We start from the raw sequence: 72,089 nt of genomic DNA, 5'->3' as shown, positions 1-72,089 counted from the left end.
GTATTAACGTACTTCTATACAGCTGTATTTGACATATAATCACAAACTTCCTCATTTGCTTCTTTCCTACCTTCCTCAGCATAATCATTTTATACAGTATGATTCCAGATACTTCCCTTCAGTTCCTCAAATGACTAATGAACCATGATCTTTCCAACCACAGGAACTCTTCAGTTCCTCCTTTTTATTGTAAAACACATCTTTCTTTCAAAAGAAAAACCCTACAAACAAAAAGGTTAATAACTAGGCCATGGTGATTATGAGAAATTACTTAAACAATACATAAAAATCATGTAGTATAAAGTTCATAATTTTATACAGGAAGGGCTGAATAAATGCTATTATTATCATCATAAGTTATTGCTTTATTTCCAAATTATCCTTCGCAATGACTAAACCTCAGAGTCAAGTTGACTTACATTTGGAATTACCAAGGAGATAACGCTTCTGGCATACCACCGAGGGAGTTTCTAGAAAAATTTAACTGAATAGTGAAAACCCGCCTTGAATGTAAGTGTTACCATTTCACAGGCCAGGAGTCCTAAACTGAATAAAAGGTGAAAAGAAGAAAACATGGGTACCAACATTCATCTCTCTGCTCCCTGTCTGCAGATGCAATGTGCCCCAGCTGCCTCCTGCTGCCATGCCTTCTAGTCATCAGCCACAATGAATCTTTCCTTCCCTAAGTGGCTTTTGTCGGGTATTTTTTTCACGACAATGAGCAGTGTGATAAATATGCCCTCCATGTCTCTGTGCAAGTATTGTTCTCACCCCATAAAGTTTCTATGTCCCCAATCAAAGGGGACCAGTTGCCCTTATCATAGTCATATATATGACCTGTTTCCTTTTCTACACAGAATTAGTTAGTCTACATCATTAAACAAAAGACACAAAACTAATACAAATCTCTAAGGAAGAAAATTCCATGAGGATTATTCAGCAAGTGCACTAATTATGGGTCGCCATTCTATCGAGTTTCTAGAAAACTGTTTTGGACTTAGTGCTCAGAAGATACTTGGAGAAGAGATGAACAGTCAGTTCTCTATTTCTGCCTGTACTATGATAGTCACTGCCTTTACATTAATCTCCTCCCTGCTCACTCTTTGAAATCCTTTGAAGATGGACAGTTCAGGAACCTGATGTTCAAGAAGCTACATGAGTAGAAATTCCAATTCTCAGAACCGCAGGAGGGCCACAGCCCAAGGAAGCATATTTCAAATCATGAAGTATCCTGGGAAGGGGCAGAAAAATGGAAGAAAATGGTACTTGGGTTTGCATATTGTTGTGAGGGAGGGGTTCTCAGGATGAGAGAATGATGAGCCCTTCCTCCAACCTGTGAGAACAGCAAAAGGACCGCTGTCCTCAAGACAGAAGAAGAGGTCCCCCAAAGTCAAGCACGCTAGCACAGACAGGAGAGAAATAAAGGTCTGGTGTAGTCTGGTATTTTATTACAGCAGCCCCAGCAGACTCATGGGCTCCTATTGAAAACTGGAGTGAGAAATTCTTTACTGCAAGTATGAGACCATGAGAACTTCAGTCTTAATAGAGACTTTCTTATATAGTTGTTAAGGTCAGTTCTTAAGGCATAATTTTCTTTCTTTCTTTTTTTTTCTTTTCATTTCTTTCATTTTTTCTTTTTTTTTGTTTTTTGGCTTTTTTGGGACAAGTTTTCTCTTCTTTGTGTAACAGCTCTGGCTGTCCTAGAACTCACTCTGTAGATCAGGCTAGCCTCAAACTCAGAGATCTGCCTGCCTCTGCCCCCCCTCCGGATTAAGGGTATGTGCCACCATGCCTAACAAAGCATAATTTTCAGAAAGAGTGAAAAATGTTTTTGGTCACCACAGTATTTCCTCTTTCAGGATATACACGCACATGCACATGTGTGTGCAAACACATACACACACAGGGGCTCAAGCACACACATTGTATTTCCCAGTCTTATTTGTACTTGGATTGGGGTCAGACTGATCTCCAGCCTATAGAATGCAGACAAAAGTTGTACAATCAACTCCCAAATGTGCCCCAAAGAATATTCCATTTATGATAGTCCAGAGTCTCCTTGGTGCTAGGGTCTGGACATTGATGTTGCCCAGTACTCATTTGCCAAAGACTTTGGTTCCCAGGTTGGTACTGCTGGGAAGCAATAGAACCTTTAGAAAGTGGGACCCCATGAGAGGTCTTGAGGTCATTGGCAGCATGCTCTACAAGGAGACTGTGATCTATTCCCTTCTCCTTCCTCATTGGCCTCTTGATTATGAGGGGAACCATTTGTTCTGCCATAGGTCCCTGCCATCAGCATCTAGAACTCCACTTGAGTCATAATAGAAATGGATCTACTGTATCTATCATAAGCTGGAATTGCTAAAACTATGGGAGAAAATAACCCTTTAGTTTGACTTAGGTAATTGGTTATAGTGAAGGGAAATTCACTTAAGCCTGCTCCCTGCTTTTGAGGCTGCCAGAGCTACCTGCCACAGATTATGTCTCAGAGAACTGAGAAATAAATTGGTATTTTCATAAGTCCCTGATACTTAAAGGTTAACAGTTCGTGGGTGCTCATCCTTGTACTGTCTTGATGCCTTTGAAGACATCGGTTATAACATTAGAAAAAGAAAAGAAAGAATCAAAAGGTTAAGGCCCACATTTTCCTCAGTTTACAAAGTAAGACTAGAAAGCCACAGCCTCTCTAGCCCCAAATTACTCACCTGTGTTACTCACACATGAAGAGATCACCATAGATGGTCCTTGATTTCCTCATCTCTATCTGGAAGCTGAAGTCAATGTTTCATTACAGCTTTCCCTCCCACACCTAGGCAAGGCTTTATGTGCACTGGTGAATCATGTTGTTTTCACTGAAACAAAAATAGACTATACCTAGAGTGGCCATGCATGTCCTACAGTTTGACTAGAATGGGTCCCATTTATACCTATGTCCCTGGTGTGATTCAATGTGGTTACTAACAGAACCCTGCTCCGTGCCTTCTCTTGGGGAGATACAAATGAATATCTATTTACTCCAGATACGGCACCATCAACAGACTGAAGTCCAGCTTAGTGAACCACTGTTGCTATTTACAGGAGTATGAGTGAAGGATTACTTATAAAGTCATCGATGTCTTAAAGGCAGCAGTTAAAGATCTTGTTAGTTTTTTATTCCTGTATCCAGACATTCCAGGGAAGGAAGAAACCTCAAGGGTGCAGGGCAGGGCTGTAAGCTCCAGGCACAGGCTTCACCACCCATAGATAGGGCCCAATTCAAAGGAAGTAGCACACAACAGCCCCCTTTGCCCCTTAGGCATCCAGGTTTAGATAATAACTTGTAGAACTGAAGTAATTATAGTAAACATGGCCTCCAGCAACACTTACCACACCTCTCTCTGCTCATAATGTTGTCCTTCCTTCACCTTGAAGTTCTACTCTCCCCAGAATCTTCCCTGGACTCCTTTACTGAGTCCTCCACACCCAGTCAGCTAGTTAGCTGAGAAGCTCTTCACAGATTGAAATCATAGGTCCCTATCATAGTCTGTGGCCTCAAGTTTATGGCAAGTCCCTATCAACCTGTAAGAGAGGCAAGTGATGATAGACTTCTTGGTGGATGGGTGTGCTCTGGTGCAGTGTTAGCAAAATGCATCGTTCATTTCTGTGGGAAGCGGCTATGGGTTAGTCTTACAGTGTAGCTTGTTCCCTGGAAGCTATTTCTTGGTACAAGTAGAACAGATTCATTAAGGGGGAGAATTACTTTAATCAATAAACTGCAAATGAGCTAGGAATAGCTAGTGGGAAAGAATAGACTTGGATTTCCCACAGAACAGGGCCTGGAAGCTGTTGTGGTAGATTCTGGTTCCTAGAGAACGTGAAGCTTTTAAGTGGAGTGTGGTGCACACCTTATGTGTTCTCGTGACAGCACTATACCTGTATCACCAGGAAGAGGAGGATGATGGCTTGAGAACCACCGTGAAGACTCCCACTGAAGAGATGGGCAGAACGATATCCTGTTGGCCTGCTATGTTGCCTATGCCTTGTTCTTCTAAATGAAGCAAGTCACTGTATGAAAGTTTGACTTTCTCCTTGTGTGAAGGGAGAAAGTTTTGTGTGGCTCTTGGTAAAGCAGCACCAGCATGTCCCAGGAATTTCCTAGAAATGCAGTCACCTCCACCCAGCCTGTGTGACTTAGAGTCTGCATTCTCAGAAGTTCCCTGGACAATCTCATGCACCATTATAGCTGTAGAGTCAGGAGTACATGTACACCAGTGCCTGGATCAGCAGTGATATCAACCAGGAACAGCAGTGAAAACCAGCCCACTACTGAAGCACTTACCTATTTGTAGATAGACTCAATGTTCATGTATGCATTGCTTTTCATTGTTTCTCGTTTCTGTGTGACTTAACAAGAACCAGACCAAGAGAGCCATGCTGAGGCCAAAAGGCAAAGTAAAACTGCTGGGGTGCCCCTAAGAGAGGAGAATGTAGCTCCACCAAAAAAAAAGAGCTTAGGATTTTATAGGATGCTTTTACTTGGGTGGAAGTGTGACAGGAGAACATTAAGGATAAAAGGAACTATCATAGGCAAAGGGGACAGTAAGTAAAATTTACCAGGGGTTCTCGGCAGTTAGGATAGCAGGAGGCTGTGGTCAAGATGTTCTGCTGAGACAAGGGCCAGCAGGCTTCTGAGAAGTACAGAACGTTTATTTTCCATTTCCCCACAAGGGTTAGTTCCCACACAGGTCATCCATCTTGGTGTCTTAGGTGATTCCATCTTGGGCCAAGGATCTGGGTTAGCCCAACAGTTTCCATCTTTAATTTCTAATCACAGCATTACTAATATTCTCCAGGAGACTCAGTAAACAATGAAATCATGTCCTGTTTCAACCCACAATTAATCAGTTAGCTCATAGTCTCAGTGCAGCACAGATAATGTTACCGATGTTTTAATTGGACCCACACTTAGGCTTCATTTTTTGCCCCTACATTGCTGGTCAAGCACCATCACATCAAAAGGAGGGAGAGAACAAAAGGCAAAACCAGGCAGTCTAGGAGACAGAGGTTCTCCTGCTCCAGTGAAACCTGGGGAAGCTGAATCGGTTTTGTTCTCTTGGACTCTCCAATGGACATATACGGAAACCAATGCTGGACTTCACAGAGAGAGCATGAGGCCACCACGCCCTTTGCCAGCCTTGCCTGGCTCCAGCTCTCTAAGAACACACTATCTTTTAGGGTTTGACCAAACTGGCAGGACCATACTCCTGGCATAACAGCTTCTCTCCCATTTCCCCAGGGTTTGCGGCCTGTCCTGCTAGTGGTCAGCTGTGCCAACATTCCATGAGCTGAAGAACGAAAGGGCTACCTGGGAAAGTGACTTGACAGAGAAAGGGAAAGGGATGCACAGGGCTGGGCCAACCACTCTGTGCACTAGGCTTAGAGAGAGAAGCTTAATTCTATTTCTATTTATTCTCATTCACTGGAAAGAGGTAGTGAAAAGTGGTACATGGTATTCAGACAAGGAAACACTAGATTTTCCTATGACACATAGGAAACTACATATATCAGGGAAAGAAATAATACAATTCAATATGATTCCAAGATATTATCTGTAGCCCACCCTAAGTATAGGGATTATGGGTTGTTTCTAGAACCTTCTTCATAAAAAGCAACACCTAATCATTACAAACATTTTGGACAAAATGTACTATAAAAAAAGAAGTAGAGCCGGGCAGTGGTAGCGCACGCCTTTAATCCCAGCACTTGGGAGGCAGAGCCAGGCGGATCTCTGTGAGTTCGAGGCCAGCCTGGGCTACCAAGTGAGTTCCAGGAAAAGGAGCAAAGCTACACAGAGAAACCCTGTCTCGAAAAACCAAAAAAAAAAAGAAAAAAAAAAAAGAAGTAATGAATATACTTGGTAAAACTGCAGTTGGAAAGTTAACCAAAAGGCTGTAGGAACCAGAAGAGAATGAGATCAATAAGGCAAAAGGGGAAGAGTATGGAAATGTACCTAGAGTCCCCCAAAGACCGCCAAGAGGCCAAATCTGATGCAAGAGCAAAGAGTCTTTGTATTGCGAGTTAACTCGGGACTCTCCATCCATCTGACATAGCAGCAGAGCAGGAGAAACCCTGAGTAGCAATGGGGCAGGTTTTTAAGGTAAAGGGGGCTAAAGTCTACAGACTATATAAGAACAGACTCAGGACTGGTTTATGCAAGTAGCAATTATGTTAGTAACTTTTAATTGGCTAGGGTTAGTTGGGGGTTACAGTTATCCTTTTGGGAGCAGGCCTGAACAAGTCCCAGGCTTTGTCCTTGAGCAGCCATGGAGGCCGACTGGCCTAGCATGTACTGACTATGGGGGCTGACTCAGTGGCCCAGGCTCCATCCTTGAGCTGCCATGGAGGCTGGCCGGCCTCACATGTTCACATTGACCCATGCACATAGCTCTAAGTTGGTGAGGGGTCCCAGACAGTAAACAATTGGCTGAACCTTGAGCAGTCCGAGTACGTGCAGAAAGGGAGCTACTGCAAGGTCTATCTTCTGCTCATGGCCCTCCCAGAAACTGCTTGCTCAAGTCTCGGGAAACTGAAATTGAGGCCTGGTCTCTGAGAGAAGACTGAACAGCCTGTTATGGCATCTGCCTGGTCCTTTCAGAAGCACAGAAGGAAGCAAAAGGAAAAGAGAAAAGGACATCTTTGTGGCCTAACTAGAGAAAGGGGAGAGAAGACAGGGAGTTTAGCTGTCTATATGTGTAGCCTAGGTGAGATGATCTGCTAACGTGTCTAACACTTCAAAGCAACAAAAGGAAAGTTCAGGTACATTCTGAAAAATGTAAATCAAGTACCCACTTTGTACCTGGACGCATCCCAAGGTTTCTCCAGTCCACAGCATCCCCCTATGAACTATACTAAAAGTAAAAATGGTCACCAAATACCAATGAAAGCAACCAAGATTTGGGGTGGCTGGATGCCTCCCCAGCTCAACGGTTGCAAATAGCTGCCCCACTTCAGAGGCTCTCATCAAGTGTTTGCTTTGAAATAGAGGGACTAGAAGGGAATTTGAGCTCGGGTCTCTATCCCTTGGATTCCTTTATGAGTGGTCTTTAAATACCCAGCAGCTTCTACCACTTCATCAAGGCAGGATTTCTCACTGAGACACTCCACCCAAGCTTTCCAACTTTGGCCCCCACAAAGTGGTATCTATAGCCCCATGGCCCACAGGTATCAAGTAGATATGCACACTTGGGCATTTTTAGCCTGCGAATGTGCCCTGCATTCCATAGCTGGAAGCTCAATATTAAAAAAGGCAAAGTTAGGTCAGGATGTTTTTGTTCTCAGTAAAAATAATTACTGTGCAAAGTGTATTGGTATAATCTGTTGTGGCTCACCTGTGTCTCCCTAGCTTGTCCTTTCCCAGCTGGAACTATATGCCCCTGCACAGCTAGTGTAGCCGACCGAGGCTTTACTGGGTTGCCCTAACCATCTGGAAATAAATTGATTTTCACTTCAAAGTCATGACTGCTGAGCTTACATATTTCCTAGAAATTGAAAGAAGAAAATTTAGCCCACTTTAAAGAGAAAAATGTCACTTCCTGATTCTGCTTGCTCAGAAAACAGTTCTGAGGGACATGGTGTCTACTCGCACCTCCCATAATGCTCCACACATCCAATATGATGTGCAAGCCAGATTGCTCACATAAAATATTTCATTAGTTGGCTCAGAAATGAGCCGTTTTTATAAAAGCAACAGCAACAAACAGATTTCTACTGGGTGTGGTTGTGCAAGCATTTGATCTCAGCACTCACATAGCTGAGGCAGGAGGATCATAAGTTTGAAGAGAGCCCAAACTACAAAGTAAGTCCTGTCTAACAATAATAAACAATACTAATACTACTACAAATACTACTACAAATAATAATAAATAAGTCAAAAACAACCCTCAGACCCCAAATTTCCAAAATGTCCCTAACTCTTCTTCCTCCCCTTCCTCACTTCTCCCACTGTGTAAATGACACTGCTTTGTCCAGACCCTCTTCACAGTAGTTAGCAGGCATCCATTCTGTCACTAGTGTGATCGTTTCTGTCTGTTCTATTTAGAAGATATGCATGTTTGCTTATATGTAAAGGAAGGGCTACCATGGGGAGAGACAGCATTGGGGAACATATATAAATGCTGACACTCGGGGGATTGTTGTAAAGTTAGAAACAGTGAACAAATACATTAATGGGTGAATGACACAAAGTTGAAGTTTACCAAAATGCAGACAAGTTGTTGAATCCATAAAATAATTTTCTTACTCTAATCATCATTAGTAATTAGAGGAAGAAGCATGTTATAAAAGCCAACAGAGAAGAGGGGTTGAATGTTTACTGCAAGTGAAGGGTAGAAGAATGAACACTATTTTAACAGCAACTTGAAACATGTACATATGCCAGGTGGTGGTGGCGCACACCTTTAATCCCAGCCCTCGGGAGGCAGAACCAGGCAGATCTCTGTGAGTTCGAGGCCATCCTTGGCTCCGGAGTGAGTTCCAGGAAAGGCGCAAAGCAACACAGAGAAACCCTGTCTCAAAAAAAAAAAAAAAAAAAAACCCACAAGAAAAAATGTACATACAAGTAACATTACATTAACTGAGCAGGTTGTAGCTGTGTATTTAGGGGTGTGTAGTGTGTACACACACGCATGGGTGCGTGTGTAGTAACTATTAGAGGAAAAGGCCATGGAGTTGGAAGATTGTCTAGTGTTTAAGAGCACTTGATGCTCTTGCAGAGGACCTGGGTTCAATTCCTGACACCCACATATCAGCTTATGACTATCTGCAACTCTAGTCTGAGGTAATCAAATGCCTTCTTCTGACTTCCTCAGGAACCAGTTACATATGCTGTGCAAAGACATACATGCAAGCAAAACTCTTATACACATAAATAATAAATTTAATAAATCTTTTTTTTTTTAAAGAGAGAGGTCATATTTGAATGAGGGCTTCAAAAATTGAAATAAAAAATGTGGTGAACTTCAAGAGCGAGAGATGCAAGAAAGAGCTTCTGATGTTGCAAGAAGGATGCTGGCCTTACAAAGGAGGTGTCATGGAGAGATTAACAAGTACATGGGTTGGAATAAAGCGATACACCTCTCGTAAAGGAATGACTCATTAGGATCAGAGGCTGCAAATGAGAAGTAGAGGGAGGCAAGAGAAGCCTTGTAAAATGATCTGGCCAGGATTCTGCAAGCAACAGCAGATGCTGACAGATTTCAGCCCAGAAGGGGAAAGGAGTTAGATGGCTTATTAAAGAGTTGGTAGTGGATTCCTCCTTGTTAGTAATTTTACAACTATTATAGAAGAAGTCAAAGAGGATACTGCCTCCCCACTACCACAAATGAACCTAAAGGATGGTAGATCAGCATGAGTTCCCCGTGTGTGCATACAGCACTCTGAAGCAACTGTTAGGAGCACCATCCATGTTGTGTTACAGTTACTTATTTAAATGAACTTCATAATAGCCTGTCCATGCAAGAAAGGATGACACTTGCCTCCCTCATTATTATCTTGATAATGTGATGATCTTGCCTCCTTTACTGTTACCTTGACAGTGTCCTGCACATAGACTCTCTATGCTCAATGGTGATGTCTCTCCCTGTACCATTACTTATCAGCAAGGAAGACTGTTTCCTAAGCTTAGTATATAAGTGCAGTGTCAACAGTATTCTGAAGGACAATTTCAAGCATTTGAGTTTTCTATACCAACTACACTGGAAGAGGTCAGAAAATTAATATATTTTAATCTCTTGCTTCTATGGTTGGTTTTCCTACTTTTATCATTAGTTCTGTGCCACTGAAAATTAAGAAAGTCAATTTCTTTGTGGAGGCAAGTTCTCACTAGGTACTCTAGACTAGTCCCAAACACGGGGTCCTCCTGTCCTTCTCTTCCAGGTGCTAGAATTAGAGACATGCCTTGCCAGGTCTATCTAAAATTACATTTGTTTTTAAAACATGTTTGAATATTTCCACTTGTTAAGGTTGGCTGTTATTCTGATTCCCCAGAACGGCAGCTGTAAACAATCCTCAGTCATTTTACATATTTCAAAGTATCTTTATAACCAGTAAATTGTGCATTACTATTTTTGAGCTCCTCTGCTTTTCACGAGCAAAGAGAGTGATATAATCCAATATGCTCCCTTCTTTGCCCTGATGATCAAGAAGCTTATAGATATACCTGTCATATTCAAATGTATTTCTCAGTACATTAACCTTACTTCCTCCCTTCAAATCTCTGGCTTTATGTTAATCATTTCCATTATTACCTGTATGTTTATTTTTAAATTGTCTTAAAACATCCACTTTAATGCATATAAACAAATGCATGAAATGCTGAGAGTATCTGTGAATGTGTCTCCCCGATGTTCTTCACCTCACCTACTTTTCAGACGCTATGTTCTTTCCAACAGTCAGCTTTTACATTGCACCACCCAGTACACATAGCTTCTCCACAATGGCAGAATCCTCGAAAGAATCATGTTATATGAAAGCATTGGCTAGCAAGATAAACATTCACAAGGATTTATGAAGGAAGCCTAAACCTGTCTCTATTATTCCCCCAAGCCTTCTTTATTGTTTTGCTTTGAGTTAATTTCAGTATTCTAAATCAGGGGGTCAGCAAACTCTATAAAGAGCTAAATAATAGAGATTTCAGATTGTATGGACTGTGATGTCCTTATTGCAGTTACTCATCTCTACCATTATAGAAAATACAGCCATAGAACGTGCATAAGCAAATGTTCATGACTATTTCAATAAAGCTTTATTGACTAAAATAGGCGACTGCCAGATTTAACCATGGGCCATATTTCACTGACATTGCCTCTAACCTCTAACCTGTTAACTCACAATGACTCTTAGAAAAGTGTCATTATGACTCAAGTCTAATGTCCAAGTTCTCCAGGTTAGCCCCAGAAAGATTGAAGGCTCTCAATTTAAGGGGACAGATATCTCCTCCTCAAAAGGTAGTTCTGTGCCTTGTTGCTTAAAATATACTTTAAGTGACTTCATCCCCTCTCACAAATACTATGTACTTTTTAAAAAAATCTTTATTACATAGTGATAATTCAAGAGAACCATAGGTGCAAATCATCTCTATTTTGTTCTAGATATATCTCCATCTCCATGACCAATAGTAGCTTTAGATCCCTCAGTTATAACTGAGGTTAGATAGATTGCTCACCAAGGCATTGGAAAAACAGCACTTCCCAAACACATGACTCTGTAGACTAACTTTATTCCTCTTCACTTCTTACAATTACATAGAAGAATAATAGTATACCTGCCAAAGCTTACCTTACAAGTTCTTTCTTATTCATTACACTACTGTTTGCCAAATGCTTCCAGGATAGTCTGAGGTGCTTTTCCAAACATGGCTTCCCCTATGCCAACCTGGGCATCTGTTTCAGTAGCCCCAGAAGCTTTTAAACTTCACTCTTCTCCTAGTGATGCTGATACTGAAGGTGCTGAGCTAGCGAACACCCCTTAAGTGCTCCTAGTTTGTGGGATGGAGTTCCCAAAGCCCAACTTTTAAGAAGCAATGAAAGGTGGGGGAGCTACAGCTGTGTCCTTCCTTCTTTTTTCAAAATGAGATTTACTCAACAAAGGATGAGAAGTTAGCTTCATTTAACACAGTGTCAGGTACTGGAACCACATCTGAGCAACTACTGATACACTAGAAGGACACCAATGGACAATTTCACTAGAACATTCTAGAATGGAAGCGCTGCTAGGCAGATAAGTATGGAAGATGGGGACATAAGAAACAGTTGAAAATCAAAAGAGACAGAAATGCCATCGCACAATTTTTTTGTATACTCAACCCTCTGGAATTTTCTTGTTCCATAAACTAAGTCAAGACAATCATTGATTGAGGGTTGACCATTCATAGGCTCAGCCCTAAATCATGCAGATAGGATGCACAGATGAAGAAAGTAAGAAAATACATAGTGTCTTTGAGACTCTATCATCTCACAAGGTAGGCAAGTTTTATATATGTTCACACACTTGCAAATAAGCAGAGCCAGGCAGGTAATTTAAAAATTAGGTCACGTGGCCTGGACTTGAGTATCTAGAGAGTGTGTTGGTGGGCTGCTGAGATGGAGGCAGGTTTTACCTGAGGAGATAAAGCCAGATGGCCAGAGTTTGGAGAGACTAGAAAGACAGAGACAGAGAAGGTGAGAAAAACATTCAAAGGAACCTGAATGGGCCCAGCATAGCTGAGACAGCTGGAGAAAAAGTAGAGGGGGAAAGAAGCTTGTTTCTATTCATCTCCATGTGAACCAAGTCATTCCATTTCAAGAAAAGGATATGTGTGGTGCGCATGTTCAGGTGAGGGGTACAAACATATGTGCAATTGTGCATGTGTGTGTACAAGTACACTCACAACAGAGGCTACAGGTCAACTTTCAGTGTCGTTCCTCAAGAACCACTGGCCTTGCTTTTTGAGATGGGATTTCTCAGTAGCCTGAAATCCACTGATTAGGCTGAGTTTACTGGTCAGCAAATCCCAGGGATCTACCTGTCTTTGTCTCCCCAACACTGGGATTATAAACACATACCACTGTGCCCAGCTTTTCTATGTGGGTTTTGGAGAGCAAACTTGGGTCCTCATGCTTGATCACTGAGAAAGTTCCCAACATTTCAAGTCAATTCATTCCAATGTGTCCATTTCCTTCTTTGCTAATGAATAATTTGAGCTAAAAAAAAAAAAATCACCAGGCTCCTTATTTTGTTTATCTTGTAAGGACTCTGGGTCTGATAAACCAAGCAATCAGCTAAGATCAGTCTCTCTGCCTGGCCCTCCTCTGCTCCGGCCAGCAAGTTCTCCTTTTTTTTTTCCTTCCATTTTCCATTTTACACTTCTTGTGCAGTTTTACTTCCAAGAAGGATTTGAAAATCACTCAACAAGGAACTCTGTATCCCTTCTATTTGCATATCAAGTGGCTTAAGTAGAAATAGAAAGGAGCCTATTGGCACAGGGAACTGACTATCACATTGGCTGGACCAAATTCTACAAGTGAAAAGCATAGAATAGTTGAGAACAATGGGCATAGGGACTAGGGAGCCAGTGAAATTTCATGAGCAGAGGAGTACAATAGCGAAAGAAGTGAAATTTGCCCCCCAAACTGTTAGTGACTGATCTGAAAATCTCAACTGTTCAGAAGGTTCTAAGAACAAAGGGTGATTTTCCCCCTTGTCAGCCTTCTCTCCCAGGACATTATACAGTATGCAAAACTGTAAGTGTAAGACAAACATTTTTTTCCACTGCCTGCTCAAACTCACAGGCCTTCAGGAAGACCTGAACTTTAAGCAAAGCCTTTTTATTTTTCAACACCCACAGCTTCCATTCAGCAATCAGAAGTTTTCCATTTTGATCAAAGGGGCTACATAGAGAAGGCCGAGGGAGCAACCAGTTCTCAGCAGCCCTGGGCAGATTGCCACCCACTCCTTGTCCATACCCAGCAAAGGACAAGGCCTTCTCCCCGACTCTACCAAGTGCACCCCCAAAACTACCAGCTTACCTCACCCTATATAAACCAACAAGCAAACGAGTGTGGACACACATTTCTTCCCACCCCACGCTCAGCCTGATACTCCTTGAAAGTCAAGTGCAGATACTGCCTGCCATGAAAGCTATCCACCAGTTCATCCCTCACTGCCTCTCCAACCTCTGTGGATTTTGATTTTATGAAATCACCAGAAAGGGCCTCTGGACCATTGTCTAAGTCTAAGCTGCCTTAAAGAACGCTCAAAGAAAGGTCTACACAGAACCAGAAAGGAGACTAACCCAAGGTTCGCTTTGGGCACAGCATTTCTTTGGGGCTTCTAGTATCTCCCATGGCTCACAGAGACAGACTTCAGCTGAAAGGGAAGGATGCTGTCAACACGCAGGGAAATAGAAAACGAGGTTTCCGGAGGCCACATCTGGAGGCAACTATGAAACAGTGAGAAGTACTTCTAGAGGTATTCTGAAATGAAGATCATTCATATCCACAGATGTGATCCAGCTCTGTGTCCCAGGGACTCTATTTATTATATTAAATTCCAGACGTGGCCCAGAGGGCAACTTGGGTTGTTTAACAGGAATTGTTCAGCAGCAGCTGCCAAGGCAGTTCCCATTCAGGAAGCACTCTTACATCATCGTTGTTTGATCTTCTCAGTGACTGTAAGGCAGAGGGGGTTAAAGCAAGGGCTGTGGTGACTTATTCAGGGGCCAAAGCTAGAAGGGGAAAGGACTAAGAGGAGATATGAGGTTTTCAGCCTGGAACCGAAGATTCCTGCAGGCTTTCGGGACCATGCTGGTTTGGACACACCAAGTTCTTCCATTACATTAGCACCAGTAGGTCTGATGGAGAAAGTTTTCATGCTTGTTGGGCCTCTGTTTCCATTCTGCAGAGAAGAAATGTTACCTGCCTCTGAGACTGATGATGAGTGTGAAGTCAGCCATTACTCCAAGTTCCCAAGACTGTACCTGAGCCAGAATGGTGAATTCTAGCAACATCCATAATGCAAACTCATCACAAACATGTGGAGCACTGTTTGTACCCTGGCACACCCCACAGACACCTCACACACATGCACACACATTCCACACTGCTCAGCTTGCCCGTCCTGACACCTCGCTAATTTCTTCCCCTTATATGAACTTTATGGCAAGCCAGTTTCCTCAGCAAATTTAACAGACCCTGAAAACACACTGCAAGAATTTTAGGATCTTTAGTTCAAAAGCGAATTGTTTACAAATTCCTACTCTTTCACCATATCTTTAAAACTACCCTCAAATTTCCTACAGCCACAATCTTGTCACCATGTAGGTGAATGTCCACACTGTGGGCTGTTCTTTCCCAAGAAAGGGTGTATTTCCAGCTTACAGCAGGCCGTGACTGTCAAGACAGCCTTAACAGTACTCGTACTTCCGACAAAGGGTTGTAGTCTCCCAGGGACCCAGCAGAGACTATTCTGGAAGCTTTTCGGGGCCACCAGCATGGAGAAGGCAGTGTGCAGGGTCCCCGCAGGAAGGCGTTCTGTGGCTGAGCCTAAAGGAAACAGAAGTGGTTGGTGCTCACACATGCGGAACTATCTCCTTCCTACCGCCCTCTGACATCAACCATCATCTCTCGCTACAATTTCTCTGCACTCAAATTAATCCCGGGAGATGAAAAATGAACCTCTCCCCCACCCTTCCAGCCACCCTTCGCTTCACGCCCCCAGAGAAGAGTTTCTTCATCCGGCAACTGGTGAAGGCTTTTTTCCAAGTCACATGATCCAGGATGCAGGGGGAAAATCCTTTTTGGAACAGAGCTGAGGGCAGAATCGAATCAGATGAGGAGAGATAAGGTGTGATGTGGGGCAGACTATATAAAGCATGGAGCCAGGGCTGCAGCAAGCAGGCAGCCGTGGGGCCCCTTCCCCCGACCCAGCCATGCAGATGCCACCCGACTCGGTGGCCAGCCCCTGGAGAAGCACGAGGCCCTGGAGAACCACAAGCCACAGCTACTTCTACCTCAGCACCATCGCGCTGGTGTGCCTCGTTGCGGCAATGGCGATCATCCTGGTCCTGGTAGTCCAGAAGAAAGTGAGTAAATTTCTTTTCTTTGTTTCTCTTTTCTTAATTTATAATCTGTGTTCCCCTAGAGGAACAGCTCTGGGAGCTAATGAGTAGAAAAATTGGGAGCAAAAACGTAAAAAATGCAAATAAATAAAACTGTGCATATATACAGATGTCAGAGAAGGGGAGAGAGAGACAGAAATGAGCTCCCTGTACTAATTTGCAATGTTTTTTAGAGGAATGTAATTGGACATGAGCTCAAAAATTTCCAGACCTAGTTGAGCCAAAAGAGCAGAGAGGAACTACTGGCCTTGAGAAATGATGATTTAAGTCCGGCTGAGGGAGAACCTCACAGTCTATAGAGAGAAGTCATCTCTGCAAGGTGCTCAGCCTGGTTCTAGGGTTATGTCCCCTATCCAGGCTCGCCGGACTTCTGAAGCCTCTCTGTTGCCAAGAGTTGGTTGTTGCAGTTGGTTTTGTTTGTTGTTTGTTTTTAGTTGTTTGTGTTTTAGCTAAGTTTCAGAGACTGTGGTATAGAAAAAAAACAAAGCAAGAGAAGCCAAGGCTCCCCCAGAACTCTGGGTACTTCAGTGTTAAAACCCACAGAAGAAATCGAAAGCTTCCTCACAAGCCACTAGCTTTGAAGAGCCCAGGGTGTTGAAAGAAATAGAGCCGAGGAACAGAAAAGAGCAATGTTTTTTCACCTGCACCCTCTGAGATGCACACCCAACGAGCAGGACCACACTGTCTTGGGAGATTTACTTTGTTTGAAATGGGGGAGGAGGAGAAGACAGAGGAATTGAAGGAGAAAGCCAAAATGTAGCAAATAGAAAATTAGCATTGAGAGAAAACCAACTGGTACTCATCATCTAGAAAATACTGTACAGTCAGCATCATGACTCACAGGCTTGGGGTGAGATCCAGTCATGATGATTTGGGTACTGTATGAATTATACCCATGTATGCAACACCCTGGCCAAGTATGAATGCGACTGTTATTATTTCATAGTTCTCACTCGTCATCCCATTATAATCTCCCAGATTTTTTTTTGTCTAGTTTTCTTTCCTTGTCTTGGACCACAGGCTCTGTAACTTACTAGTTGCTGAGAGAGAGCTAAGGCATTACAAATGTCATCAAGTATTGACATTTAAAGGAAGCTTTGAAGCTCCTTCTTCCATGAGAGTGTAAGGGAGTTATTCACATTTGATTTGGCTGTCAGAGCTGGTGGGACTCATCATTTAATGGACTATCTACATCTGCTAAGAATGACTCTCTTAGACAAAGGTTTGGGTTACCTTTTCTTCTGTCCACATTCTCCACTTTCTGTCACTGTGATTTGCAGTATGCCAGAAATGTGTTGCTTTAAAAGCAATGGCCAGATAGGATAGATCGGAGTGGTCTTAAGACGTTTTCAGTTGAAGGATACAGGTAGAACTGCTGGGTGTGAGGGAGAAACCAAAATGGGGAGGGGTGATGATGGTGCTGTGCAGAACCAGAGAGAACTCCAGAAGAGTTGTCATGCAATTCCAATCTGTTGTTGAAATGATTCCTCCCAGGAAAGCTGGACAGGCCTTGTTCTGCACTGTTTCTGCACGTGCAGAAAATGAAGCCCAGACAGGGAACAGGGCTTGAAGTCAACCCACTCTGAGCAAGTGGTACAGTGGGGACTGCTTGGTTGCTTTTGATTGCTCCATGAGCATGCTGCTCCCTTTCCTTCATTGATGGTGGCAGAAGAGTGGCGAGCCTTGGTTCCCATTTTTCTCTGAGATTTATCCTCTGGTGCATCTATTTGACTTACCTCCGTGTCTAAGTAGGGAAAGACGCACTTCACAGTCTTAGTCTATGCTTGGTGCTCTGTGATTTCCTCAATGTTGGGTACCTGCTCTCAGGCTAGGGCTCTCCATTTTAATAGCCATGATACAGAGAATCTGATGTTTTGTGCATATCGTTTCTAGTACGTTCTCAGGCATTAACTGTGGTGAGAACTAGGGAAATGTGAGTCCCCTGACCTTGGTTATCAGGGATATATCCTGTAGGAAGAAGGACGGGGACTGTTGGAAACAGGTGGACTTGGCAATTGAAGAAGTTTAGGGGGAAATCTGTTGAAGAAACCAAAGAGAGGGTCCAAAGAGCTCAGACTCAGATCCTAGTACTAAGCATGGAATGGGCTATGGCCACATAGAACTCTGTGTACCACAGGGACTGGGTGGGGAACTGTGAGAATTGAATCGCTTTACTGACATACATAGGACCACTTTGAGACCTCCTTTGAAGGAGTGTTTCCCCAGCAGACTGAAGAAAAACATCACTGAAAACTAGTGTCTGGTCAGAGTGGGAAAGGGGAATGATTTTTCAAGGAGTGGAGGAGGTGAGAGGAGAGAACTCCACCAGGACAATAGCAGAGTATGAGAAGAGAGATGGAGGAGGCAGTTAACCATGTCATCCTTGAGACTTGGCTAGAGGACCAAACAACTCCAAGTGAAAGCTCCACAGGGGAGACAAAGGGAAATGGAGGCATCAATCTTAATATTTATTGAGCATCTGCTTTGCACAGAACACTGTTGCAGACACTGGGCATATAGCTTTAGCCAAAACCTTTAGCAAAGTCCCGGCCCTTGCACTATTTCTACAGCATTCTCATGATGTCCTTGAAGCCTCCTGCAATATCTGTATGCTTATTTACATTTAGCAAAAAAAAAAAAACTTACTATGAAATATATTTACTTTGCTTGGGAAAACTAACCAACAAATAAGGGAAAAGAAATTCAATGTTTCTCCTAGCTGCAACCTCTCTTTGCTGAGATGGCTACCATGAGCAAATTCCTATGTTCTCTTACAGAAATCTGAGTATCTACAAGTACATAGCACATTCATGTCATTATTCACTGCATTCCATTCATTTAGTGGTGTATCCTGGAGATCATTCCACGTCTATATGTAGAAGTCTGCCTTGTGCCACTGTGGAGTCATATCTTATTCTGTTTTGCCAATGCTTCATGATTTATTTGTGCCTTGTAGAAGGCTGTTACATTTCCCTCTAGGGCCTTTTGCCCTTTGTGCATTTTTACAGACCGAGTATAAATAAAGCCCTAGAAATAGGAATAAAATGTGTAGTTTTTTTACTTGAATAAGTGTCTATTAGCCTCCACAGAGATAGTACCATCTTGAAGAAAGAAAGTCTACCATCAAAGGCATATGTCTTTACATCACTATGGAAAAAGGAAAGAAAAATCCTGTAATTCAAGTGTATGGATACGTTTCCCATAACCTGGAAAAGACTACAGAGTCAAGATGAGCTTTACACAGAGCAGAGAAAAAGGAAAAAACACAATAGAGCTTCTCTTATCTACCCCTGGGAAAGAGGAATCCATGATGGCACCGGCTTCCCAGGCACTTTACAGATAGGTGTTTACATTTTAATAAAGGCTCTGGACCCTCAACCTTAGTCATGTCTTTGCTTCCTAAACCAGGAGGCTGGGCTTATCTAGGCCAATGTAAGAAAACACACACAGTTCGGAGTTGTATAACCAGGTCTCAGGTTGTTTGATTTTTCACATATTGTATACCATTTCTAGAAAGAGAAAACAGATAAGTCTACCGTTCTCTTGAAAGAGAGATGGAGGGAGGAATCTGGGTCGAATGTAGTCTGCTGACTTACTGACTTTAGTACCCTGATTGTTAGTAAATATAGTATAAGACTGGGGCTGTTTGGGAGGCAGCTTGCTTTTCAAACTCAAATAGTAGAAGTGAATTGAAAATGCCCTGGGACACTTCCCTTTTCTTAAGGGACTCCCTGCATCTGGCTTTCATTCTATTTAAGAATGTGTTTAATTAATTAAATTTTTCCTGATGGCTGAGAATTTTCTAAGAATCAAGTCTTAAGCAGGGCTTTGAAGGGAAGACTCACATGGACATGTAGGACCCATTCTGGGAACTCTCCCAACTTGAGAAAATGAAACTGATGACCTTGAGCTTCAGGCAGAATGCTCTTGACCAAACAAAGAGTGGGTGGCCTCTGCTTAAGACAGGGGGGACTTTGTGCAGTAACTAGAATGTAAGCTGAACCTGAGAAAATTTAGAAAATGTCCAAAACTAGTACAATAAAGCCCATATAACCTTCCACCTAAACTGATCAAGTATCCATCACATTCATGCTGCCTCTGTAAGTATATGTAAGCAAGTTGTAGGCAGTGTGACTTCACTCACTCAGATTCTGTTATCCATCCTAATCCACTACAACATGGTTACTATAGCCAAGAAAGTTCATGTTAACTCAGCAATATTGCCTAATAACGTGCAATCAAATACAGTTCGTGTTTCATTTCCCCACGTCCTCTGTGGCTGTTTTGTTTTATTGTTATTTGGGACTCTAGTATCCAAACTAGGCTCACACACTGCCTTATGTGTGATAACTACATATGTTTTAATCTAAAACATTGTGATTTAGTGGTTAGCCCTATGTGGTTGCACATCTCATGCCTGTGATCCTAGCTATTCTCAAAGCTAAGGCAAGAAGATCACAAATTCCAAACCATCCTGGGCAACTTAATGAGACCTTGTCTTAAAATAAAAATGTTTAAGGGCTCAGGGATGTAATTCAGCGCTAGGGCGCTTGCCTAGTATAGGCAAGGCTTGGGTTCAATCTCCAATAACACAAGAAAAACAAAATAAAATAAACAAGAAAACCCACAAATAAATTGTCCTGAGAACTTGTTAGAAATATAGACTTGGCTTAAGAGATTGCTCCGTGGTTAAATCCCTTGCTACCAAGCATTGGGACCTAAATTTGAATGTCCAAAGTCCAAATGCACAGCTATAAAGCCATGGCTCCGAGAACAGGACAGGAGGTAGAGACAGGAGAATGACAGTGTTCTCAGCCAGCTAGTAGGTAGTAAACACAGTAGTGACCAACAAAGAGACAAATATGGCAAAGCTGAGCATTGATCCCCAAGGTTTTCCTTCGGCTACCACAAGAGCATCATTGCATATACATATCCACACTCAGACCCATCAATATGCACAGACACACATACCCACACACATAATGCACACAAACACACACACAAAGAGAGAGAGATTAAGACTTCCTAGCCCCATCCCAGAGCTACTGAGTCAAACCTGCGTTTTTATAATGCAGAACATCTGTAAAATCAATAAAATTTGAGAAGCCCTGAGCTAATCATTACGCCTACCCTCAAGCGTTGTTTTTTGGTGTAGACTATTCTGCAAAAGACAGGCTGATTCTGTAGTAGAACAATTTACATTCTGGGAATGCCTGAGGTTTATCCATGCTTGGTATTATTATAGCATGTATAAGGACATATGTCTGGTTATATACAGTTATATGTTTAGTCACTTCATTAAGGGGACAGCTAGCAACAATCTGCTTTGTGAAACACTCTTCCTCGTAAAAACCCAATCTATGGGGTAATATTCTGAAGACATGAATGTCTTCCACTCAGCAGTCTGGCGTTTCTTGATGATCCTTATCTAAATCCTTTACCATCCTGAGGATTGATGGTGGAAGATTATTAGATGCTGTCATTCCTTCCACTCACTCGCTATGTCCTATAAAGATGAGCTCTCTATTAGCAGGATGGAAGCAGGTGGAGGTGGAACCCAGCAAGCCAGACAATGAGTTGAGGCATGGCTCAGAGGAAGACAAACTGGATTGAGACTGAGAGTTACTGTGGTATGAACAATGGCCATCCTCCAGAGCAGACAAAGACAAAGCAGGAAGTGGGACTAGACAAAATACATTGATAGATGAAGCCAAGAGAACAAAGTGCTAATTCCATCTTCAGAGCAGGAAGATTTCCTAATATCATATTTGAGTCCAGCTCCCTGGAGCCACCTTTCAAGACCATAAGTATCATATCTGCCTATTGTGTCCTGTCTTGAAGCCAGTGATGCTCAAAGCGTATCCCATGGCCCAGACATGCTGTCATAGAAAGGAGACTGGCTAGAACTACATAACACCTCAGAGACTACCCAGACCCACTGAATCAGAATCCCTATTTTCATGAATATCTCACAGGATGGGAAGACCTTGCAAGTGTGAGAAATGCTGTTTAAGCCATTGTGGTCTAAATCTTTGACCTACCAAACCACGAGTTCCCAGTAAAAATACTTTCCCTGGGGGTCTTCTATGACTGTCATTCAGTCTCCCATTGGGTTTTGGGAGAGCATGCTGCTGTTTTGTCTGCCTTTATCTAGAGGGACAATGCTGCAGAGTGTTGGCCTTCACAGCCAGTATGACCAAGTTTCTCATCTCTGAGGTCTTTTGTAATCCTTAAGTCACCTCTCTGTGTCTCAGACAATTCCTGATTCTTGGAATCCAGTTGAAGAGCAATACAATAAAGCCCAGAAAGGATTTGGCTCCCAGAGTAACCTACATTAAACGTTTGATCATCTTAGCTTAACGATAATAGAGATCTCCATGTGCTGTGAGCCAGAGACCATCTTAGAAAACAGTGAAAGCCAGAAAGGAAGGGGCTATGGAATTCTCTCTAGAATATTCCACACTTTAGTTGCCTTTGATCATTTTCAGTAACAGAGGATTTTGTTTGAAAAGTAAATTGGGGAACCAAAGGCACTTACACAGATTTGTTCCATGCCCTCCACATCATTGCTGTGAAAGCAAATAGACCTTTCAGGGAATTATGACAAATTAAACTCATTATAAGGCTCAAAGCAGTCCTTATCAAACAGCTACTGTTTTCAAACAATTGCTAATAATTTCCATCTTGGTATGACTCCAACAGCCTAGAGTAGAAATCATTGGCCCTCTAGTCACAGTAATTAAAGGAGAGAAGAAAACAGTTCTAGGCTAATGATTGAGATGGGGGTCACTTCCCCTGGGAACAGACTAAGCGTGATCATACTTTCCATCATACAGAAAGAACCCTAGTACTGTTGGAATGCCCAACTGATGTCCACGGAGGCTAAAAGAAAAGAGGAAGTATGTTTACCGAAATGTATCAGGGCTTGGTAACCATGGTGATTGTTTTTCCTGAGCTACTCTATGGAGCTGAGATGACAGCCTGGGGGGACCCATTTGTTTGCATCTAGGTCAAGTCTGTGTCCTACCTTACTCAAAGCCAAGTCACTGAGCAGCAGAGTTCTCATTTCCCCCACCCAAGGTCTCAAATTTCTGGGCATGGTTTATTAAAACAGTTTACAGATGGCACCTCAGCATAGTGCCTGGGGTCTAAACAATCTCTGACAAATCTTAACAGTCATCACCATGTCTGGTAAATGCAAGCAGTCATCATTTCCTTAGGCTTTGCTTCTCCATCCTCAAATGCAAGGGCTGCTTATAGAATAGGGAGGAGAAACAATGAACTGCTCTATCCTTGACCAGTGGAAAGTTCACCTAAGAATTTTAGCCCAGAATTAGCCCCTGACTTAGAATATCTTGGCATCCTTCCTTACAAAATCAACTTGATGGTCGGAAAGATGTTTGGGCTTGTCTCTCACTTTGACTCTGGAATCACATTTACCATACATAACTAGAGGAAATTGTAGAGACCCTGTGTTCTTCAACATAGAAACAGTCACACTTCTGTCCTGAATTCCCCAGGATGAGGCTACAGGACCCCCTGCCAAGATTTTTGGCATCTCTCTGCCTAAAGGGAAAGAAAGAACTCTCCGTTAACAGGCAAAAGCAAGGCCTTCCCTTCCAGGACTGCACCCCCACCCCATACAAATGATCCTCCTCCCAGATACAGGGCTTATACTCTTGATGTTCAAAGCTGTTCTGGAGACCAGGAGTATCAGCATCACCTGGGAGCTTGTGAGAAATAATGCCAAGCCAAGCTCTACCCAAACCTGCTGAATGGGAATTTACAGCTCAAGATCCTCAGCAGTAAAGCTCCAGAAATTCTGTCTTTAAGCACTCTGGTCCATTCACAGTTCATGCCACAACTCACCATTATGATTCCATATTTATTAGTAGTTCATAAATGGCTGTTTTTAATGAACTAGGTCCATAACATATCTTGCAATGAGTGACACAGTGCACACCACAGGTCACCCAAAGCTGAATGAATGATTTTCTGCCACTGGAATGGCTCTACTGGTGTTTCCTCTTTTACTATTCACTCTAGGTATCTAGTTGGATACAGGGCACTTGGTGCATTCAGTCATATTAGGCTTCATCTAAATGGAATACCTTTGTTCATGTGCTTGCGCTTCATGCCAATTGAAAGTCATGCTTGGCATTAAGTCAGCTGCTTAATAAATATTGAAGGACTGGCTGTTGTCTCACAGAGGCAACATAAAGGGGAATTTTGTGATGTCAGGTTTTCCTAAGAAGCATATGGGTAATCATGTAATCACAGATGTAAAGCACTATTACCCACATTAAGAACTCTCAGGGGAAGAAAACAACACAATCAGAAAACAAACAGAAGGGAAAGGATCTTCCAAGGATCCCTTCCCCTGAAAAGCTGAGGCCCAAATGCATTGACTCTCTCCAGATCAGTGCGACACCAAGGCTTGCATTCCTAAGGCCTCCTGGGCTGAGCTCCACCCCTTGGGCTAGAGAAGAATCCTATTTCTCAGCTAATAGTGTGTCCACAGAAGGGGAATGACAGAGCTCTTGGGGACATAAATTAAAATGGTACCTCCAGATGGTCATCAGCGCTCGCACAGAACACTAAGAAATCCAGATGGAGTCAGTGGCAACTTCCAATAGACAGTGTTTCCATCAGCCTCTTACTCATTTACATCAAAGTCTATGTAGACATTTATGATTAGTATAGAAAGCATCATATGTAATATAATGTAAATGCATAAATAAATAAATACACTCTTTTGCCACATATTTATAAATAGTTGCTAATTATATCTGTGTATAAACTTGCAATAAATCCATGAGGTCAAAGAACCAGTTTCTTTACAATATCACCAAATCTTTGGAATATAAACACTAATTAATTCACAATTTCCAACAACAATCGAGGTGGAAAGGTATCTTCCATGTATGTTTACAACACTTACAGATGAACCAAATATGGAAAGAAAAAAAGTATGTCATTTATTCATTTCATTTATCTTATGTTGACTTAAGTAGGAAAAACCAGTAGCAAGTGTGGAGGGAAAGAAAGCTCTTGACTGGGAGGTGGAAGTTCCAACTGTGGTCCTGAGTTCCATGAACTCACTGTGTCTCCCTGGACAACACATCTTGTCTGTTTGTGAGATGTGAATGGTGACCCTGCTCTTCTCTCTTTTCTTCCAGGACTCCACTCCCAGAACAACTGACAAGGTTCCCCTTAAAGGAGGTAAGATCTCAGATGTAGGAATGAATGTGTAGTTAATCATGCAGATGACACCACAAGGTGTAGTGCCTACTGATCAACCAGAAATGCCATGACTGTCCTCAACAGCAGTGGGGCAGATGGAGGTGGAGGCTGACAGGGCTGAGCTGACACTTCTGACTCATCTGGGTAGCTCCTGATCACTGTGCTTATCCACACAAACCTCCCATCTGCCTGTAACACTCTCACTAACAACACTCACCATCAGTGTAGCCATGCTGCGGGCCCTGGCAGGGACACAAGGCAACCTTGTATTTAGAGCTGGAAACCATAAATTAAACAAATTTCAATATGACTCCACTTCCCACCTGGAAGTCTCAGTTACACATCCCTTACGCAGGAATCACAGTGCTTACCTCACTGTGGTTTTAGAAGAGCCAATCATAATTTCTTGGTGTAACAACCGGCATATAGAAATAGTCAAATAACTGGCAATAGCCAAAATATCTAATGAAGTGGAAGACCTGTGGAAACAGGCTCATTCCCTCTACATTACCAGTCATAGAAGCTATTGAGTAACATATTTCCCTTACTAGTCCCTATGCAGGGTTCAGTTAACATTGAAGATTAAACTCAAGATCATCTAACTAATGTTGTCACAGCTCAAAGAAGGAAAAATCAGACTTAGAAAGAGACAAAGTGTTTTGCTCAATATCATATGGGCTAAACAAAAATGTCCTTGACTCTGATTCAGTGTCTTTACATTCAAAACATCAACCCTCACTTAAGTCCCACACACAATTTTCAGAGCCTGGGTACCAAGCACAGCTGGCTAACCACAGAACTAAATGAGGAAAGGGAAGAAGATGGGATAGGTAGGTAGGCCTTCAGGGACATCAGGGTAGAGATGCTGGGCATCCTTGGGACCAGAGGACACAGGGAAAGTGATACAGCTCCTTACATCAAGAGCATTGCCCTTGTAGTTTCTTCCCTTCAGTACATCCTACTGGAGACTTAGAAAGAATGAGCAAGGAGCCCTGGATGGACAGGCCTCCTGAACCTTTGAAGACAGATAAATAACCTTGCTTTGATGGACAATGTCTCAATATTGGCCAAAGTCACTTAGCCCCTAGAATGTGGTCTCATTTCCTCTGCCTATGTAGATAACCAGTTATGTAATCAAGGAGCAAGGTAAAGTGTAGAGGCCACAGACATTGTCCACAAAGATCCAGATTGTAAATATTCCAGGCTTTGCAGGCCTTCTCATCTTGGCTGAAATCAGTCCTGCAGTTTGCCATGATTAGGACAGTCAAACAACACACAATTTTACTGGCATAATTGCATCCCTCCAGAACTTATTTACGGTCTGAGCAGTGGTTGGATTTATAGACAGAACAGCAGACTCTTGTGGTACAGGAGTTAGAAATCCTGCTAATGTGTTGCACGTATTCCCATGGAGCCTTGCAAGGAACAATTAGCATTGGTTGAATGTAATTCCTCCAGTCTGTGCTTTCATTGGCCTACCACCACCTCCACTTAGATATTTCTCAGTCAAATTGGAAGTTTGCATTTGATGAGGGGCAGTAGCCATGTCCCATGGACAAAGTGTCAGTGACAAAGACAGCCTTGATTAGGCATCAGGACCCCAGCCACAGGGAAGAACTGTGCTTTCCTGTTGGTGGACACTCTAGTCATAAGTTGCCAAGTACAAAAATCCACTCTAACTAGGGGCTTACAGTTAGCACCAGATCACATGAATAGGAAATAAAGAGCAAACTTGTCCTCTTGCCAAATAGTCAGTTACACTTAAGGTGTAAACACTCTTTCTAGGCACGCCTACCGTCCTCTGTTTTGGTGAAAATACCCCTCCCTTCATGGTAAGAAATTAATATAGAAAGATGCTAAATTGTTTACTCTGTCACTTGTCTTGTTTTAATGACCATAAGAAGCAAAATAAAATCTGTCTTCTCCATGTTGCTCCCCAGCTTTTCATTTGAGGGAGAAATGTCTTTAGTTCATGAAGTCTCAAATTTGGGGGACCATGGATTGGACCATTTATGGGTTCCCTCCTTACCTGGCTCATGACTCGGAATATCAGAACAAAAACTAAGAACAATAAAAAAGTAGCTTCTGATTCAGTGTTTCTACAACCAGATTCTGTTTGTCAATGCTAATAATACCCCACCCACCCCTTCCCCTACTTCCTTTGAGTTGGTCTACATACCAGCCCCAAGAGCTAGCAGTACAGGCTTGGAGGGATGGGGCATATTCCCACCAACATTCCCATTCGTAGATAAGTTACTGAGATCCGAGAAGTCAGAGTGACTTGCCAGGGGTTAGGCAGGAGGCAGCAGTGTGGCAAATGTGAGAATCCGAGGTTCCCTCTGTTACCCTTATATGATGTGCTTCAGCTTTGAGGAGCTAGCAGCCTGCAGTGTGCTGCCCACGACTCCCACGTTTAATGCACACCTGCCCCTGCCTTAGCTCCGCATACTGTGAACACAGCAGCAGGGTGAAAGAGAAAGTAACATCTGAAGGCAAAACCTGGGTCCTCACACCAGCAGGCTAGGTCTCTTTAGGAAATTATTTTCTCCTCTCCAAACACCACTCCTAAATATTCTAAATGAACTCAAAATTGGGGCCGGGAAGAATGCTCACTGCACAGACTTGTAAGTAGGTAAAGCGCCTGTTGTACAGTGTGAAAGCCTGTGTCAGACCCCATCAGCCACAGAAAAAGCCAGGAGCAGCTGTGTATACTTATAATCCCAGCACTGAGAAGGCAGAGACAGGAAGATCTCCGAGGCTCACTGGCCAGCCAGTCTGGCCAAACTGGAAAGTTCCAGGTTCAGTGATAGACCTTATCTTAAAAAATGAGATAGCCAGCAATTGAGGAAGACATCCTGCTTTGACCTCTGGCCCCTGCACACATATACACACATGAATACACACACACACACACACACACACACACACACACACACACACACACACACACACACAAATAGCAGAGTTCAACACTTCCTGAGACAAGAATTCTCTTGTCCTGTATATAAAGACAGAAAGTAACAGCCTGACACTTGTCTGAAGAAACTATGAAGCTACAATGTCTGTCACTAGCAAGCTGGTCTTAACCCTAAACAAGAAGCAAATTGCCCTCTTTGAAAAGGAAAGAAAGAGACTGGGGAAAGGAGGGCACTGTTACAAGACATCCCAGGCCGGGCAGACCTACCTTCCAGAAATTCCTGGGAGGAAATCCCAGGGGAGGCATGAGGTTTGTCACAAGACAGAAGCCACAAGGATGGGGTGCCCTCAGCCAAGACAGCTGTTGTAAATCTGCCACCTCCAGAAAACCAGCAGTGGCCAGAGCCTGGAATGCAGGCTCTGCACACAGGCCGGAGCAGCCCAGCACAGGATGTCCTTAGCTACAGGGAAACCACAGAAAACCACACCCATGCTGGTAATGGTAACTTGCTATTCCTGGCCAGAAAATAGGCCCCAGCCAACTGCCAACCCGCACTCACTCCACTGTGCCTGAGACTTGTGGGTCATTCTGGGGGTTCATTTGGATCCATGGACAAGCAGAGATACTGGGAGGCAAGCCTTTCCCGTACTCTTCTCACGGGGTTTTAGCCTCTCCTCTAGCACACAGAGGTAACTTGCCTCCTGCAGGGAGCCCACCCTGAACATGAAATGGAACCAAAAATATACCTTCATTGTGCTGCTTGATTGACCCTGAGATCACCCATCTGGTCCACCTTGCTCTCCCATGTTCCACGAAATGACCCTACCTCCTCCATATACCAAGGCTCCCACAACTCCTCATCATTTCTTGTTCTTGTTCTGCTTCCACAGAATTTTGGATCTCTTACATTGCTCATGCTCTGGGCTTATTTGTTTAAATCTCAAATTGCAGCCCCCTTCCCCTGGATTTTCCAGGAGTCCCAACAGAACCTTGCTTCTTTGTATAGCCATACCTACAGAAAGATTTGAGACATAAACAAAAGCTAGCATGGCAGCGAAGTTCAGCACAATGTCTCCCGGCAGGTGGTAGAGATCTCTGAGGCTCTTTCTCATAAGGCAGAAGTTATTTCAGCCACTAGGAACTTCTCAAAGGCTAGCATAGTCTATCCCTAAATTCTGGAACAGAGAGGGCTACTGTGGCTTCTGGGCATGTTTGCGAAGGTCATGTGACCTGGGTTAATTCAGTAGACTCTAGGTTGTCAGTAGAAAAAGATATTTTTTCCCTGTAAATGCTATATGGCTCATGGTACCCACAGGTACTAGAAGCCCAAAGGAAACTCAGACATTAAACGCAGGTTCTGGATCCCCTCTGCTCACTATCCAGCCTGGCTTGAATTCTGCCTCCAGCTGAAAACAGACACCAAAGACAAAGAACTAGACTGGAACATGGAATTCTTACAGTCCAGTCTTGAAACGTGAAGCACCTCTCGGTTCCTCCCAGAGTCTTGTGTTTCCTACTTCTGAGTGTTGATCTCAGGGCTGAACCATATGGCTGAAGCCCGGGATAAATGGATTTTGCTTCTGGATTTTGCTTTGTGAATTGAACAGCTATCCTAGAATTCTCTGACCATTTCATTATGTTGATTTTTTTTTTTTTTACATATTTTGGCAAGCTGCCCTCCTCATCCTCTGCAACTAAAAGGAGAATAAGAGCATCACAAGACACTAAATGAGGTGGGCCCTATAATAAAGAAATACTGAGGGTGAGGAAACTAACTGAACAGCCAAGGAGACTAGTTTCTCCCCAGTATTCCACTGACCCAGTCTGTGACCAGGTGCCGTGTGGAAGCAGCAGTAACGACAGAGATGGTGTAAAGAGAGGCTGCTTTCCTTTTCCTCACAACCCCTTCCCCTCAGGAGAATAACCACGGGCTGGCAGAGCCCTGCTCGGTCTGAGGTGTAGAGCTGCATCCAGAATGCCTGTCTCCAGTGTGTTCCTTTTGGTTTCCACTTTCTCTTCTGTCCCCTTGGCCAGTGTAGGACGCTCTCCTGGGCGAGGTGGGGCCAGCTGAGGGCAGCGGTAAATTGCTTTCCAGCTGGTTACTTCACTGGCCACAAGGGACCGATTTGTTCCTCCGTTCGCTCTGAATACACTCACTAAAACCCACTCTTAAGCCCACTTTCTCTTTCTCAAGGCAGAGCTAACGGGAATCAGAAATCTTTGTGCTGAAAATACCCAGGAAGTGAGCCCTTCAGACTGAAGAGCAATGGAGTTCTGGAGAGGCCCTCTAGGGTTCTAAGGCCACCATTCTGAATCCTCACGCCCAGAAAGAATGAGGAGGGAAGGGAAGAGAGGCAGAGCAGAGGAAAGGAGAGAACACAAGGAAGATAAAAAGGCTGAGATTTGATACTAAAATTGGCAGATACAATCTGCCAGTCTCTAACTCCAGAGGCTATGTCTCCTTTCCCTACTATCCTAACACTTTAAGAAACGGGGCAGGGGGAAGCGGGAGGAAGGGAGAGGAGGCAGAAGAAGGGCAGATAGTCCTAGACCTCAAACTGGTTCCTTTTTATATTCAGTTCAAGTCCCCAGACACAACATCTGTTGTGGTCTTGAATCTCTGCCAACCAGGTAGCCCAAGCCCCGGAACAGCGAAGGGGCATCAATTATTTGCTGTTGTTTGTGTGGTATACAGCAGGCTCAGTGTTGTACCTTATTTCGTTTAATCCTCTGGCCAGCTGTTGAGGTAGATATTATCTTCACCTTGAAAAAGAAAGAACGGTTCAAAGAGGCCTACACGTTTGTGCTAAACCATACAGCTAGGAAGTAACCAGGGTGGGATTCAGGCTTCTGTTTTCTGAGCCAAAGCCTAACTTCCTGAGAGTGCCTCTGTGCTTTCGCATTGCAAATAAGCAGGGGCATTATGAAGGTTAGTTAGAATGTTAGAAGAACTTTAAGGTGTTTCTTAATGACCACCCCCCAACAATGTCAGTTCAACCTGCCTTTAATAGATGTTAACGCCAACAAAGTACTCCTAGAGTCAAATGTATTTACCTTACAAACCACAACAGATCGGGACTTAAAAGGCTTCCAGCTCCCAAAAGCCTTCAAAGGAGTTATGTGAATTCCAATTTGGTTTCAACCCATTTTTATCCACTGTTTTCTCTGTGTTCAACAATAGGCATGCTATCTATCTGGGGCGTCCCAAGTACTGTCGTGACTCCAGTCACCCATCTGTTCTTTTGCAAATGGCTACTTACTTGCTCTTTATGTCTGCATCATAAACGTTCCTGCCTGACGGCATCAAGGAAATGGTTAGATTTGAAGGCCTGTGAAATGACCCACCTCTTACCCGCCAACCTGCCCCCACCAGATTAAGGGCTCACTTTGGTCCCAAATGCTGCTGAGAGTGGAGATTCCTCTAGATGTCGCTGTTGGGATTTCCCTGGGTGTTCTCCAAGGGAGATGAAACTAAAATATAAATAAGCCTTTTCATTTCCTCAAAGATTAAAATATTTCCAAGAAGTCTTCATCCTTCCCCAAAAGTATCAGAGAGCCTCAAACAATTGTGTACAGATCGAGAAAGTCTAGTCCGACAGGTAATACCATGGGTTTCATTTTAATGAAACCAATCCTTAGCCAATCCTCTGTGCCATGCAGTGTCACAGAGCTGTGCCAAGATAACAAAAAAAAGAGAGAAGAAGAGAATGGACCTCACATTTGCAGTGGCTCCGATAGCCACGTGTTGGGCTCGTTATTTGACATCTGTAATCTTTATGTGTGTCCCATCAGCTGCACATCTGTGTTGATTGTTACTGTCCTCACTTTGGTAGTACAGTAGCTGAAGTTCCAGGAGAGGAGATGGTGGATCCAAAGCCTTCACTAGAACCACATGCTCTCTGAGAAGCACCATCTGCCCACCCGGTCCTTACTGGAGGGGTTCTGCAGAGCCAAAGTTGATAGCATTTAGATCACACGTCATCTGCCTAGAAAGCCCAGTTGCCCCAACCTTTGACTTGACCCAGTTCCAAACATAGACTTGAAGTTATCTTCTGACATTCTCCCACCCTGCAGGATCAGGAAGGCCCTGGGGCTGCTTTCCCAGCACCTCCCTCCAGCTGTGTCCAGAGACTTTGGTTGCAGTGTGTGAAATAGCTACAGAATCATTTCTTCCTTCATTGAACACTCACTGCTCCACAGAAAGACTAAGAACTAGGGACAGAGTGAAGCACTAGGAGTGAGAAAAACAGTTCTGAGCCCAGCTCTGCTGCTCTTTTACCTGCGGTGGGTTCTCGAAACCCAGCATCTCCGGGCTCAACCTTCCCACTAATAAAATCCAAATCTCCATTCCCATGACCCTTTGGGTCCAACATTATAAAATCTCAAGGAGGGGGTCCAGTTTTAAGTTTGTCACAGTCCTTACCATCTAGTGCCTGCTCCTTTCGATCACCTTCAGCAATCTCAATCTCCACCCCACCCCCATTCTCTCTCCTCCTCTCTGGGAAACTAGACACTGGAATACCATTGACATGTCTTTCTCTCCAGTTTTCCTAAGCAAAAGAACAGTCTCCCATCCTTCCAGAGCTTGTCAACAAAACACTGACTCCATCTATCTGAAAGCTCTGATGCTCAGAGAAATGTATGAAGTCTGCAATGATCTGAAGACAGAATGACCTGCCAAAGAATCTGGAGTTTTAGACTCTTGTCCTGGCTCTGTCACTAACTCACTCTGTGACCTAGGACAAAGCCCGCAATGGGGGCAACATTGGGAGCACAGAAGTCATATGTTTGCCAAGTTTGGATACCTGCTCTTGAAGGCAGCTTCTATTTCAAAAGCCATATGAATTCTTACAGAAGCAGGATGTTCCTAACTTAGATTGCCACCAAGGTGAAATTTTTCTCTTCTGTGCCCTGGGTCTCTGAAAAATCTGAACATGTACAGACATAGTCTCCTCCTACCTAAAGTTAGAGCAGCAGACACATAAAAACAAAAAATTGGAACTAGGACTGACTTCCTGGCCCCAGCTTCCAACCCGGCCACCCCCCACATCAGTACTGACAGTGCAGAGATAGTCTGCTAGAATCATCTAGAAAGGCATTTACAGACCTCAGTCTACAGTGCTCTCCATCTAGATAGGAACACTAAAATCTAAAAGAGAAACTCCCAGAATCCCAACACCCAATACAGCAATTTAGCCTCCATCTCCAGATGGTTCTCATATTCCATTTCTCAAACTAAGCCCTCCAGACTATATTCCCTGGGAAAACAGAGAGCAGAGATACAGTTCACAGTCTAGGCACCCGATTCCCAAAGCTCTGGGGCCACTGTAAGGTTCCTACTGCATGGAGTCCCCTCTAGAAGTCTTCATATCCACAATAGACTATCTTATCGTGGATTTGCAAGCTAATGAGACTTGAGCTACATGGCTGGTATCCCACACAATATTGTCTAGGTCATAAGAGCCCTGTGACTTTCAAAGCATCCCAACCACTCCTTGGTCAGCACTGACTGGACAAATAGTCAAGCTTCCATCTCTGTGACTTGGGTTATAACTTGGATGTCCTTGGTGTAGGTCTGCCCACCACCATGTTGGAGAAAGGGAATCAGAGTGATGTTAGCCCTTGGCTTTTGATCCTTTAGAAACCACTGAGACCCTTGGTGTTTGGGCCCCACCAAGCATCTGTTACTCTTTGAAAACATCTCCAGATGTGAAAGAACAGAGATGTTGCCTCTGGGGTCTTCCTCAAGCTCAATAGTGCCACTCTCTCAAAAACCAGCCCCCTCCTTGAAGCATTTCCAGCAATGGCATTCTTAGAAGGAGAAGCCCATGTTTTTCCTTTAGCGTGAACCCATCTAATCGATTCTTTAAGAAAAACTAAAATTATACCTGCCATTTGACTTCAGGAAATGCAAATGCTTCAAAATAAGATTGCTTTTTTCCATCGTTGGGTTTCTCAGAATTTCAGCTGAGGTTACCCCACTATACACGTGAAGACCAAAGGGGAAAAACAGAAGAAAAAAAAGCCTGAATGTATGAAAGGCAAGCCTGGGCTTGTACTTCTGCCACCATCTGTTTGTAGATGCTCAGCTCTTGCAGATGTCACCACAAGCCACCTGATACAAAGGGGCCTTTGGACAAGAGAGATAGAGTCTATTTTATGTAACATCCTGGCTCTGATCAAGGGCGTGAGTCCTACTTTCCCAACCAACTTTGGCAGAATCTGTGAGAGTGAGGCCAGTGTTCTTCCTGTGGGGAGGAGGGCAAGCCAAGCATCCCTATTCACTACACTGATGCTCTAAGTAATGAGTTAGCCCCTACTAAAAAAAATAAGAGAGATGGACTAGATGACTCCATTCAGCAAATGCTTATGAAGCACTTTCATGGCTGAGCAGTAGAAGAGACTAAACAGCAGTCTCTACCAGGCTGTGTTTCAAAGGATAACTGGCTTGATGGAGGAAGGAGTCCCAGGGAGCTGGTATAGGAGGTGTTCAGGTGGAAGCATATCCATGTGGTTGTTTAGGGGAAACTGCAAGTCTCCAAACTCCAGTAGGTGGGGCGGGGTCAGGGGATCTGTTTGAGCATTAGAGTCTCATTGGCTGAGTTTTAATCTCCACCCTACCAGCAACTAGCTTCATGGCTCAGAACAAGCCAGTTAGCCTTTCAAAGCCTAGGGTTTCTTACATACATGATAGAAATAACTATAAACTGTCTCTCACAGGACAGTTGTGAAAATGAAATGAAATCATGGCTACATGTAGCATGTTCAGCAAAGTACCACAAAAGTAGTTACCACTAGTTATGATGATGGCAGTGACAGTGACATTGATTATTAAGACATAGAGTAAAAGGGGACGAGGGATGGTACGGGCTTAGAGGAGGAGATCAGGAGAAGTCAGAACCCAAGATGTCATGAATGCCACCGGTAGGAGCTGTAGGTAACAGAAATCAGAGAGTGATTACCAGCCAAGAGAGCCAAATTTGCATCTCTCTGTTTTCAGATGAACAACAGGGAGTCAAATGTAGTCACAATCCATTAAAATATCACACTTTGGGATCAGGGTTCTGATTATACACACCCTATGAGTATGTGTGGGGCTGCAGCAGGCCTCGCAAGAACACTGCTTAGATGATGAGCATAGGATAAGATCCAGAGAGTGGGTCAAGAAGCTCTTTGCAAGTCAAGAGCAGCTAGGGATGAATACTGTCCCCACTTTGCTGGGGGGTTCTTCTAGTAATGAACTTGCTCAGACAGCAGAGGGAACCCTTCACTCAACTTTGAACCACTCTCAGGCTCCAGGGACTTTCTCAAATCTGAGTGGAGAAAGCAATGGGATAGGTAGGGTGCTTATACTAGTCAGAGAGTAAGCACAGCAGGGCACTGCCCCTACTGTGTGAGCTTACGCCTGTTAATTTCTAATGGATGGGCTGAGTGCTCATCTCTGGTGACATCATCAAAAAGTCATCAGCCTCAGGTTGGAGAGCTTCCAGTGTATAGACAGGGGAGCCAAGGTCCAAAGAAGAGAAGAGGTTTACTCCAAATATATTGAATTCATGAGTCATTACAGGGAATGTATAAGTTGGTTTTTACCATACAAAATAGCTTGTTATAATAAGAAAGAGCTCTGGTCCTTAGTGAAGATACTAAGAATATTTTTATTTCTCAAATGCTGCAATGACACAAATACTGTGTTTGCCTCTGCCAAAGAAGCTCCAGGTGGAAGGCTTCCTGCTAAGATTTTGCTAATGCTTTGTCCTCTTAAAATTGAGTGGGATGTTTTTGTCTTTGTTGTCTGGCAGGATGGTCTAAAGAAAGAATTCAAGCCTCTGGAATGAGGCAGAGGTAGGGAATTCTCACATTTTCACATGCTTACTGAGCCTTGAGTGTGTCCTTGAGTGTCTTCAGTAAAGTTGATCCTGGCTTAGTCTGAGAACCGGATCAGCTGATGCAGGTAAAAGCACAGAGTCTAGTGTCCACACAGCATGCTGGGCAGCAATAGCTCCATCAGTGTTGCTGCTAGGGAGACCAGTGTTTAGACTGAAGGACATGAGATTCCCAGACTCTCTCAAGCTATTAGAGGTACTCAATAACCCCTTTCATGAGGACTGTCAGGAATGGTGCCCAGTACACTATGGGAACTCAGATTGTATGTGTGTAACTTCTACCGTCTTCTATAACAGCCCAAGTGCAGTAATAAATAAAAAGTAAACTTCAGAAATGTGAAAATCCTAAGCCTTTTAATAGCAAAATGAAAACAAAAGTTTGGGGTTGTTGTTGCTGTTGTTGTTTTAATTTAACCCCACAAAGAGAAGCAGAACCGTAAACGGCAGTCTTAGAGGGTCACAGAAAAAGATCTGGTTGTCTGTAGTCCCCAGAGGTGTACAAGATGATTCATGCCTGATCTTGTTTTTAGGAAATTGCTCAGATGACCTCTTATGTACCATGAAAAGAAGTCATTTCAAGAAGTCTTGGGCTTACCTCCAAGGTCAGTACCCAATGCCAGAAAGTTCTAACCCCATAAAAGCCATGTCCTGTACCAATTTCTAATCCAAAAGACCCAGTTAGAGTTCTCTGGCTAAACATGACCTGCACATGTGCTCTTAGCCAACATCATACTTTCCATAAATTGAATTTGAATGTCTTAGAGGAAGAAGATGAGAGTGTTTCTCTCTAAAGCTACCCCATTTGCTGAAAAAAAAAAGTTTAGTTGTGGGTTTAGAAGTGGCACAATTAAGTGGCACAATTAAATAAATAAATAAATAAATAAATAAATAAATAAATAAATAAATAAATAAATAAATAAGCCATGAGCTTGAGGAAAGCTGTGTAGGGATTGTATTGGGAGCAAAAACTCCCTCAGCAGGTGAAGCACTGCATTCACCCCTTTGTGTTTTTCCTACCTAGCCTTTAAAGACACTTTTGTCCCTCAACTCCATTACTTCTCCCTTCTTCCACTAACCCCCTGCTGTGCACCTACCTACTCATTTGGGCCAAGTCTTTCCCCTAGTGCAAAGAGAGAACCACCTCCATCTCTACCTCTACCAAGTTACTCACAGGGGAACTACAAAATTGCCTGGTCCCCAGGTTGACAGCTTAATGAGCTTGCTGGCAGAGGGCCTTATTTGCATGTTGCAGTGTGCTTCAGGTAAGAAGAGTCCCTTGTAAATGAAACAGTAAGAGGCACTTAGAGCATGAAAGAATGAGCTACGGAAGAGATGGCCAAGATTCTCTGAATAGCCATTTTGCTTATTCAAAAAAAATCCCATTTTGCAGTTAGATTACTTCGTGCCTTTCCATTGAATTGCAACAAGGTTTGAAGAGAAAGCATTGAATCAATTAAAACCGGTGTGCCAGCTTCCTGGTTCTGGGAGCACCTTTACCAGTCAGCGCTAATTTTCATTTGTTAGGACTCAGAGAATTGGCTTTCACACAAACATTTTAGCTTAGAAGTTCTGCTAATTCTCTGCCTTTCTAACAGTCCTAGGTAGCAGGCCCCTCACTGTGCATGCCAGAGGCCCATCCAAGGAAGTTTGACTGCCCTTTAAGGAAAGGAGACATTCAAAACTGCAGACCATGTTAAAGAGTGTATCTCATTTTTATTAGCATATGTCAATTGCCTGTGATAATGGGTTTCATTGTTGATATTTTCATGCATGCACATAACATACCTTGGTTTTTTTCTTAAATCCAAAAGTTAACAGAGATTCTCCTGAACAACTCAATCCTGAAATTGAACAGTATTAAATGTCACAGCTTTGACATCTGCAATGCCTGTCGAAATAGTAGTCAACACTAAATGCTCATTCATGACAAATGACACAATAGCATAGATCTTGTTGCAAAATACAGTCCAGGTAGGTATGATCTAAGAGAGAAAGGAGCCACAGAAATGGCTTGAGAGGTAAAGCAATTGCTGCAACCTAGTTTTTAAAAGCCAAGCATGGTTCCTCATGCTTGCCATGCGATTGCTGCTAAGGCAGGAACAGGGGGATCCCTGGAGCACACTGGCTGACCAGCCTAGTCTGCTTGGCAACATTCTGGCCAGTGAAAGTCTCTGTCTCAAAAACACAAGTTAAGGGGATAGAGAGATGGCTCAGCAGTTAAGAACACTTGTTGCTCTTCCAGAAGATCCAAGTTTGGTTCCCAGCATTCACATTAGGTGTCTCAAAACTGCCTATTTTGAGTTACATCTCCAAGGTATCTTATACCCTCTTCTGGCCTCCATAAACACACACACACACACACACACACACACACACACACACACACACACACATTGCATATACTCATATACATACACATAAATAAAAATAAACCTTTAGAGAAAAAAACAGAAACAAGGTAGATGATGTGTAAAGACTGATACACAAGGTTGTCCTCTGGGCTAAATATTCACAGGTACATGCATGTACCTGCACCTGCATACATTCATGGGTCTAATACAAACACACATATACATATACACATAGGCACTGAAAGGGGATAAAAAGAAAATATTAACAACCATATGATGTGATAGATAATAATTAAGAGAAAATCATCTATAGGTGCTGTCTTCCATTAGAAAACTCTCCTGCAAGGTCTTTCCTTTTCCAGTGTAATACTGTATGCACTCCAACCCTCTAGCTTTGATCATGAAACCAACAAAAAAAAAATACAGATGGTTTTCTTCTTGTGCCTTTCCAGTGTCAAAACATCTCAACAATACCAAACTGCCATGGAACCAAGATGGTGCCATCCATGGAGTTGGATACCATGACGGGAGCCTAGTAGTCTAGTTCCCAGGCTGGTACTTCATCATTACTAAGTAGAAACAATGAACTATGAAAGAATATTCTAGAAAGAGTATTTCAGAAGATGTTTAAATGTTTGGGACAGCAAGCAGTGTTCTAGAAAACAGGGCTGCTGACTGGGAACCTTGAAAAACTGTACCTAACGTGAGCAATAATTCTTCTTCTATCTTTCCAGTGTCAAAAAATCTCAACAATACCAAACTGTCATGGAACCAAGATGGTGCCATCCATGGAGTCGGATACCAGGATGGGAGCCTGGTAATCCAGTTCCCAGGCTGGTATTTCATCGTTTGTCAGCTGCAATTTGTTGTGCAGTGCTCAAATCATTCTGTGGACCTGACGTTGAAGCTCCTCATCAATACCAAAGTCAAGAAGCAGACACTGGTAACAGTGTGCCAGTCTGGAATTCAAAACGAGAACACATACCAGAATCTCTCTCAGTTCTTGCTGTCTTACTTACAGGTCAACTCCACCATATCAGTGGTGGTGGATAATTACCAGTACGTGGATACAAAAACTCTTCCTCTTCAAAACGTGCTGTCCATCTTCTTATATAGTAGTTCAGACTGAATAGTTGCTCTTGACCTTTAAGTAGAAAAATGTTGTCTACCATATAGTACTTCATCTGTCCAAACATGGGCAAAAAGAAATGTTAGGACAACTGAAACTAAGTGTATGAATTAGTGTACTCCTTTTCTGTCCTTTGGAAAGATACAGCTCCTTGGCTTAAAAAGTGGTCTCCTTCAGATGGATAGCAAGGAAGGAACATAGTATGTGGACAGATACCCACATGGGCACTAGAAGGGTTTGGGTTGCCCCAGCCTAACCACTAATTCACTGTTTCACCATGAGCCCCTTTTCCTCTCCCTGGAACTCAGGGTCTGCATCTGACAGAGTGGGAGATGGGGTTTGTGCCTCCCTGGTGTTTCCTTCATCTCAGAAGATGAAATTTGTGAGCTGAGATTCCACATAGAGTTCTGGAAGGTCCCAAACAGAGGAAGGCCTCACATGTCATGATGAACCTGATACCACCAGGAATGTCTGTCTTCTTGTCATCTCAGAGGGTCACAGGGACTCCATGCTGCCTTGTAGAATGATACTCCACCAGCCTGTAATGCCCAAGGTGATGCTGTCTCTTACCTAGGGAGTAGCTGCTGCCATCTCCTTGGATGTACATGTGGCATTCCCTGCTTCAAACACCTCAGTCCATTTTTAGTATGGTTTTGAAGTCCTCCAAAAAGTTTTTGACAGATAATGAGGATCCTGAAAAAGCGGGGAGCTTCTGGGCAAGAGACATCAACAGCCTTTCCTGACCTGAGAGGCCACTCAGTTCCCCTAGCCTCAGCAGTTTTGAGAGTTCTACACCATTGTGGGAGATAGACTTTAACAAATCATTTGAATTGATGTATGAGCCCCTGGGAGGTATGCTTCAGTAAGGAAGGCGAGTCCTGCCAGTGCTGTGTGAAAGGATGGAGTAAAATATGAGTTTCTCTGAAGGAAAAGAGAAGAATAACATTTTTCAGAGAAAGGCTAGAACAGATTTAAAAGGATAAGAATAAAATGCAGCTGTTTTGATGTGTGAGTGGAACACAGGGAAACAAAAAATGACGGAGAAGAGTGGCTATGTCAACCTCCTCTTTGGTCTCCTCTATAGGTACAGGAAGAGGAGTTGCATTGTACAGGTCAAGTTATGGTGTATGGTCAAATAGAATGAGGTACTGTGAATTCAGTGCTGGAGAGTAAGGGGACCAACAGTGTGTATGTGTTGTACGCAGATGTGGGGCAAGTAAACCTTAGGTTAAATCAACTGGAGCATTCTAGAAAAGGCACATGCCATCTGCGTGGGAACTAAGCAAACGCTCTCCCCTCTCAGACTCTGAGTCAAGAATGACTCCATGTTTATTTTTCATAGACTGTCCTCTGGGCAGAGGTACCTGACCTTTGCCCTATGGTTTGATTTGTTCCTAATTGCAGTCTCTATCAAGCTGTGCTCAGAAAGCCATTCACTAAAGACAGGAGGGCACTTCAATTAAAAAAAAAAGTGAAATGTAGCAAAATGAAAACAAATAGAGCATGGTTATTGATAAGTCAACTGGAATGTAAATAGGAAGTGGACAATCCAGGGAGTTTAAAAGTAAATTATGATATTTTTGAGGGTTAACCAGCCCCTGGGGACTTTCTGGCACATATGTAATAATTATATTTTTCAATGCTGTGACAGAGTACCTGATGGACACAATTGAATGGAAAGATTTGCTTTGGCTTAAAGGCTACAGCTCCCCTCAGCTGGAAGGCACAGCAGAAAGAGTATGGGGGCTCTGGTCACACTGGGTCCACAGTCAAGAAGTAGAGAGATGGATGCTGGTGCTCATCTTACTTCCTCCTTTTTTCCATTGATTCAGTCTGGGATTTTACAGTATAGCGCTGCCCACATTCAGGATGAGTCTCGAATCCCTAGCTGAATCTGTCTAGAGACTCACAGAAACAGCCAGATGTTTGTCTCCTAGAGACTGCAAACCCTGTCAACTTGACAATGATTAATTATCACCACACATATGTAAGTGAGCACATCATTTTTCTAACTGGATACTTAGGCTACCTAAGACAAATGCTAATTTGGTAAAAATTCAGTGAGTTTCCACACTATGCACTCACATGCTCCTCTTATGTGCCACTCACAGCATGTGGATACACACTTGCACACGCACGCACACACACACACACACACACACACACACACACACACACATGCACATACACATACCAGTACCCTTACAGAACTTAAGGAAGATCATGTGTAAAGAAGATCATGTATAAGTTGAAATGTTCCACCTTTACTGTGCAAAAATAAAGTATCCCTGATGTTTAGAGGAGGGAGGGGAAGCTATGTCTGTTTCTCTACATTCAGAAACTGTTTTCACCTGCTCTCCAAAACCCACAAGTGCCCTCTGCAAACTGCATGACCTGATACCTCTTCAGAATCCCCCAGCCACATAAAAAATGGCTCAGAGAGTCATTCAGTGTCCAGGAAAGGTTTGATATGAACAGACAAAATACTGAGGTAGAATTTGGTGAGAATTAAATATACAAAGATGCAGATTCAGCATAATATCATTGATTATTTGAAACAGCCAAAACTTTCCAATTGAAAAAGACAATGAAGCCAGCCTGAGGCATCTCTGTAGTGAGGTCCATTAGCCCCAGTGGAGTTCCTGCTGTGTAGAAAGCCAGCCTTATCCAGCCCTTGAAGAGTGGCACCCAGCCTCCTAACTCCTGCTCTGCTGTGCTCACCAGACTTTACTGGGCCTCCTTTAGCCTTTGTGAAACACTTCAGGTCATGTCTTTCCAGCCCTACACTGAAGCAGCCCCCAGCATCCAGGGAATGCTCCACCCTCCTCTCTCTACTCTAGCCATCTCCATCTTCTCCAGATCTGGTCCATGACTGCGTCATAGAAAAGGGTTAGAGCTGTTAGAGTTATGACCCTCAGAACCAAAAATGTTTATGATCAAGCCAATATTATTTTTTAATTAAAGTTTATTGTTTAATTTGTACCTATTCAATTACATAGGTGTACATGTAAGTATACATGTATGCTCATATACACACATATACATTTGTGTGTACATTTTTCCCATCATGTTTTACGTATATCTGCTTAGCCTGGTTCGGGGAGGTAGCCTGATGCTTGCCTTGGGAATTGCAAAGTTTATATATGTTTATATTTATTTTTAATTAAGAAGAGAAGTGAAAATAATATTTTTCTTAGGCTTAATCAGCTTATTTAATAATTATTAATATTTCACCATATTTGCATCTGCTTCTTTGAAAATAAAAAAAACTAAGATAGAGCTTAGCTCCACTCTCCCATCCCCCACTCTCTCTCCAGGGAGTCGTAACTGCTGTCTGGAAGTCTGTGTCTGCCTTTCATTTACATAAATTTACATTTGTTCTCTAATAAGGATATATAGTACAATTCTGTGTGCTTTTAAATTTTTTAATAAAAGATACATTTTATGTAACATTTTGTGACTTGCCTTTTTTCATGTTAACAGTAAAGTTTTGGGGTTTACCCTGATCAACACATGTAAATCTAGTTCATTCACTTAAAGGTGAGATATTTATTTCATTGTTTCAAAATATCTTTGCCCATTCTCATAAGGAAAACATTTAATTTACATTACTGCAATGCACTTGTGTGTGTGTGTGTGTGTGTGTGTGTGTATGTATGTGTGTAACTCTCATCTCTCACTGTCATTTTTCTGGAAATGGTGGTCCTCATAGCTGATTGGCTATGAGGGTATAAAAACCCTATGACCACGTTTGAGAAGTGAACCTTACTCCCGGGAATCTGAAGTGCTCTTTCTTTTCTTTTTTTTTTTCCCAGTATGGTTTTTTTTCTTTATTAAGAAATTTTCTACTCACTCCTCATGCTATCCAGAGACCCCCCTCTTCCCTCCTCCCACTCCCCAGCCCTCTTTCCCAAGCCACCCCACATCCCCACATCCCCCAAATCGAGGTCTCCCATGGGGAGTCAGCAGAGCCCAGCACACTGAGCCTAGGCAGGTCCAAGCCCCTTCCCACTGCACCAAGGCTGTGCAAGGTGTCACACCACAGGCACCAGATTCCCAGAAGCCTGCCCATGCACCAGGGACAGATCCCGATCCCCCTGCCTGGGTGCCCCCCAAACAGTTCAAGCCAAACAACCATCTTCCGTGTCCAGAGGGCCTAGTCCAGTCCCATGGGGGCTCCACAGCCACCAGTCCACAGTTCATGGGTTTGAAGTGCTCTTTCTATCTCATGAGAACAGCCCTTCTCTGTACAGGCATTCAACACTTCTGTGCTGAGTGCCAGCATACAGCAAGCCCCACGCGGGGTGCCAGTGTATGACCCAGCATAGTGAGTGCATTTACACCATGTCTTTCCAAGGTAGTCTGGATATTTTCTGTATTTGGTTCTTCTTCTAGAGAGTAATTGAAAAGTACCAGCATGCGTAAGGACAAAGAAAAGTTCCAGAAAGAGGTTCTTCTCCCAAGATCAAATGTCTAGATTCCTTGTGTCTCATCCAGGTTGCTTTTTCTTCATTTTCCCCAGTATCTGATGGGATGACAGTCCACTTTTGTGTCTTTGAGTGACGGCTTTCTTCAAATTCCTGTAAAAACACATCCCTAACTTGCTTTTATCCTTAAATCCGGCCTTCAGTAGTCATTGGACTCTACCCTTGGTTCTCTCCTGTAACTTTATAATGAAGACTGTTATGTGCCAGCCAGTACAGTAGTTTTTCCAGAATTGCATCCAACCCAGAAGAAATATCTCACATTGCCAGAGAGGACCAAAATAAAAACCCTTGTACTTGCCATCTTGGCTATATGATAGTCTCGTTAGTCACACACTGTATTTTGTTAACCACTATCTTAGTAAGCAATCCAGATGTTTCAAAGCTAAAATATACTTCCCTGACCCCAGAGTAGCTAGGATTCCCGTGCTATTGAGTCTGAGACAGGCAGGACTTGGGACTGTTTGTCCACTCAGTCGGCAAGCACAGCTGTGGAGAGGTACTTGGTTTTACTCTACAGCTGTATTGGCAGATGTCCCAGTGTTCAGCTGCTAGCAGAATATGTCACAGGGAGGCTGGATAGAGCAGGAAGAGCATCCATTCTGGTAATGCAATGTCATGCACAGCAGTGGAGCAGCTTCCTGACGGCATTGGTTTCCTGTTCATGACAGCAGTGTTGTGGTTCTAGGGACCAGCCTCCTGGTTGCTGGACTGTTGAAGGGGTGACTGCTATTGTGGCATTTCACTTCCTGGGAGTGGCTGGAGCAGTTGCCCCCGATAAAGGCTCATTCTGTTCTGTCAGTCCTATTTAAAGCACTGTGGTCAATCTCTAGTTAGCCTTGGTAATGTGCTAGAATGAAGCCTCATCCCTCCTATGGATTTCTATTGGATACAATCTCAATATGTCCAAACTGGCTACACTTAGCCATTGTTCTCTTCCTGGCAGTCTTTCATGATTCTTTATATTTCCTACCAAGTAGCATCTGACCATTCCTCCAGTATCTCATTCCAACCACCATCAACTCACCTACATTATTCGAAATCCTTCCCAACTCACATCCTTGGCTGTCTCACTCCTTACAAGCCCACCTCCAGACAACATTAACAATTGAGAGTAGTAGCAGTCATTTGTCAAGCTCTTACTTGTTTGGCATTTTTTCATACATTCATTTGTTTCTTCTTCCAATCAGCCTTAGGACATAGACATCATTACACCTATGCTTCCAATAATGACACAAAGAGTCCATGCTTTGAGTGGCATGGCCGACATCTCACAGCCAGTGGCTGGTAGAGTTTAATTCAGGAGCCTCACATATCTCTCCTTTGCGCCTGACCCTCTTCCTGCTGTCTTTGCTCAAATCACATTTAACTCCTTTCCATTCCTCGAGCCTTCCATATGTTCCCTGTCACCAGATGTCTGATTTCTTCCTTCCCATGGAAAGCTTACTCACATTTTCCTTTTCATTGCTCTCTTTCCTATTTCCGTGTTTCCTCCTGATGGGAGTCTTCCGGCTCTTCCGATGCTTCCCCCATGCTCAGTGACACCACTCTTCATTGCATCCCTTGGTTCTCTCTGTGGACATCCCCACTGACATTCAAATCCAAGAAGGCACCACTTACTCATCACTAAGCACAGTCAGCATGGTTCCTGGGACATGGCTGACTATTTACTGAATATTTTATAAATGAATATTGAAGAAAGCTATTGAAAACCCAAGTCCATTTTATGGAAAGGACATTGCATAAGACATCCTGTTTTCATCTCAACACTTAAAAATAAACCCAAAATATAGAAATGTAACTTGAATGTGCTGTTTTTCTTATAAACGGTTTTCAACACATTATTTCAGAGAATGCCTATTAAATAAAGATGGTGTATGCAGAAGATAATATTCACCTGTGCTATCTGAGAACTCGGAAGGGGAAAGGGCCATTCTTCCTTGCCTTTGCTGGATGGTTTTTATAGGCAAAGTGTAGTGTATATGCTATGTAATAATGCATGTCCCCTCTTTTTACTATAAGGTAAAAGTTTGCTGTTTTCATCATATTGATGTTAGAAATAATTAGTGGTGAGACTAACCTTAGAGAGTTTTTAATTACCTTTTGGTGTACCCTAGAATCAAATGAAAGTTGTTTGTTTTTTAATCCTAAAATCCCAAACTCCACACAAGAGCAATTAAATGATAATCTCTGAGGCTTGAATATAAGCATCAGGATTATTTTAACTTCCCAAATTTTAAAACAAGTTTAAGAGTTAGTGGTTTTGGAGGATGGGAGTAAGGAGAGTTAGGGACTGGATTAACCAAAACTAAGGATGTATGAAAAAGCTTTATGGAGACCTGCCCCATATTTGTAAGATAATTACAAAATATATTTTTAAAGGATCTTGAACAGAGGTACCTTGCATGGGTGGACAATATGGCTCCCAGAAGACATGAGTTATTACTTAAAAATCTCAGTGCTCAGCATGGCACATCTTTCTATGAGTTATTGGTCAGGGAGGCCCCAGCAGTCTCCAAACAACATAGTCTATTGTCATTGCTCTTAGCTTCTCATCATAACTAGACAGTAAAACCCAAGGAAGACACCACACACTTTGGCTGCAGAATACAGAGAAATCAATCTCAGATTAGCCAGGGCCAAAAGGTGCCATAATTTTCACTGAAAGAAAAAAGACATCAGTAATCTTATGTAGTTCTGGACCCTGCAAGCTCCAATACTTGTCCACTAGATAAGATGTGCCCACTGGTGCAATGATGGTATGACTGTTATGGGGATAACAAACTATTTTCTGGTTGAATTTGAGTTCTGATCCCCAGGATAGAACTCATGTCTGATGCTATAAACATAGTCAAAAGTCCATGGCTAGGAGATCATTGGCCCTAAGGAGGATCTTACTGTTGTTGTTTTGCTGAAAGGTCCGTTTGCCAAACTAGCTTCTAAATATTTATGTCTATACCCATAAGTCTGTGCTAGACTCAACTGGTCAGAGAAACTTCTTTTTGCAGTGGACAGCAGTTGTAACTGGTCTGCAACAAGTAGCTATTAGAGCTCAGCCCTAAACGGGACAGTTATAAACTCTCACCAGTACTTAGCAAAAGAGGAGGCAGAAAAAAACCAAGAGGATGGAGGATGGGGAGAGACACTGTGGAATAATGTCTTCCAGATACGATATGGCCCTTGTGCATATGAACTCACAGAAACTACGGTTACCGTAGGCCTGCACAAGATCAAGCCAATCTAAACTCCAACACAGATGGGGAAGGAGCTCACAAGGCCGTACTCCTAGCTGAAGATCTAGTGTCATTTGATAAAGGAGAATCATTTTTCTTTGAGGGGTGTAGCTGCTAATAGATCACCCACGCTCCAGTGTACAGCCCCATGCCCATGTGTACATGGATGGCCCTAACTGGACTCAGTGAGATATTCTAAAGAAAGAGAGATAGAGATAGAGAGACATGAAGAGGGACAGGAAGAGGGAGAAAGGAGGAGGAGGACATGAAATTGGGTTGAGGAGAGTTGAAAGCAGGAATCAGGAAGAATCAAAATGCACTTTATGCATGCATGGAATTTTCAAAGAGTAGCTAAAACATTATTTCAAAAATGGACTTGGAGGACACGAAGTTGGGTGGGTGGGGAAGGGAGTGGATCTGGAATAAGTTGAAAGAGAGGGTAAACACGATTAAAACATGCAGTACAAAATTCTCAAAAAAATTAATAAAATTTTTAATTTAAAAATTCTACATGGGATACCGTGCAGTGTGTGTTGTTGTCTTGCGACACTTGTGTTTTGTTAGGTCTTCTGCATGTGTTCCAGGAAGCAAGGAGAAACCATGAAGAGATGAGGTTGTTGTACTTACTGCAGGTTCCCAGACTTGGAAAGAAATGACTGTGCTAGGTTTAAACCCCGCCCACTCCTCTTCCTTACTCCAGTACCTGAGACCATAAACTGCTTTCCTGGGGTTATTAGAAAAACATACAGAGCTACAAACAAGGTGGTTGGCACTTGCCTTTCTCTCTCTTGTTTGATGAGATGATAACTAAGGCAATGATTATTTTTTAAACAAAATACTTCTTGGCGTCATTTAAGGAATCAGATGGTGTCTGCCTGGGAAGTGGCTTGATTTATTCTCATGGAGAATAAACTCAACATGTGCATTTATTCTAGCATAAATAGCTGAGAAGCTCATGAGGCTCTATCCCTAGCTGAGGGGCTATTGGCAATGAATAACTGGGGAGTGCAGTTTTTCTTTGTGGCTGTAGCTGCTGGTAGATTGACCATGCACATGCAGGCAAAACCAGTTGGACTCAGTGGGTCATTAAAACAAGAAAAGAAGAGATAAAGGTAGGTGGAGTGTGATACGAGCAAGATACATTTTATTTGTTATACAACTGGTAAAGAATAAATAAAAATATTTTAAATTAAAATTTTTAATGTGTGCTAAAATAAGCAAAATAATAAAATTGATAGATTAAATTTTTACCATCCAAATTATGTCCTGGTGTTTGGCATCACCAGACAAATTGCATAAAATGTAGCATCTCTTATAGGGATGAAACAATGTGGAATTTTGTTAAGAATCATGAGCTATCCCCAAGTACCATGATGTCTGGAGAACACTGGCTTTCCTAGTAGAGACTGTTTAGAATCCACTGTGTCCCCCATTCCACCTGCTCCATCTGCCTTTGGGAAATAGATTCTCCCTTCCCTTTCTGCACCTGGACAAGTATGACAGTCTAGATTTTAGAGAACACATCACGGAGTCAACGTGACGCTACTGTTCATTGGTAATTATCATCAGTTTTTAAACCTTGCCTTTTAACCTGCTTTCTCCCTTGGGACTCTTAGGCAAGTGCTGGGATTAGGAGAAGAAATCTTCAGACACCATACAGATGCTCCAGTGAAGGTTGTACTTTCCCTGTAACAAAGAAAGGAGAGAAAACCGGCAGAGGTGGCCAGTGGGAAAAGAAATAACAGGATCCCACCATCAGTAGAATGAGGGAACTGTAGCCCAAGCTATTGACTAAAATGTCTCAGGACACACTAAGCTGAAGGTCAGTCTTCCTCCAAGAGACACCAAGACTAAATAACTCACCATTCCATTCCCATGGCTAGGACCGCAGATGACGTAACTGTGGTGACCTTCTGATTCCTCTGCCCTCTGCTGTCTCTCTGGTTTCCTTTTACTAGCTGTCCTTATACAGTCAGCAGAAGCTCTGCAGTCAGGAGAAAAAAAGGCCTAACCCTTTCCAGGATGGACAGTACAATTAAGGAACCAGAACCAAAGGCTGAAGGAGACTTCATTTCTGCTGTTGATGTATATTCACAAATACACAGACCTCAACTGTGATCTTTTCATGTTCCCCTGATGTCAGTCATGGCGTATTTGTTTAAACCACTCTAAAACACACAAACGTTATTGCTAACGCTTACTGAGGCCTTGCTCACCAGGTTCCAGGCAGCATGCTGAAGCTCCCGGAGACTGTAGGCCATTTCCACCCTCCCAATAGTCACATGAGATTATTGGAGAAACGGGGGTTCCGAGAAACGTAAAAGCTTGTCCCAGCATAAGAAACTTCTTAGCTGAAGAACCAGATGTAAACATTCTCCATCTGGCTCCAGAGTCTCATCTATCCCCACAGTATTGTGAGCAGTCAGGAGACACTTGACCTTGGGCAAGCATCAGCCACAAGGATGTTACCCCACTCCTACCCATTCAGGTTAGTTAACTTGACTTCTTTGATAAAATCTCAAATCAGACATCATTTCTCAAGAATCACTCTCAGGCTAAATTAGACATCCAACGTGAGCCCGATGGCCTCACCATCACCCACTCACACTCTGCACCCTACGTGTTTGCCTTTGTTCTGTAAGAATGGCATCTAAATGCAGAACACACTCCCTCTCATGTCCACAAAGTAAAGGCATTCTTCCGTTAGTTACTCTGGCCTGATCCTCTACTATTCCCACTCTACTCTAGGCTCCAGAAAAGGACTTGCTCCTTTGTGCCTCTGCAGAATCTTGAGTTTTTTGTGCTGGTTGCTCCAGAAGTGGGGTACCTCTCCTTTTTGCCGCTGACACTGGGGAGTGGAAAAGTATGAACTGGATGATACTAATCACCCTAAGCCAAACCCAGAATAGCCAGGAAACAGCTCACTCCCGCATACAGAATCACTCAGATCTTTCTGTAATTTGGAGTCTTGGCACGATTTTCCTGGGCACCAGAGAGAGGAAGAAGTATGGCCACCCCCATCCCAAAATGTGTACTCATTTCCTGCCCAGGATAAACCACTTCCCTTCACGAGTGCCTGTATGAGAACTAATTCCTTCTGGGGTAAAACCCCACCCCCACCTTCAGGCTGTCATCCTGTGCTATGAGCCCAACCTGACAAACACCCAACACTCCAGCATTAGTACCTTTTCTCAACTTTATGTGACTCATTCTTATCTACCATCACTGTGACTTGAGGAGAGCTCTTGACACACACTGGGTATTTGATGTCTATTTCTTCAATAAGTGAAAGGTGGAGCAAATGCCATCTTTGATGCCTACACAACACTTTTGGGTTTACAAAAACAATTACTTCGAATGACAGATGAGAGAACTAAGCAATACCGTCCACTGATAAAGATCGGGGGGCCCTGGTCTTGCTAATTTTACCCAGTACTACACTGTATAGGGGTCAGCAAGGGGCAGCCTCTGCCAATGGCTGGTCAAAAAGTGTAAAAGCAGCTCAGCGTCATCCTTCATCGCTCAGAATCTGTGGCTGGTTTTGTGCAACAGCAGTGAGAGGAGTGAGTGGCTGTCCTGAAAATCTGACTATTTGGCCCTTTAAAGAAAATGTTCATTAGCCCTGCTTGTTATTATTGGTGCCTTGTACATTCAGATATGCACAGTTCACTCCCACACACATTATAAACTCACACACAAAGAGAATAGCACTCTAACATTTCTACCTGAACCCCTCAAGACTGCCTGCAGTGATAGAGGGTGTATCAAAGTTTTTCACAATTAGGTTGGGGGAAATTCATAGGCCTTGACCATGTACTTGGTAATACATCTTCATCCTCATAGCATGAAGATGTTGAAAAGAGTGGGAGAGAAGGAAGAAGGAAAGAAGGAGGGAGGGAGGGAAAGAGGGAGGGAGGAAGGGAGGGAGAAAGGGAGGGGGAGGGAGGGAGGAAGGGAGGGAAAAGAAAAAGAGGCCTCTGACACAAATCTACCAAAAGGAGAAAGGAGAAAAAGATAACAACATGGACCCTCTAAACAGAGGTTAAGCCCCACCCACTCGTACACTAGAGAAGTTGCCATAACACCACGCTTTGAAAACATATTTATTTTGTTGTTGCATCATTGCTGTTCTGTTTTGTTTTTACTTCATTTTAAATCTTGATGGCTTGAGTTAGAGAAGCAGCTGCTGAGAGCTTCCTACTACCAAAACTTTGAATTAGACCTGAAAGGCCAAGAGTTCATTTGGTTTTGAAAAAGCGCATTAGTGTATGTGGGTTACTAAAGTGAAGACTGTGTTCTAAAATAAGGAGGCTGCCAATTGAGTATGTGAACTACACAGTCACGAGGAGGGCTTCTGAGCTGGGCATGTGGTGCACATCTAGAATGCCCGCCTTGTGGGGGCTGGGGTAGTGAGGCAGGAGGAGAGTTTGAGGACACAGTAAATCAAGGCAAGCCTGGACCACACATTGAGACCTCATCTCACAAAGTTAAAAAAAAACGTAAGGGAGTCTAATAAAAGTCTCTCTAACGAAGATATAAGAACGCAATGCTGCAGGAAAAGTGTCACATGGTTTTTGTGGGGTCTTTGTTTTGGTTTTCAGGTAGCTACCTACCCAAGGAAGCAAAGACCAGCATTTCCATTGAAGGGAAATAAAAATAATCTTTCCATTTACACTAGTAAGGGGCATTTAATGAAGCCTGTGTGGATTTAAAATTTCTCTTTATGGCTGAATTTTAGATGGAACTCCTCAGACCTCTAGAATTATAATATGAGACATGAGGACCTGCTAAAACAAGTACCAAAGCACATCCCTGTGAGTAAAGAGACACAGTAGATGGCCAGGAAGGACAAAATGCCACCACTCTTGGAGTCACATGCGGAAAGCTGCTGTCACTTACAAACACAAGCTTCCTGTGTTTATTCTTTCCTCCTTTTACATCAAGTATGAACAAGAATGATGTTCTATTTGCAAAAATATGAGGTAAAGGAGGAAATTCTGAGACACAAGTTTCCTGAGAGCATTGCTTCATGAAGTGGGGTTATTTCAAGCTGCCATTGTCTCTAAATTGTTATAATCCTGAAAGTTGTAGAAAATTGGTAGCAATGCACATAAGCCTTACCCATAAAAGCATAATTTATGTCCTAGACAATAGAACTGATTTTTCCTCTGTGGTTATTGTACAATTTTTCAAAATTGTTTTTTGTCTATTTTTAAACCTGCTCCACCCAAACTGTTAGTATCTGTAGAAAAACTGTCCTTGGTAATTGGTCTGCTTTCTTTACAGATGTTGTCACTTCAGCAACGTTGTGTTAGTGTACACACAAATTCACACACACACACACACACACACACACACACACACACACACACACCCCTACACATGACTGCAAAGTTGACACTGTATTCCAAGGGTTCAACTACTTTTGAGGACTGTTCTCATCTAAGAGATGTGACTGTTGGAATAGTTTTAAATCTGAATATGGGAGAAAGCTAAATATGGTGTTAAAGGGGAGGCATTGTGGTCCCCCTTTTACTGATATGGAGATGCAGATGCTGAGGCTGAGACACAGGGCATCTCGCTGAGCAATGTTTCCGTGGGACTCCAACCCAGATTTTCAGAGGTCAAATTCATTTTCATCCAATTTCTTTGAGAAGCTTCTTCATCTCTTCCCAGTACTCAAAAGAACAAAAGGTCTGCATAGAGAGGCATAAATGCCATCTACATCAGGGCTTCAAAAAGGACCGGGCTAATGATATTATCAGAAATACAGATTTAAAAACCCCCGAATTCCAAATTATTAGTTTCGTTATGGTTAGTAAATTTGACAAGCACAATGGAAATGAAAGAAAAATGTGAGACCCAAGTGTGCTTTTATGGAGTTTGGAAACTAATTTGGAAGAGAGGTCATGTGTGCACAAAGCATTCTGATAAAAGTATATGATGATGTATGTTAAAGCTCATAAATGTAGTATCAGCTAATAGCAATAGCTAATGTACAATGAGTTTGCTATCAGCCAGGCTCTTGTCTAAGAACTTTTACATCCAGAGGGCTCATTTCATCTTATTTCTGTAGGGTTGGCCCTATTGTTATCCCCAGTTTCAAGAGAAGCAAGCAAAGCCCTGAGAGACTAATTTAATTCAGTGTACACGGTGGTGGTGTCTGAAATCAATCAGGAAGCAACCCTGTGGATCCTACCAGCTGGGGATGAAGGAAGGACCACCATAGCTGTGCAGATGTGGTGGGATCGAGGGAGGGAAGGGAAGAAAGCTGGAAAAGTACACTAGGAAGAGAAAAGAGGAAATGAAACAGGGAAAGGGCCACAAGATGAGGAAGGAGAATCCAATGACCCCTGAAGATCACACTTAAAAAATATCTAGCACAGACAGAACTATTTTTCAAATTTCCTTGTGACATGCTTGTTTTATAAAAAAAAATACTGATAGAGGGGCTGCTGAGATGACTTAGTATGCTTAAGATACTTGTCTAGTAATTTGAATTTGATCCCCAAACCCAAGTAAAGCTGCAAACTTTACACAGATAACAATAAAGTATCCTCTGACTTCTAAATGATTACTGTGGCATGGGTACACCCACCCACCCACCCACCCACCCACACTCCAATAATAATAAAAATAATAATAAACAAAATGCCATTTTTTAATTTTAAATACTGAAATGTAATGTCATAAAATTAAAAGAAAGATTCTCACTGTTCCCAGGGGCACTGTCTTAGAAAATGTCACTACTGTTGGGGTGAAATTCCATGACCAGAAACAACTTGTAGAAGAATGGATTTATTTGGCTTCCACATCCCTGATCATCTCATTGAAGGAAGTCAGGACAGGAACTCAAACAGGGCAGGAACCTGGAGGCAGGAGCTGATGCAGAGGTCATGGGTGCTGCTTACTGGTTTATTCAGCCCACTTTCTTAGACAATCCAAGACAACCAGCCCAGGGTGGCACCACCCACGATGAGCTGGGCCCTCCCACATCAACCACTAAGAAAATTCCCTGCGGGCTTGCCTATAGCCAGATCTTATGGAAACTTTCTTAATTGGGGTTCCCGCCTCTCAGGTGACTCCAGCTTGTGTCAAATTGATATTCCACTGGCCAGCACAGGCACCCAGCAGAGAAGGGGGTCAAGCCTCCCTGTGGCAGAGTAAACAAGAGCAAGGGAGACACGGGGTAGCATGCACTCCAGTTCTTTGGTGTGAAAGAAACTTCTAAAGAATGGGAGTGTTCCCCCTACATTCATTGCCCTTTAAAACAATGCCAGGAAACAAAGAAACCATACTTACAAAAATGTACAACTGGAATGATACTCCACGGTAAAGTACTGAGGATTGCCCAATATTACCCATTCTATTCAATACCAAAGTGAGGGTCTAGCCAGATTAAGATGATGAGAGAGAGAGAGAGAGAGAGAGAGAGAGAGAGAGAGAGAGAGAGAGAGAGAGAGAGAGAGAAGGAAAGAAGAAAGAAAGGAAATAAAATTTTGCATTACTATATTATGTAGATAGTTTTAAATGAGTAGATTTATGAACAACTGTATTGACGTCCAGTCACTGTTATAGTATTACATTTCATAGTTTGCCATGCACACCGTGCCCTTTGACAATATTTACTCTCCTCTCATTCGCTCCTCTTAATCCCTCATACTTCTGTGTTCTCATCTCCCAGTAATCTTCTGCAAGTCACCTTTCTTCTTTAAGAAGTTGCTAGATAAAGTGTGGGTATCTACAAATAAATTCTATGCCTTAAACTGTCAACAGGAAATTGGAAAACAAAATTCAGGGAAGCATAGCAATTATAATAATACTTAAACTTTCACAGACATAAAGATAATTTCTTTTTTTTTTTTTTTTAAGAAGGCCAGAAGTATTTTGTATTTACCACCCTAAACAGATTAACAGAATCAAATAGAGACAGAAACTGAAAATCCGGCACACATGGTGTACAATCAATAAACAAGAATACAATCACTGGCACCACAGAAAGAGACTGCAAAAAGAACCGCAGTTCCCAGAGGCCCAAGAGCCTCGAGGCACCTCTCTGTTCTAATGGAAGATGTAAAAATTCTTCAGACTGAAAATTCTAAAGTAGTTCTGAGAGGAGATGAAGACCTTACACAGAGAGAGACTGCAAGAATAAGCCAAAAAAAGTCTACCCAAACTGATCCTTAAAAACAATGTCATGCCGGGCGGTGGTGGTGCACGCCTTTAATCCCAGCACTCGGGAGGCAGAGGCAGGTAGATCTCGTTGAGTTTGAGGCCAGCCTGGTCTACAGAGTGAGTTCTAGAACAGGCTCCAAAGGTACACAGAGAACTGTGTTGAGAAAAAAAAAATGTCATGCCCCTCAAAATTCCTATGGGTGTTTTTTTTTTTTTTTAATAGAAATTGAGAAACTAATGAAAATACAGGCGAAATACCTATGAGGCCCATCTCTTCTTTAGGGAATAATGATGGTTAATGGCTGATGGAAGAGGTATGTGGTAGCTTGAATGAGAAGGGCCCCCATAGGTCCATATGTTTGAAAACTTGGTCCCCAGTTGGTGGCACCTTTAGGGAGGGATTAGGAGGTATGGCCTTGTTGGAGGAGGTGTGTCACTAGGGATAGTCTAAGGTTTCAAAAAATTCTGGTCATTCCCCGGGTGTTCTCGGCCTCCTACTTGCTCTCAGCTATTCCTACAGCTCTGCCTCTGCTCTGCCATCATGGGATCTAACCTTTTGAAATATAAGATCAATTCAATGCTTTCTTTTATAAGTTCCTTCGTCATGGTGTTTTGTCACAACAATTGAGAAGTAAACAAGACAAGGTGTCATTTTTCTCTAACATAGCCACTGCAGGACTAAGTAGAACTCAGAAGGGGTATGACAGGTAGTAAAAGGGGGCTACCAGCAGGTAATGCAGGTGAATATGGTCATAGTACATTTTATGTATGCATGAGACTCTCAAAAACAACGAGAACAAAAGAAACTGACAAGCTGGATTGAAGATGTGGCTCTGTTGCAGAGTTTTCACCTATAATGTGTGAAGCCCTGGTTCTCACCCCCAGCACCACAAAAAAAAAGTGGAAGAAAAGAAGTTGACAAGCTGTGAAATCTATTTGGAAATACATAGAACTTAAAACAACCAAAATAGCTTTGAAGACAATGAGCAAATTGTGAGACTTATCATCGGAAATTGACTTACTACAAAGCCAAGAAAATTAAAACAGCGTGATGTTAGCACAGAAAGAGAAAAACAGGTAAATGGAATGAATTCAAATACTTAGGAGTATTTGAGTAGAAGCAAAATGATACCAACATTCTTCTTAGTAAACAATGCCAGAACAATTGGTTATCTACATAAAAATGTATTGTTGGCCCCTGCACCATACATTAAAAATTAGAATCAGATTATAGATTGTAACAATAGTCCAACAAAGCTTTTAAGATAATATATAGAATATCTTCATGATATTGAGAACAAGTGCACAGAATATAAAATATGAAAGCACAAGCTATAAGAAAACAAATCTTTTAACCTAGTACTTATTGAAACGAAGAACTTTTGCTTGTCCCTATGTAAGTGAATTGAAAAAGTCACAGATTTAGAAAACCCTTACTATGTAGCAAAAGATTCATATCCACAACATGAAAATCCCTACACATCCATTGAAAAGACAAATCGTCTTCATATGGACACATAGTATCCATTCAAATGTATACTGAGCTGATGATTTGAATAAGACTTCAATGAAGAGATTGCTGCTGTGTGTCCGGTGTGTTCGTAATTCCCTGATAGTATTACGAGGACATCAAAGAAATGAGGATGGAAACCACAGTGTGATGTAACTACACTCCCATCAAATGACTGAAAGCAAGCTATGGGCAACACTAAGTGCTGGCTGGTGAGGATGTGAAGCATCTGGAAATCTCAGTCACTGCTTGGGGAAGCAGTGCTGCCATTTGGCAACACTGTCCAGCAATACCCGTGCTTGTCTTATGACCCAGCTACTCCACATCTAGACCCATTTCACAAAGAAATCAGATCATACAGCCACAAAATAACAGGTACAGGTACAGGGACGCTTATAACAGCTCTAATAGTCCTGTGATGGTTAATATTGATTATCAACATGACAATGTCTGTAATCACCTAAAAGACAAATCTCTGGTCTTGCCTGTGGAGGGAGATTCTAGGTTGGGTTAACTGAGGTGCAAAGACCAACTTTAACTGTGGGTGGCACAGTCTCCTTAGCGGGGATCCTTGATTGATTTAAAAGCAGAGAGTAGGCTGGGGACTAACATTTCTCTCTCTGGACTTCCTGACTGCAGACACGCTGCAGCCAGCTGCCTGAAGCTCCTGCTGACGGCTGCCACACCATGGGGGAACTATACCCTCAAACTGTAAGCAAAAATTAGCCCTTAATCTTTATGTCTTTCCACTCATCCGTTACTCGTTAAACCTGAGCCTGTATCCATTGTAAACTGGAGAATGGTACTAGCTCACACATACACAAAAAAAGACACAGGGGGCAGTGTTTAGGTCAAAGGATCCAGAAGTAGGGTGACACAGCTCTAGCCACCTAACATTTGATAAAGGTGTCAAGAACACACATTGGAAGAGGAAAACCTTCTTCAACAAATGGTCCTGGAAAAACTGTATCCACAAGCAGAAGAGTGAGACTAGACTAGATCCGTGCTGCTCACTTAGCACCAAAATTAACTCAAAATGGATTGAAAACCTTAATAGAAGATCAAAAATGCTCAAACTTTCAGGGGCAAAACACCAAGTTGTGGGCATAGAAAACTGCTTTGGAAAATGGTTCAGAGTGGTTTCATGAGTTCTTTTTACCATTTTGCCTCAATGAGGCACCATTGTTGCTATTGCCTTCCCAGACAGAGTTTTTGTTTTCTCATACTCCATAGCAACAAGACTTGAGATGGGTTATGTCCTCCTTACATGCCATTTCTTCTTCCACACAGTTGTGGCTTGAGTGAGAAAGGCCCCCCTAGACTCATATATTTGAATGCTTAATCTCCAGTTGGTGGTACTATTTAGGAAGGATTAGGAGGTTTGGCTGAGTGTGTCACTGAGGGTAGGCCTTGAAGTTTCAAAACCTCATGCCATTCCCAGTTAGCGCTCGCTCTCTCTCTCTCTCTCTCTCTCTCTCTCTCTCTCCCTCCCTCCCCCCCTCCCTCTCTCCCTCCCTCCCTCTCTCCCTCTTTCTTTCCTGTTGGGTTCTCAAGATGTAGGCTCTTAGCTGCTGCTTCAGCATCAGCCACGACCAGCCAGCCATGGCTGCCTGTCTGTTACCATGCTCCTCTCCGTGATGGTCAGACACTCACCCTCTGAAACCGTAATCCCCAAATAAAATAAACTTTCTTCTATAAGTTGCCTTGGTCATGGTAACTTATCATAGCAATAGAAAAGTAACTAAGATATACATAATTCCTTTCCATTACCCATAAGTCTCTTGTAAACTCGCATTCTCTTAGTTACCTAGCTATTTCCTCCAAATTAAAATTCCTTCTTGGAGGGGGGAAGGGGCCTCATAAGACTCAGGAAGTAAATGAAACTCATAAGGCTTGAGAAGTAAATGAAGTTCATAATTTCTCAAGCCTCCTTTACAGTTATATAAGTAGCAATAGTTGCTGCTGAGAGGAGTCTCTAGCCAGCCAAGCTGCTCTAGGTATTCAGCTTTCGTGGGTCATCACTCATGCTACAAACAATGGGCTTTTTTAGTGATTCATCTGTCTTTGTGTCACCCATACTCCAAAGTAACTCCCATCCCTCTTTCTGTTAGTAACCCAATAAGCTAGCTGGTTCACTAAGCTTTAATTGAATAGAATTTCTGCTTTGATCATCAGTGTCTTATCTGGAATGTTTGTTCATGCAACATAATTGATATCCAAGAAGGAGCCAAAGGACCAAAGATGAGTTGGGGAGGAATGGCTACACCCCTACCACAATGGGTTATGGGACACGTAACCAAAGTTGATCCGTGTAGGTTGACCCAATACAACTGCTTTTCCCATGTGGTAAGGGATAGTGTGCTTTCTTGCTGTAGAAGTCTGTGATGCATGAAAACAGACCCAACCAAGAAAAATCCATCTGAAGTGGAGAATACTTGGTGGGAATCCTAACGCGCCCATCTTCCTCTACTTGCCATGGAGTAGCACACATCCTTGGGAGTGATGCTTGCCATACAAGTATAAAGAACTGCCAGTAGACTAGAGAATCTCTGAAAGTAGCACAAACAGAAGAGGATTATAAGAAGCTGTGGTGTCAGTTATGAGGCCTTTATTCTAGGTGATAAGACAAGGAACAGATGCCTGTTTCCCCAAAGAACATGTCTGTGTAAGTGAGGGAGTACCAATGGGGAAAAGACATGTGGATACTATCTTCTGCATTGGTCTCTGATTTGTAGAGGCAGAAGCAATGGGAATAAGAGAGGAGGAGATGAGGTGTAGGCTTGCACTTGATTTCCTTCTTTCTTTCTTTCTTTCTTTCTTTCTTTCTTTCTTTCTTTCTTTCTTTCTTTCTTTTTTCTTCCTTCCCTTCTTTCTTTCTTCTTCCTTCCTTCTTTTCTTTTTTCTGCCTTTCCTTCTTTCTTTCTTTCTCTCTTTCTTTCTCTCTCTCTTTCTTTCTCTCTTTCTTTCTTTCTTTCTTTCTTTCTTTCTTTCTTTCTTTCTTTCTTTTCAAGACAGGACTTCTCTGTGTAGCCCTGGCTGTCCTGGAACTCACTCTATAGACCAGGCTGACCTCAAATTCAGAGATCCACCTGCCTCTGCCTCTGCCTCTGGAGTACTAGGAATAAAGGAGTGAGCCACTACTTCCCAGCTGAGGCCAAATGCAATGGAAAGTTTAGTGTAAATTGTATCTGTGCTAAGGAGCCCTTGCTGGGATCCAAAAAGTTGAAACCTATGAGAATAATCCCCTAGTGATTAAAAACAAATAAAATGTGGTAGGGGTCATAGAAGATAGCCCCCAAGTCTGACCTTTAGTACAGAGGAAGGGTAATCTGGGATTTAGTGTGCAGACAAAGGGCCTTAATAATGGCATAGCATAGGAAACTATGATAATCAGGGCATGCTTAGCATCTGAACTGCTTAAGTTGGTAAAGTCTTTTAATCCAGCAATGAAAGAGCCTCCTATAGCCCTGGTTTATGTGGCTGAGGGACATAGGTGCAAGTGGAATCAGTCTGAATGCTGTGGATGCAGAGAAACTGAGCAATGTAACTACTTGTCCCTTTTAGAGACAATGAATGCATAAACTGAAGTAATATAAGGAAAATCAAGTCCCAGTGGACTGGTTTATATGAGTCACTGGAGATACTGGGAAGACAACAGAGGAGAGATAGCATTACTGGGGGAACTTGGAATGAGAGAGGCAGTATTTGACATTCACTGGACTCGGTAGCATCCTATTCACAGGAGAGTTTAAAAAAGAAGTTGATTCGGAGGGGACCTCAAAACTGGTATGGAGTTTTAGCGTCTTTGCTGAGCCCTATGATGGGATCTTTACAAGACAAGAGAGGCTTTGGCAAATCTAAATGTTTTAGAACTATTTTTTAATCAGTCTTGCAAAGAGATGGAGCAATCACAAGGGGACCAGAGAGGAGGAACGATGACAAAGGAGTCATTTGATGGCAAATGTGACAAGATTAGTGTTGAACAGAATTATGGATGAAAATATAACAGAAAATGAAAATTCTGATGGCCTTTCAGTGGTTCCAAAACCTAAGCAACAGTTCACAGAAGATGTAAACAATAAAACAGAGGAGACAAAAATCCAAAGATTAAGCTTGTCCCAGAGGTAGGTAATCACTATCCCAAAGTAAGTTGTGTACTTTTCTCCTCTGCGAGAAACTACACTGCTGGTGGGAACGATTTACCCAAACCAGGACTTTCAGGATCCAGGTGTGACTGATAGAAAGGCCAGTGCCTGTGGCAGATATGAAAACCAGGGAAAATCCTTGCTTCCTTTCGGGCCTAAGCCAGACCAAACAGTAAAAGGCAGCTTCACCAAGACCATCAAGGTAGGGTGGGGGTGGGGGAGTAGGGGGATACACAACATTCCCATGGCAACAGTAGCATTCCGGAATGAGGAGGCTGGTTGACTTGTGGATATTGAATATAGATCACTGAGTGCTGGGTGGGTTAGTGTTTCCATCCATGCTGCTGTGTCCAACATTGCTTTCTTGATAAAAACAATTTATACAAATGATAAGATATCTTTGTGGTGTATTGGACCTTACTAGTAATTCCTTTTTACTATCTCCTTTGGCCACCTAAGACCAACTGACACTTGCTTAGAGTAGACAAAAGCTAGCTTTTAGAGAGTTCCTTTCCTCTGCGGGGGGGAGTTTCTTTATGTAATCCTAACCCTGAGTGTCTTACAAATGCCTTAATAAATGAAGACATCCTGTGGGGTGGCAATAGGCTCCCCAAGGAAATCCCAAAAAGAAGTAATGAATTACCTCCCTCTGAATTTGTGTCCTGGGAGATCCCCGAGGCCACCCAAGCCATAAGGCTATTGTTACTATGGTTGGTTAAATTGCAGAACTAGATAATATAAGGCCGTATTGTGGAGGACACTACTACTTTGTAGATACCAGGCTGTGAGTGGACTTATTCTTTGGATTGTAGTACCAGAAGGCACTATGAAAATTGCAGGGGGAGAATGACCACTAATAGTTTTGCTAGATTATAAATAAGCCTTGGATATTACACTAGTGTTCTATATTGATTTATTGCTGTGGTAAGATACTTTGAGCAAAAGCAACTTGGAGGAGAAAAATACTCTATGTGGCTTACAATCAATCCCAAGTCAGGGCAGGAGCTGACACAGAAACCATAAAAGAATTCTTCTTATGGGTTCATCCTCAGCTAGCTTTCTTTTTTCATTCATTTTACACACCAATCAAAGATCCCCTTCTTCCCTCCTCCCACCCCCAGCCTCCCCCTCCCAACCCATCCCCCACTCCCCCCCACAAGAAGGCAAGGCCTCCCATGGGGAGGCACATCCAGTAGAGGCAAGTCCAAGCCCTTCCCCCAGCCTCAAGGCTGTACGAGGTGTCCCATCACAGGCAGTGGGCTCCAAAAAGCCCCCTCATGCACCAGGGATGGATTCTGATCATACCCCCAGGAGCCCCCCAAGCAGATCAAGCTATACAATTGTGTCACCATGCAGAGGGGCCTAGTTCAGTCCCATGCAGACTCCATAGCCATTGATCCAACTTCCCACTCACTAGTTTGGTTTGGTCGTCTCTGCAGGTTTCCCCATCATGCACTTGCTCACAGAATCCCTCTTCTCTCTCTTTGACTTGACTCCTGGAGCTCTGCCTGGTGTTTGGCTGTGGATCTCTGCATCTGCTTCCATCAATTACTGGAGAAAAGCCCTGTGATGACAGTTAGGGTATTCATTGATCTGATCACTGGGGTAAGCCAGTTCAGTTCAGGCACCCTCTCCACTATTTCTAGTAGTCCAAGGTGTGGTCATCCTTGGGGATTCCTGGCAACTTCCCTAACACCGGCTTTCTCTCTATCACCATGATATCTCCCTCCATCATGGTATCTCTTTGCATTGCTCTCCCACTCCATCCCTGTTCCAGCTCGACCATCCCATTCCCTTATGTTATCATGCCCTATCCCCTGCCCTTCATTGCCCACCCCTCATCCCCAGTTTACTCATGAAGATCTCATTTATTTCCCCTTCCCAGAGCAATTCATGCATCCCTCTTAGGGTCCTCCTTGTTAGCTAGCTTCTCTGGAGTTGTGGTTTGTTGTCTGGTTATACTTTGCTTTACATCTAGTATCCACTTATGAGTGAGTACATACCATGTTTGTCCTTCTGAGTCTGGGTTACCTCACTCAGGATGATATTTTCTAGTTCCATCCATTTGCCTGCAAATTTCTTGATGTCATTGTTTTTCTCTGCTGAGTAGTACTCCATTGTGTATATGTATATATGAATAACTATAAAAGTCATGCAACACTATCCTTGTTATTATGATCTAATGACTTCCTAGCAGCCCCTCCACAATCTTGAAGACCTAATTCAGTTTCTTTCTTCATGCCAACACCCATCCTCAACATGTCAAGTTTTGGCATTCATAGAAGGAAATAACCATCCAGCATCCTGGTCTCTCTGCCCTCTGCCTTCCTCCACTCTATCTGAGCTACTCAATTTCACAGTTACATCCTAGACCTTCTAACCAACAAAACAAACATTATATATGAAGAATCAACTTTAACTCCCTCTTCGGGCCTAACATCTTCTATCATCCCAGATCATAAACTCTAGAACAGCACCCACCACTTCTATAATAATTATTTGACCTTACCCTCCAGTCTCTATCAATTTCCCAGCATCCCTCTGCCTCTCCAGACTCTTTCCCTTCATGCATGTTGCCAGATCTCATTCATAATCATTTAAAATGTTTCCTGGCAAATCTCCCTTCATCTACATGCCTTCCACCACATGCACTTGAAAACATTAGCCACAGCACTTCCTTTCTCTAAGGCTGTCCCAAAGCAGCTGTGTGATGCTAGATAGAGAAAACAAGCACGCAACTGAGATGATGGATTTTTCCTCAGCAGAATGGTCTAAGGATCTCTAACCCTAACCCTAACCTCTCACTGTCACCAGAAAGATGGCCATCTTTCTTTGACAGGCTCCTTTTTCCACTCACTGAGTAAGTGACCTCTCTCTCCCCACCCTTCTCACACCACCTCCTCCATCCTGTGTCAGCTGATGACCTTGTCTCACACTTAAGATATATGAAAGTTATCAGAATCAGACTCCCACTGTCTCAAGCCCACAGTATCTGGCCATGTCTTCCTTCTTTTAACCTGTGTGATGGAGGAAGTGTCCATTAGGCCAAATAAAGATTAGGTGTCCTTTTGGGTTTGAAATCCCATTCAATGGCTCCCTCACTGCCTTCAAAGAACTGTATTATATGTTCTCTTTATTTCTTTCCTGAAACATGATCGGTTTTCCCCTCACCTCTTCTAAATCATTCTCATTGGTGAGTAAACATATTTCCATACCTAAGTTCTTCTTATTATTTAAGAATTTCACACATGCAACAATGGATTTAGATCAAGTTTATCCCCTAACCCTTTTCTTCTAATTCCTTCCCTACCACTCCACCATTCTGTCTCCCAACTTCATGTGCTCTGTTTTGAAACCCACTTTAATACTTTCCCTTAATGTTCATTTACTTAAGAAATTTACTAAGAAATTTTAAAATGGAAAGAAATGGATACTTAGATGTACCTGTACATTAAAAAAATGTATACATGCAAAATACATAGCAGAGATAACTGCTGTGGAATTAATCATAACACAACTAGAGGTGTGGAACAAAAGGGGATTTGAGTGCCAACCTTTATTCTCAATCACTCTAGCTTTTCCCTCACCACCCAACCAAAACTGCTCTTCACATCATCAGCCAACAAACCCCATGGTTCTAAATTCAATTGTCATCTCCTGTTCTCATTTCTCAGCCTTTCAGTGTCTGCCTTCCATATGCATCAGCCTCAGTTTCTAGAACCCCACAATAACTTGGCTTTTCCCACCCACCTAAGTGAGATATCTTTCTCAGTGACTTAGGGGTCTTCAACATCCCTAGTTTCAATGTCCATGTGACTAGTATCCTGGTCCCTCTCTTCCTCCAACTTAGGGTTCTTTGGAATATCTTTCCCACTATTAGCTCCCCAATGACCATCAACCCAAACGCCAAATATATGCTGTAGCTGCTTCATCTCCCTCTTCCAAATGGAACTGTAAAATTTTCTTCTTTCCATTTCAAAGTTTAACTGTCTATGATTCATTACTTTAGGATCTTCTTTCCCTTGCCTCCCTTTGTTTGGACTTCCTTTCCAAATGTTATGATCATCAGTTTTACTGACTAAACCAGGAATCTCATCTTCACTAATACCCAACACTCAGGCAACAGGTGATTGTAGTGTTCCCTCCTAATATCATCTCACATTCTTCCTCTTCTTCATCCCTACTTCCAGTATATAATCCAAGTCATCAGTGAGACAATTGATGCTGGTTAGCTGGGGCTGAAGAATGAGCTGTGGTTAAGAAGAGGCCAGCATCATTGAGGTGAATCTTCTGGGAAGTTACTCCTCAGGATCAGCACCAAAGCTGTGTTCCAGCAGGAGGTACAATCTTGGCTGCCTCTGGGACACAACTTCAGGGTACTGACACTAATGAGCATCAATTACCCTGGCAAAGCAAATGTTTTACTTTCATGTTTTTAGTCTCTTGTTAATTAGGGCCAATTCTTCAGCTCCAGCTTACCAGACACACAGATTCTTCACAAAAGAGGGCTGGGTAGAGTCTTTGCTTCCCTCTGAAACTTCAGAAGCCAGGCTTCCATCATCTGCACTGCTCTCAACATTCTTATCTTCCATGACTTTTCTAGCCCAACATTCCAGTCCTTCCACAATCCTCAAAAAAAAGAACATGGTCAAGTCTGACACAGCAATACCCCACTCTTGGTACCAACTTGTTTTAGTTAGGGTTTCTATTGCTGCAATAAAACACCATGAGTAAAAGCAAGTTGGGGAGGAAAGGATTTATTTGGCTTATACATACACATTGTAGTCCACTATTAAAGAAAGTCGGGACAGGAACTGAAACAAGGCAGGGACCTGGAAATAGGAGCTGATGCAGGGGCCATCAAGGGGTGCTGCTTATTGGTTTGTTTCTCATTGATTTCTCCACCTTCTTTGTTATAGAAACCAAGACCATCAGTCCAGGGATGATACCACCCTCAGCAGGCTGGGCCCTTCCCCATCAATCACTAATTAAGAAAATGCCCTATAGTCTTGCCTACAGCCTGGTCTTATGGAGACATTTTCTTAATTGAGGGTCCCTCCTCTTGGATACCTTGTGTCAAGATGACATAAAACTAACCAGCACACTGTATTCACCTCCTATTGCCAATTTGACTTTTTCTTTGTCACAAAAAGTTTTAAATACACAGTTTACTATTTGATTTTTTTTTTAACAATTCCTATGCCAAGTTTGGGGATTATTATACTTTTTATTTTATTTTTTAAATATAATACATTGGAAAGAATATTATCTACAGAAGTGTTAGCCAATAAAAATGTCATGCAGTGACATTTTTGAATACTGAAATGGTTGAAAGTATTCTTGCAGAGGACCAGAATTTGATCCCCAGCACCCACATGGTGGCTCAAAACTGCCTGTAACTCTAAGCACAAGGGGTTTGATGCCCTCTTCTGGCCCCTAAAGGCACCTGTATTCAGGTACACATACATACAGGACACACACACACACACACACACACACACACACACACACACACATCTATATAAAATGGAAGCCCCAAATATGAAACACATATACAATTTTAAATATATGTAGAGTCACACAACAAGGCGCAATGAAATGGATGGCATTAAATTCAACGTTTTATTTAGCTCCATATGGGAAAATATTTTAATTAAAACATTAATCAATATAAACATGAATGAATTATATATTTTTCAGGATTCTTTGAAATCCAATTTGCATCATATCCCAGCTCAATTCAAACAAGCCATATTTCAAGCATTCAGGAACTAGACATGAATCACTATTTCTATACTGGACAGTTCAGGCCAATATTGTTTGCTCCTAGAAAAACTATTAGGTTTTTTTTTTCACCTAAAATGTGGTAAAATTTCACTATGTGGGCTCTTTTCGAGGCCAGCCTGGGCTACCAAGTGAGTCCCAGGAAAGGCGCAAAGCTACACAGAGAAACCTTGTCTCGAAAAACCAAAAAAAAAAAAAAAAAAAAAAAAAAAATGTGAGGGTGTGATTATTGTTGTTTGCAGAGTTCAATTTGCTTCTAAAGAAATAATAGAAATAATTTTGAAATTAGGTTCATAGCCTCTTTTACTTTGTACCAAAGTTCCAGGCAGGTATAGTAAGTTTTTCACTAAGTTATTTTTGTTTTGTGAAATAGTGTTTCTTCTGTGCATCCCAGTTGCCTTCCAGCTCATGATCCTTTCATCTCAGTCGCCCCTCCCCACCTTAGTTCATAGGGCTATGACATCATGCTTGTGTTTTTCATGCATACCTGTGGTAGACAGTTACATTTCATTGCAAATCATAAGGTTGATCATAAAGTGGTCACTTCTGAACTCTTAATCATCTCTTGCCTTGAATTTCACTTTCTGCTATTAACCATGGTCCCTCTGTACTGTTTTGGATTGTCCTCACTTGTATTCCTCTAACCTCTCTGTATGTGCCCTTTCAATGTTTTACTATTAAGTCGGGTCTCTGAATCACTTTAGTACTAACTCTGTGACTACAGAGACTAACTGGAGAGTGTTCTTTCTTGTTCAGTCAGTACCTACTGGGCCTTGAATAATCATGCGGTTTCATTATATAAACTTCTTTTCCTTTTGTTTCTGTGATGGTTCTCACTTATGTAACCGAGGCTGGTCTCAAACTCCCAATCCTCCTGCCTCCATGTACAATTTTTAGAAATTACTATTAATTTCTTGTATATTTATACCGTGCTGCCATCTGAGACTCAATTTTTAAAATGTATTATCCCCTTCATTTTCAACACAACCTTTGTAGTAGAAAGGGCAAATATTATCATTTCTGATGATTCTGAAGACAAGGTTTTACAATTATGGGTATAAATCAATTCACATACTTCAAGTAGCAACAAGTATTTCAATCTAAGAAAAGTAGGCTAAGACAAATAAGTAGATTGGGGAGAAGGATAACTCCCACGTTCTGTAAATATACTCTGCTTTAAAGCTTGGCCTTTTATCTATCCGTAAACATTTATTGATCACATTCTCCATTAGGACCTATGTTAGCCTGGGATGGCAAAGCGTAATAAGGCATGATCCTTGCTAATGAATTTTACAACAGGGTTCAGTGTTTCTCAGATCTAGCTGTTCATCAATACTAAATTTCTTTACATTACTGATTCTTTAAATCTCTGTATTAAACAGTCTCATGTAACTGGAACCACAGTATCAAAAGGAAAAAAAAAGTGGATGGCAGAGATATTTTGTCTCATAGTTTAAGAGGGTTTCAGTCTGCCATGGCACAAGGCAGAAGGAGAATGTGGTACAGGTTGTTCACATGATGGCTAGAAGCATAGAGCAAACCACTTATAAAATATAAAGCTGTATTTACAGAACCAGTGGTCCCGTAAGAATCTTCAAAACTGACTCCTAATGACCTACTTCCACTCAGAGGCTGTGCCTCCTAAATAATCTACAGCTGCTCACAATAGTGCCACCATCTAGGAGTGTTCACAACATGAGACTGGAAAACATCTCTGATTCAAGCTACAATGGATCCAGGCATATCAATAATCACATAAAAAGAACCCAGAGAAACTTCTTAAATTCACACAGAGTTAGGACACTAAGTTTTAGTAAGGCAATAAACTTTTGGCTCACTTATCAATTCTTAGAATACTTGTTGATACATTTATACCCCAAGCCACATAGTGAGGTGGGTGTGAGTTATGTAGTTACACTCATTCTGTAAACGTGAAGATGGAAAAACAGCTCAAATCCACAACCAATAGATATGTTGATCATAGAACTACAATTCATCTCTTCAACTTCTATTATCTTTATTTTCCATCTGTGTTTCATTTATTAATTTTTATTTGTTTCAGACAAGGTCTCACTATACATCCGAGGCTGCTTAGAATTCATGATCCTCCTGTCTCAGCCTCTCAACTTCTGGAGTTACAAGCATACATCCCTGTATCCATTACTTACATTTCAAAAACAAAAACAAAAACAAAAAAAGGCAGTGCAAAAACAGAGGGAATGACAGAGAAAATAAAAGACTCCTATTATTACTGAGATCTTAGTCAAGAGCCAGCCCCAGCACCTTACAATGTGAGCTCAATAAATGTTTTTCGATTGAACTGAAACTCCTGTGCCTAGCACCAGTGTCGGGAGGAGAGAACAAGGTAGACTGATGTCACAAAATCCCTGGTCCGATGTCAACTGTCAATCAATTAATGTCCACTAAATATCAGGCACTACTATCTCTCTCTCTCTCTCTCTCTCTCTCTCTCTCTCTCTCTCTCTCTCTCTCACACACACACACACACACACACACACACACACACACACACACACACACTAAAGTCAGAAACAGAAAAAGGTTCATTGTCTTGGCAAAGGCACCAAGCTACCCACTACTGGAGGCTGGATTTGATCTTGGCCTAGAGACAGAGCTTTGGACTGTTTGATCAGATAGCCGCTCCACCCTATTTCCAGCCTTTGTATATATCCATGACCAGAATTAAGTTACAACTAATTTTGTTCCACAGAATTTTCAGTTGTACCAAAATTCTACAGAGTCCCAGAATCATTACTCAACTAAGAAAACCATAACTCGCCACACCCACTGGGCACGGATACAACTTTAGTACGTGCCATAGCTATGGCAAGCACTAAAGCAAACATTGTCCTACTGATGTGTGTCATGGTGTCTCTGCTTTTCTGTCTCAATGAGTTTTCCAAGACCATAGAAGTCTGACTGGTGTTAATGCAAGTGCAGCCTGGCTGTATGCAGGCACCTGCATCCTCAGAGTGGACCCTTACCTGAAGGTGGGTGAGACTTGATAGATGCTCCACTATCATGGTCCACCAGGGGGACAACCCTGAGGCAGAATCTCTAGGTTTCTCAGATTTAGCACAGTAGATACTTTAGACCAGATAATTTCTTTCTAATTCTAATGTATATTAATTGTGACAGTTAACAACATTTCTTTTTTGTCTTGTGTGCGTACATTTATGCTGTGTCTGTATGTCTCTCTGTGTGTATAAAAGAGTGAGGGGGAGGGAGGGGAAGTGAGCATGTGCTCTAGCACACATGGAGGCCAGAGGACAACCTCAGGGGTTGGATGTAACCTTGCACTTTGTTTGAGACAGGGTATTTTGTCTGTCACTACATACACCTCCAAGGATTCTCTCTGGTGATGGGAGCACTCAGATAACAGATATAAGCTCTTGTGTCTAGCTTTTATGAATTCTGGGGATCAGAACACAGGTCTTTGTGTTTATATGGCAAATACTTTGCCCATTGAGATTCCTCCCTAGGCTCAAATTAATGACACTCCTATCCCTACATTTATTGTGTATCTCACATCTCTTCTCTTCTCTTTCTCTCTCCCAAGAGCCCTTCCTTCTAGTCCATCTTCTACATTCAGGCCATCCTTTTTTTCTTTCTTTCTTTCTTTCTTTCTTTCTTTCTTTCTTTCTTTCTTTCTTTCTTTCTTTCTTTCTTTCTTGCACACATGAGAGAAATCATCCAACAGCTGCCTTTCAGTTCTGTCTGGATTACAAAACCGAACATGACATCCTCCTGTTCCATCCATTGCCCTGCAAATAACACTTTATTCTTCATGGCCGAGTAACACTTGTACACATATCTATCGTATATTCTTCCCCAGTCAGCTTTTAACAGTAAGCCAGTGAATGTTATGAGGTGTTCACCACAATGCCTGGCCCCGATGCGGATATCATCTCCCAGTTTTGACAACCAAAATGATTTCATACCTTGTCAAATAAAACACACCTGACTGAACCCACCAAACTCCATGTCTTTACAAAGGGTCCCCAAAAGGCATAAATGCCCCTGCTGCCCATGGAATGACCAACTTAACAGCATACTCTCTTTAGACTATTGTCCCTTCCTACTCTTCCGTTCCGGAAGATCAGCTTCTAAATAAACATCTCATCTCACCCTTGCTTTAGCATCTGCCTTCGGCAGAACTCAAGCTGAGATAGAAGATTCTAGCAAACAGCCCTCAGCCATACGGAAAGACTTATGATATCCTTAGCCTCCTCAAACAGGAAGGGAGGGCTCACACTTGGTTCTGGCGGAGAACTTCCAGAAGATCCTGTGACCTATTGGAGAGTGACAGACCCAGAAACTGGTGGCAACCCTATGCAAGAGGAAACTTGCCCAAGGCTCCCTCATATTTCCATGGGTGGGTGGGTTGCGCCACACCACACAATGGAAGGCATCTAGGCTTAAATGTGCAGTTGCCACAAGTCCAGAAGAGTGACTCATAATTTGTTTTTTTTACTTATGTGACCCAGAATCCCTGACAGTGAGGGATTCTGCATACAATACAGCCCGTTGTACAGAGCTCCACACACATTCTAAAGTGCCTGTTTGTAGTACCATCGCCAATAGGGCAGGAGACCCATGCTATGTCCCACAGGAAATAAGAAATTAAAGGAGCAGGACCAGATCCAAAGTCCTGATCCGAGGCCTGACACCTAACAGCCTGAGGCAATTTGGAGTCCTGGCCATCACTGCTCAGTTCTAAGGACTGTGACTGGAAGAGAAGGTGAGCAGAGGCCAACTGTTCCTCGTACTGGGAAACTGCCCTTAGAGAGAACCTGAATGTCCTTCATCCATGCCAGTGACTTGCACAAAAAGTTCATACCTGGGAAGTGCATCACAAAGCACATCTCTGGGGTGGGCAGAGGCAATCTGTCATTCACACCTGAGGATGAAAACTATGATCTCAGGGGAAAGTTCACAGCTATTAAACCCAGCAGGGAGCTGAAGGGGACACTACTGTAGTCACTGCAGAGCTACTCATGGAGGCAGCCTGATGAGTACCAAAGACATGCACGCGCGCAAGCACACACACACACACACACACACACACACACACACACACACACACACACATCAACATTTATCAGCCTTACAAAAAAGAAGGGAATCCTATTTTTAATAAGAGGGACATATCTTAAAGATATTATGATAGTGAAATGAGGCAGATACAGAATCACAGGTAAATGCTGTATGATCTCACTTATTTGTGACACGTTTTTTAAAAAGCCAAATTCACAGTGACAAAGTCTAATGGTGGTTAAAGGGGCCTGGAAGGCAGGTGGTAAAGGACAGAATGCATAAAGTTACAGTTATAAAATGAATAGTTAATAATGTTGTATTCTATTGCTGAAATATGATAGGAAAATCTTATACAATATAACCACTCACAAAAATCATATATCAGGTAATCTACATGTCGGTTTGTATACACATCTTACAGCATCATATGCTTTACTTATATCCAATCTTTATCCATCAATCACAAGAAACTGGATATTTTTTTAAAGATTTCTTTATTTTAATTTATATGTATGAGCGTCCTGCTTTCATGTATGCATGTGCATG

At 42.5% G+C, this 72,089-nt stretch overlaps 1 protein-coding gene across 1 annotated transcript; it reads left to right on the top strand.

Annotated features, from left to right (window-relative positions):
• The first annotated feature begins 15,385 nt into the window (after positions 1–15,385).
• On the top strand, positions 15,386–39,154 carry Tnfsf8 (TNF superfamily member 8). Its single transcript, XM_059255937.1, has 4 exons — positions 15,386–15,595; positions 24,811–24,853; positions 36,205–36,276; positions 38,760–39,154. Exons 1-4 carry the CDS (start codon positions 15,386–15,388, stop codon positions 39,152–39,154), a joined length of 720 nt encoding a protein of 239 aa, XP_059111920.1.
• Positions 39,155–72,089: the final 32,935 nt, after the last annotated feature.

The sequence above is a fragment of the Peromyscus eremicus genome, chromosome 2, assembly GCF_949786415.1.
Source record: "Peromyscus eremicus chromosome 2, PerEre_H2_v1, whole genome shotgun sequence".
NCBI lineage: Eukaryota > Metazoa > Chordata > Mammalia > Rodentia > Cricetidae > Peromyscus > Peromyscus eremicus.
The sequence above is the reverse complement of the archived record's forward strand: the minus strand, read 5'-3'. Positions and strand labels throughout refer to the sequence as shown.

Bases quoted from the DNA above. Each gene is read 5' to 3' on its own strand.
- Tnfsf8 (XM_059255937.1), top strand. From the start codon at position 15,386: ATGGAGCCAGGGCTGCAGCAAGCAGGCAGCCGTGGGGCCCCTTCCCCC. The intron at 15,596-24,810 runs GTGAGTAAATTT...CTTTTCTTCCAG, and splicing joins TCCTGGTAGTCCAGAAGAAA to GACTCCACTCCCAGAACAAC. The intron at 24,854-36,204 runs GTAAGATCTCAG...TCTTGTTTTTAG, and splicing joins CAAGGTTCCCCTTAAAGGAG to GAAATTGCTCAGATGACCTC.